Source organism: Bufo gargarizans, chromosome 6, assembly GCF_014858855.1.
Source record: "Bufo gargarizans isolate SCDJY-AF-19 chromosome 6, ASM1485885v1, whole genome shotgun sequence".
In the NCBI taxonomy this organism is placed as follows: Eukaryota; Metazoa; Chordata; class Amphibia; order Anura; family Bufonidae; genus Bufo; species Bufo gargarizans.
The window spans coordinates 319459734-319531822 of NC_058085.1; the positions used below are offsets into that span (position 1 = coordinate 319459734).

The 72089-nt window shown below is 44.6% G+C and overlaps 1 protein-coding gene across 1 annotated transcript; it reads left to right on the plus strand.

Moving 5' to 3' along the window:
* Window positions 1–13872: 13872 nt before the first annotated feature.
* LOC122942178 (protein spire homolog 1-like) lies at window positions 13873–57245 on the plus strand. The gene is made up of 16 exons (XM_044299677.1): window positions 13873–14098; window positions 16524–16555; window positions 17007–17192; window positions 24518–24643; window positions 24759–24824; window positions 31833–31997; window positions 32444–32521; window positions 32708–32834; window positions 33090–33214; window positions 33341–33422; window positions 37407–37549; window positions 38031–38153; window positions 39410–39477; window positions 40054–40081; window positions 53410–53552; window positions 57035–57245. Exons 1-16 carry the CDS (start codon window positions 13873–13875, stop codon window positions 57243–57245), a joined length of 1929 nt encoding a protein of 642 aa, XP_044155612.1.
* The last annotated feature ends 14844 nt before the right edge of the window (window positions 57246–72089 follow it).

Below are 72089 nucleotides of genomic sequence, written 5' to 3' on the forward strand. Positions count from 1 at the left end.
ACTGTGGATGGCACATGAGGCACACTGGATGGCACATGGGGCACTGTGGATGGCACATGGGGCACTGGGTGGCACATGGGGCACTGTGAATGACACAGGGGGCACTGGGTGTCACTCGGGATTTGTGGATGGCACATGGGGCATGGTGGATTTCACTGTTATGGAGCACTCTAGATCTCACTGTAATAGGTCACTCTAGATGTCATTGTAATGGGGGTGCTGTAGATGTCACTGTTATGGATGCACTGTGGATGTCACTGTTCTGGGGGCACTGTGGATGTCACTGTTCTGGGGGCGCTGTGGATACGGTTATGTGCATAAGGGTTTAGATACACAGCTCAGCAGGCAGGATCATACATGATGGGATTAGATACACACTTCGCAGACAACAGGCTGTGTATCAGGCACATACCTGATAGGAGACAGAGTGAGAAGTAGATTCCTGTCTGGGTGTATGCTGCAGGCCAGGCAGAGCAGGGGGGCGTGTCCAGCCTGTGACTCATCACTGTGCAGTGCAGCCAGAATTGTGTATCAATAAAGTTATGTATTCAACAAAACAAGAAGGGCAGAAAGTAAACAGATCTGCCAGGATAACGAGGCTGAAGTTGGTTTCTTATTCGTCCAGTTTCTTATTCACTGAAGTTGGTTTCTTATTCGGCAGTTTCTTATACATTACTATGACAAATAAACCTTTTTTCCTCTTATTCCTCTGCAGTAAATCTGTTTTTTTCTACATAAATGTTAAATATTATTTGTGAACAATCAGATTAATAAAAAAAAATCTACATTATTGGTGTTTTTACTGAAAAAAACAATAGTGAAAAATGGATGAAAAAATATGCATTTTGAATAAGTAACTGAGGAATATAAGGGGTTAAACGCCGTTGGGCCACTAATCTAAGGGTGGAAATATAAAGAGTAAGGACCCCTCTATAATACCCAACTGTATCCAGCCTGGCCCAAACTGTGGATTGGCAGGAAAACAGGTGCCAACCTTGCCAACTATATACATTTTCAGCATTTTGAATAAGTAACTGGTAATTTTAAGGGGTTAAACGCTGTTGGGCCACTGATCTAAGGGTGGAAATACAAATAGTAAGGTCCCCTCCATAATACCCAACTGTATCCAGCCTGGCCCAAACTGTGGATTGGCAAGAAAACAGGTGCCAACCTTGCCAACTATATACATTTTCAACATTTTGAATAAGTAACTGGTGATTTTAAGGGGTTAAACGCCGTTGGGCCACTGATCTAAGGGTGGAAATATAAAGAGTAAGGACCCCTCCATAATACCCAACTGTACCCAGCCTGGCCCAAACTGTGGATTGGCAAGAAAACAGGTGCCAACCTTGCCAACTATATACATTTTCAGCATTTTGAATAAGTAACTGAGGAATTTAAGGGGTTAAACGCTGTTGGGCCACTAATCTAAGGGTGGAAATATAAAGAGTAAGGACCCCTCTAAAATACCCAACTGTATCCAGCCTGGCCCAAACTGTGGATTGGCATTAAAATAGGTGCCAACCTTGCCAACTATATACATTTTCAGCATTTTGAATAAGTAACTGAGGAATTTAAGGGGTTAAATGCTGTTGGGCCACTGATCTAAGGGTAGAAATACAAAGAGTAAGGACCCCTCCATAATACCCATTTGTATCCAGCCTGGCCCAAACTGTGGATTGGCAAGAAAACAGGTGCCAACCTTGCCAACTATATACATTTTCAGCATTTTGAATAAGTAACTGAGGAATATAAGGGGTTAAACGCCGTTGGGCCACTAATCTAAGGGTGTAAATATATAGAGTAAGGGCCCCTCCATAATACCCAAATGTACCCAGCCTGGCCCAAACTGTGGATTGGCAGGAAAACAGGTGCCAACCTTGCCAACTATATACATTTTCAGCATTTTGAATAAGTAACTGAGGAATTTAAGGAGTTAAACACTGTTGGGCCACTGATCTAAGGGTGGAAATATAAAGAGTAAGGACCCCTCTATAATACCCAACTGTATCCAGCCTGGCCCAAACTGTGGATTGGCATTAAAACAGGTGCCAACCTTGCCAACTATATACATTTTCAGCATTTTGAATAAGTAACTGGTGATTTTAAGGGGTTAAACGCTGTTGGGCCACTGATCTAAGGGTGGAAATATAAAGAGTAAGGACCCTTCTATAATACCCAACTGTATCCAGCCTGGCCCAAACTGTGGATTGGCATTAAAACAGGTGCCAACCTTGCCAACTATATACATTTTCAGCATTTTGATTAAGTAACTGGTGATTTTAAGGGGTTAAATGCCGTTGGGCCACTAATCTAAGGGTGGAAATATACAGAGTAAGGACCCCTCCGTAACACCCAACTGTACCCAGCCTGGCCCAAACTGTGGATTGGCAGGAAAACAGGTGCCAACCTTGCCAACTATATACATTTTCAGCACTTTGAATAAGTAACTGAGGAATTTAAGGGGTTAAACGCCGTTGGGCCACTAATCTAAGGGTGGAAATATAAAGAATAAGGACCCCTCTATAATACCCAACTGTATCCAGCCTGGCCCAAACTGTGGATTGGCATTAAAATAGGTGCCAACCTTGCCAACTATATACATTTTCATCATTTTGAATAAGTAACTGAGGAATTTAAGGGGTTAAACGCCGTTGGGCCACTAATCAAAGGGTTAAAATATAAAGAGTAAGGGCCCCTTCATAACACCCAACTGTATCCAGCCTGGCCCAAACTGTGGATTGGCAGGAAAACAGGTGCCAACCTTGCCAACTATATACATTTTCAGCATTTTGAATAAGTAACTGGTGATTTTAAGGGGTTAAACGCTGTTGGGCCACTAATCTAAGGGTGGAAATATACAGAGTAAGGACCCCTCCATAACACCCAACTGTACCCAGCCTGGCCCAAACTGTGGATTGGCAGGAAAACAGGTGCCAACCTTGCCAACTATATACATTTTCAGCATTTTGAATAAGTAACTGAGGAATTTAAGGGGTTAAACGCCGTTGGGCCACTAATCTAAGGGTGGAAATATAAAGAGTAAGGACCCCTCTATAATACCCAACTGTATCCAGCCTGGCCCAAACTGTGGATTGGCAAGAAAACAGGTGCCAACCTTGCCAACTATATACATTTTCAACATTTTGAATAAGTAACTGAGTAATTTAAGGGGTTAAACGCCGTTGGGCCACTGATCTAAGGGTGGAAATATAAAGAGTAAGGACCCCTCCATAATACCCAACTGTGCCCAGCCTGGCCCAAACTGTGGATTGGCATTAAAACAGGTGCCAACCTTGCCAACTATATACATTTTCAGCATTTTGAATAAGTAACTGGTGATTTTAAGGGGTTAAACGCTGTTGGGCCACTAATCTAAGGGTGGAAATATAAAGAATAAGGACCCCTCCATAATACCCAACTGTATCCAGCCTGGCCCAAACTGTGGATTAAAACAAGACCTATATTGTATTGTTGTAAATATATGGACCTACAGATAACGGGGGAGATTTATCAAAATCTGTCCAAAGGAAAAGTTGATGAGTTGAACATAAACCAATCAGATCGCTTCTTTCATTTTGTAGAATCCTTGTTAACCACTTCAACCCCGCTAGCTGAAACCCCCTTAATGACCAGAGCACTTTTTACACTTCTGGAGTACACTACTTTCATCGTTTATCGCTCGGTCATGCAACTTACCACCCAAATGAATTTTACCTCCTTTTCTTCTCACTAATGGAGCTTTCATTTGGTGGTATTTCATTGCTGCTGACATTTTAACTTTTTTTGTTATTAATCGAAATTTAACGTTTTTTTTGCAAAAAAATGACATTTTTCACTTTCAGCTGTAAAATTTTGCAACAAAAACGACATCCATATATAAATTTTTCACCAAATTTATTGTTCTACATGTCTTTGATAAAAAAAAAATGTTTGGGCAAAAAAAAAAAATGGTTTGGGTAAAAGTTATAGCGTTTACAAACTATGGTACAAAAATGTGAATTTCCGCTTTTTGAAGCAGCTCTGACTTTCTGAGCACCTGTCATGTTTCCTGAGGTTCTACAATGCCCAGACAGTACAAACACCCCACAAATGACCCCATTTCGAAAAGTAGATACCCTAAGGTATTCGCTGATGGGCATAGTGAGTTCATAGAACTTTTTATTTTTTGTCACAAGTTAGCGGCAAATGATGTTTTTTTTTTTTTTTGCCTTACAAAGTCTCATATTCCACTAACTTGCGACAAAAAAATAAAAATTCTAGGAACTCGTCGTGCCCCTCACTGAATACCTTGGGGTGTCTTCTTTCCAAAATGGGGTCACTTGTGGCGTAGTTATACTGCCCTGGCAATTTAGGGGCCCTAATGTGTGAGAAGTACTTTGCAATCAAAATCTGTAAGAAATGACCGGTGAAATCCGAAAGGTGCACTTTGGAATATGTGCCCCTTTGCCCACCTTGGCTGCAAAAAAGTGTCACATATCTGGTATCGCCGTACTCAGGAGAAGTTGGGGAATGTGTTTTGGGGTGTCATTTTACATATAACCATGCTGGGTGAGAGAAATATCTTGGCAAAAGACAACTTTTCAATTTTTTTTATACAAAGTTGGCATTTGACCAAGATATTTTTCTCACCCAGCATGGGTATATGTAAAATGACACCCCAAAACACATTCCCCAGATTCTCCTGAGTACGGCGATACCAGATGTGTGACACTTTTGCGCATCTAGGCTGCAAAAGTGCCCAAATTCCTTTTAGGAGGGCATTTTTAGACATTTGGATCCCAGACTTCTTCTCACGCTTTAGGGCCCCTAAAAAGCCAGGGCAGTATAAATACCCCACATGTGACCCCACTTTGGAAAGAAGACACCCCAAGGTATTCAATGAAGGGCATAGCGAGTTCATAGAAATGTATTTTTTGGCATAAGTTAGCGGAAATTGATTTTTTTTTAGTTTTTTCTCACAAAGTCTCACTTTCTGCTAACTTAGGACAAAAATTTTAATCTTTCATGGACTCAATATGCCCCTCAGCAAATACCTTGGGGTGTCTTCTTTCCAAAATGGGGTCAGTTGTGGGGTGTTTGTACTGCCCTGGCATTTGAGGGTCTCCGCAATCATTACATGTATGGCCAGCATTAGAAGTTTCTGCTATTCTCCTTATATTGAGCATACAGGTAATGCGATTTTTTTTTCCGTTCAGCCTCTGGGCTGAAAGAAAAAAATGAACGGCACAGATTTCTTCATTCGCATCGATCAATGTGGATGAAAAAATCTCTGCCAAAAAAAAAAAAAAGCAGGGGAAAGGCGTCTGCCAGGACATAGGAGCTCCGCCCAACATCCATACCCACTTAGCTCGTATGCCCTGGCAAACCAGATTTCTCCATTCACATCAATCGATGTGGATGAATAAATCATTGCCGGGATTTTTTTTTATTTTTATTTTTTACATACAAAGTGTTTGCCAAAGCATAGAAACGCCGCCTCCTCCTTAGCTCGTATGCCTTGGCAAATGTATCTGTTACTGCAGAGTAGAAATCTCGTCTTGCAGCGCCGCATACACCGACTTGCGTGTAATCTGACAGCAGCGCAATGCTTCTGTCAGAATGCACATCAGTGCTGCAGCTAGTCGATCGGTTGGTCCACCTGGAAGGTAAAAAAAGAAAAAACCAGGCCGCAACGCAATAATTTTATTAACTTTGGAACAGAACATCTAAACTTTAACTTTTTCAACTAAACATTAACCTTTTTGCTTACTGGTGTTTTTTTGTGTTTTTTTACCTTTATAGAACAAACCTCTCCTTCCCCATGGGTCAATGTGCAAAGCGCAAATCGCCCAAAGATGTGGCGAAGTGCGTTATGCACTTTGTCCCAGGTGAAAGGAGAGGTTTGCAGCAGCTGTGTGAGTGAATGGGCCCTAATAGCCCTGTGTGCCTGTCCTGTGAGATGATCCCTATGCTAGGTGTACCTGTGTGTGGTACTTCCGGAAACACTCCCCTAAGCATAGGGCAGGGTGGTCAGGACAGTCAGGACAGAAATAGCGGGTGTCACGCCTTATTCCACTCCTGCTACAGACACAACATTTTTTTCGGGGTGGCGGTTGGGTTGAGGTACCAGGAACGACATTGGGGAAATGTCGCTCGTGTAGATGGCTAACTACACTGGTGGATGGGGCCACGGAACCTCCTGGGTACAGGAGGTTCTCGATGATCTCTTCCTGAAATTTGAGGAAGGATCCAGTTCTCCCAGCCTTACTGTAGAGAACAAAACTATTATACAGAGCCAATTGAATTAAATATACAGACACCTTCTTATACCAGCGTCTGGTTCTGCGGGAAACTAAATACAGAGACAACATCTGGTCATTGAAGTCGACCCCTCCCATGTGGAGGTTATAGTCATGGACTGAGAGGGGCTTTTCAATGACACGGGTTGCTCGCTCAATTTGTATTGTTGTGTCTGCGTGAATGGAGGAGAGCATGTAAACGTCACGCTTGTCTCTCCATTTCACCGCGAGCAGTTCTTCGTTACACAGTGCGGCCCTCTGCCCCCTTGCAAGACGGGTGCTAACGAGCCGTTGGGGGAAGCCCGCGCGACTAGTTCGCGCGGTACCACAGGCGCCAATCCGTTCTAGAAACAAATGCCTGAAGAGGGGCACACTTGTGTAGAAATTGTCCACATAAAGATGGTACCCCTTGCCGAATAAGTCCCAGACTATCTTCCCACTGCTCCCCAGGTAGTCAGGGCAACCGTCCGGCTCCAGGGTCTGATCTTTTCCCTCATAGACACGAAATTTGTGGGTATAGCCTGTGGCCCTTTCACAGAGCTTATACAATTTGACCCCATACCGGGCGCGCTTGCTTGGGATGTATTGTTTGAAGCGAAGGCGCCCGGTAAAATGTATCAGGGACTCGTCTACGCAGATGTCTTGCTCTGGGGTATACAAATCTGCAAATTTCTGGTTGAAATGGTCTATCAGGGGCCGAATTTTGTGGAGCCGGTCAAAAGCAGGGTGGCCTCTGGGACGGGAGGTGCTGTTATCACTAAAGTGCAGGAAACGCAGGATGGCCTCAAATCGTGTCCTGGACATGGCAGCAGAGAACATGGGCATGTGATGAATTGGGTTCGTGGACCAATATGACCGCAATTCATGCTTTTTAGTTAGACCCATGTTGAGGAGGAGGCCCAAAAAAATAATTATTTCGGAAACTTGGACTGGTTTCCACCGGAAAGGCTGGGCATAATAGCTTCCCGGGTTAGCGGTTATAAATTGAGTGGCATACCGATTTGTTTCTGCCACGACTATGTCTAAGAGCTCCGCAGTCAAGAACAGCTCAAAAAATCCCAGGGCCGAACCGATCTGAGCTGTCTCAACCCGAACTCCAGACTGGGCAGTGAAAGGGAAAACTACAGGTGCGGCTGAAGTTGGGGACTGCCAATCAGGGTTTGCCAGCACCTCAGGGATTCTAGGGGCTCTACGGGCACGTCTTTGCGGTGGCTCCAACGGGGTCACTACTGCACGTGCCACCGTACCAGCTTCAACTGCCCTTCTGGTGCTCGCTACTTCACCATGTTCTACGGCAGTGCTGGTACTAGGTCCAGGAAGGGCTGCGCTGCTGGTGTATGCCTCACCACTTAATCCGACAGCGCCAGCCCCACTCTGCTGCTCTTGAAGCGGATCCTGCGCAACCTGTGGTCTAGCGACACGGGGCCAGGTACGCCTGGTGGTATCAGGGACCTCAACCTCCTCGTCCGAACTTTGGGTCAGAGAGCCACTGCTTTCTACAGGTTCGTATTCTGACCCGCTAGATTCATCAGATGAGGGTTCCCACTCCTCATCCGACTGGGTCAGAAGCCTGTAGGCCTCTTCAGAAAAATACCCCCTGTTTGACATGTGGGCAACTAAATTTAGGGGTATTCCCTGAGACTACCCAAGAAAAAAAGCAAGCCTGTCTTACAAAGGGGAGGCTAGCGAAGTACCGGAGGCCGCTGCAGTTGATAAAAAATATCAAAACTGATTTTTTTTTTTTTGCCGCAGCGCGTGTAAAGTGAATGTGCAGTGATCAAAAAAAAATATTTTTTGTCACTGCGGTGGGGCGGGCGTGGGTGAACGCACGTGTGGGCGACCGATCAGGCCTGATCGGGCAAACACTGCGTTTTGGGTGGAGGGCAAACTAAAGTGACACTAATACAATTATAGATCTGACCGTGATCAGATCTATAATTTTTTTTTCACTCTTGGAAAGTATTGTTTCCACACAGTGCATTTCTCTGGAAAAAAAAATAACATGTTGGGGGAGATTTATTAACACCTGTCCATAGAAAAGTTGCTGAGTTGTCCATAGCAACCAATCAGATCGCTTCGTTCATTATTAACAAGGATTCTACAAAATTAAAGAAGCGATCTGATTGGTTTATGTTCAACTCATCAACTTTTCCTTTGGACAGATTTTGATAAATCTCCCCCGTTATCTGTAGGTCCATATATTTACAACAATACAATATAGGTCTTGTTTTAATCCACAGTTTGGGCCAGGCTGGGTACAGTTGGGTATTATAGAGGGGTCCTTACTCTTTATATTCCCTCCCTTAGATTAGTGGCCCAACAGCGTTTAACCCCTTAAAATCACCAGTTACTTATTCAAAATGCTGAAAATGTATATAGTTGGCAAGGTTGGCACCTGCTTTCCTGCCAATCCACAGTTTGGGCCAGGCTGGATGCAGTTGGGTATTATGGAGGGGTCCTTACTCTTTATATTCCCTCCCTTAGATTAGTGGCCCAACAGCGTTTAACCCCTTAAAATCACCAGTTACTTATTCAAAATGCTGAAAATGTATATAGTTGGCAAGGTTGGCACCTGCTTTCCTGCCAATCCACAGTTTGGGCCAGGCTGGATACAGTTGGGTATTATGGAGGGGTCCTTACTCTTTATATTTCCACCCTTAGATTAGTGGCCCAAGAGCATTTAACCCCTTATATTCCTCAGTTACTTATTCAAAATGTTGAAAATGTATATAGTTGGCAAGGTTGGCACCTGTTTTCCTGCCAATCCACAGTTTGGGCCAGGCTGGATACAGTTGGGTATTATGGAGGGGTCCTTACTCTTTATATTTCCACCCTTAGATTAGTGGCCCAACAGCGTTTAACCCCTTATATTCCTCAGTTACTTATTCAAAATGCTGAAAATGTATATAGTTGGCAAGGTTGGCACCTGTTTTCTTGCCAATCCACAGTTTGGGCCAGGCTGGATACATTTGGGTATTATGGAGGGGCCCTTACTCTATATATTTACACCCTTAGATTAGTGGCCCAACAGCATTTAACCCCTTATATTCCTCAGTTACGTATTCAAAATGCTGAAAATGTATATAGTTGGCAAGGTTGGCACCTGTTTTCCTGCCAATCCACAGTTTGGGCCAGGCTGGATACAGTTGGGTATTATGGAGGGGTCCTTACTCTTTGTATATCCACCCTTAGATTAGTGGCCCAACAGCATTTAACCCCTTAAATTCCTCAGTTACTTATTCAAAATGTAGAAAATGTATATAGTTGGCAAGGTTGGCACCTGTTTTCCTGCCAATCCACAGTTTGGGCCAGGCTGGGTACATTTGGGTATTATGGAGGGGCCCTTACTCTATATATTTACACCCTTAGATTAGTGGCCCAACAGCGTTTAACCCCTTATATTCCTCAGCTACTTATTCAAAATGCTGAAAATGTATATAGTTGGCAAGGATGGCACCTGTTTTCTTGCCAATCCACAGTTTGGGCCAGGCTGGATACGAATGGGTATTATGGAGGGGTCCTTACTCTTTGTATTTCTACCCTTATATCAGTGGCCCAACAGCATTTAACCCCTTAAATTCCTCAGTTACTTATTCAAAATGCTGAAAATGTATATAGTTGGCAAGGTTGGCACCAGTTTTCCTGCCAATCCACAGTTTGGGCCAGGCTGGGTACATTTGGGTATTATGGAGGGGCCCTTACTCTATATATTTACACCCTTAGATTAGTGGCCCAACAGCGTTTAACCCCTTATATTCCTCAGTTACTTATTCAAAATGCTGAAAATGTATATAGTTGGCAAGGTTGGCACCTGTTTTCTTGCCAATCCACAGTTTGGGCCAGGCTGGATACAGTTGGGTATTATGGAGGGGCCCTTACTCTTTATATTTCCACCCTTAGATTAGTGGCCCAAGAGCATTTAACCCCTTATATTCCTCAGTTACTTATTCAAAATGCTGAAAATGTATATAGTTGGCAAGGTTGGCACCTGTTTTCCTGCCAATCCACAGTTTGGGCCAGGCTGGATACAGTTGGGTATTATGGAGGGGTCCTTACTCTTTGTATTTCTACCCTTAGATCAGTGGCCCAACAGCATTTAACCCCTTAAATTCCTCAGTTACTTATTCAAAATGTAGAAAATGTATATAGTTGGCAAGGTTGGCACCTGTTTTCCTGCCAATCCACAGTTTGGGCCAGGCTGGGTACATTTGGGTATTATGGAGGGGCCCTTACTCTATATATTTACACCCTTAGATTAGTGGCCCAACAGCGTTTAACCCCTTATATTCCTCAGTTACTTATTCAAAATGCTGAAAATGTATATAGTTGGCAAGGTTGGCACCTGTTTTCTTGCCAATCCACAGTTTGGGCCAGGCTGGATACAAATGGGTATTATGGAGGGGTCCTTACTCTTTGTATTTCTACCCTTAGATCAGTGGCCCAACAGCGTTTAACCCCTTAAATTCCTCAGTTACTTATTCAAAATGCTGAAAATGTATATAGTTGGCAAGGTTGGCACCTATTTTAATGCCAATCCACAGTTTGGGCCAGGCTGTATACAGTTGGGTATTATAGAGGGGTCCTTACTCTTTATATTACCACCCTTAGATTAGTGGCCCAACAGCGTTTAACCCCTTATATTCCTCAGTTACTTATTCAAAATGCTGAAAATGTATATAGTTGGCAAGGTTGGCACCTGTTTTCCTGCCAATCCACAGTTTGGGCCAGGCTGGGTACATTTGGGTTTTATGGAGGGGCCCTTACTATATATATTTACACCCTTATATTAGTGGCCCAACAGCGTTTAACCCCTCATATTCCTCAGTTACTTATTCAAAATGCTGAAAATGTATATAGTTGGCAAGGTTGGCACCTGTTTTCTTGCCAATCCACAGTTTGGGTCAGGCTGGATACAGTTGGGTATTATAGAGGGGTCCTTACTCTTTATATTTCCACCCTTAGATTAGTGGCCCAACAGCGTTTAATCCCTTATATTCCTCAGTTACTTATTCAAAATGCTGAAAATGTATATAGTTGGCAAGGTTGGCACCTGTTTTCTTGCCAATCCACAGTTTGGGCCAGGCTGGGTACAGTTGGGTATTATGGAGGGGTCCATACTCTTTATATTTCCACCCTTAGATCAGTGGCCCAACAGCGTTTAACCCCTTATATTCCTCAGTTACTTATTCAAAATGCTGAAAATGTATATAGTTGGCAAGGTTGGCACCTGTTTTCCTGCCAATCCACAGTTTGGGCCAGGCTGGGTACATTTGGGTTTTATGGAGGGGCCCTTACTATATATATTTACACCCTTAGATTAGTGGCCCAACAGCGTTTAACCCCTTATATTCCTCAGTTACTTATTCAAAATGCTGAAAATGTATATAGTTGGCAAGGTTGGCACCTGTTTTCTTGCCAATCCACAGTTTGGGCCAGGCTGGATACAGTTGGGTATTATAGAGGGGTCCTTACTCTTTATATTTCCACCCTTAGATTAGTGGCCCAACAGCGTTTAATCCCTTATATTCCTCAGTTACTTATTCAAAATGCTGAAAATGTATATAGTTGGCAAGGTTGGCACCTGTTTTCTTGCCAATCCACAGTTTGGGCCAGGCTGGGTACAGTTGGGTATTATGTAGGGGTCCTTACTCTTTAAATTTCCACCCTTAGATCAGTGGCCCAACAGCGTTTAACCCCTTAAATTCCTCAGTTACTTATTAAAAATGCATATTTTTTCATCCATTTTTCACAATCGTTTTTTTTTGTAAAAACACAAATAATATAGATTTTTTTTTATTAATCTGATTGTTCACAAATAATATTTAACATTTATGTAGAAAAAAAAACAGATTTACTGCAGAGGAATAAGAGAAAAAAAGGTTTATTTGTCATAGTAATGTATAAGAAACTGGACGAATAAGAAACCAACTTCAGCCTCGTCAGGATAATCTATAGTTTTCCAGGGGGAAAAGAAAGCTCAGACATGAAAAACAGGTATTGGGGCATATGTATGGAAGGGGAGGGTTGTTAGGAGCATAGAAAAAAAGTTTGATTTTGGGACCGGACAGTGACATATATAGCTTAACCCCTTCCCGACTGCCCAATGGCTATATACGTCCTATCTGCACATACCCCGTGCAGACAGCCTTTATATAAACGGTCAGGCATCTCTGGGATTAAAGCTCCTGCAATCTAGCAGGAACAGGTCGGGTCCCGGCTGACAGACGCAGCAGGGACCCTGAGGAGAAGACAGGAGCGGTTTATTACTGCTCTTGCCTTCTGCAGTGCTGGCAAGAGAGCGCTTCACGAGCGCAGGGGGAGCAGCCGAGCCGCTGCCTCTGTTAGTCCGGCGATCACGTGACCGTCGGGCATCTTGGTGCAGGAGCAGAGATGCAGGGTCTAAGACAGGGATCAGCAACCTCCGGCACTCCAGATGTTCTGAAAATACAACTCCCAGAATCCTCCTTTCACTTCTGCGGGAGTTACTAAAACAGCTAAATAGGTTTGCATGCTGGGAGTTGTAGTTTCACCGCAGCTGGAGTGCCGAAGATTGGTATTTTAATGACCTCTTGGGGGACTTATTATGTGCCAAAAATAAATTAAAATATCAGTAAAAGTAAAAAAATCAGTAAAAGTAAAAAAAAAAGAAGGAAAATGTAAATTAAAAAATGCTAACGTAAAACTGTCACCACAGTCGCCCCGTTCGCTCAAACCTATACATGTTATAAATCAAAACAATCGTCACAAAATAGGGAATTGCACTAATTCATTTTTGTGTCAGTTTTAAAATGTAAGAAATAAAGAGCTATAATAAAAAAAAACTTTTTAATAACTAGCGGTTTTCCCCAAATAAATGCTAAAAAAAGAAAAAAAATCTCTACAAAAACATGCTAAGTGTCAAGTCATTTAAAACATTGCAAAAAAAAAAAAGGGTACCTCTACACAGCAGTGTAGCACTGAAATGAAAGGGATCACATCGGGATTCACATGTTTGCCACAACTGCGGCACGTGAATGGCAAAAAATCCAAAACTGCTGGATTTTTTGCAACTTGCGCATTGCAGTCGCAGCAACCCCATTCTTTCCTATGGCAGCCACCACTACACTGCAATCTGTGCTCATGCAACAACTGTCACAATCAAAATTGCTATCTAGACATATTTTCAGTCTGTTCTATACTCCAGTCACAACCAAAGCAGCATTTGTAATGCTACTGGCATTGCACCATATTTTAGTTCATGTGGACCCAATACTTCTCTCAGCAGTTGTTATAGTTGTATCCAGTCTAGACTAAAGTAGGTACATCATCAGCACAAATAAATCTTCTGTCCTGATAGTTTGTTACAATGTATCAGTGCAGGTAAAATGCAAATCATAGCAATGCAGTTGATTGCATTAAAGCTGCGATTTTGCACTGGCAGGCAATGGGTTAATGCTGTTAATTGTGGAGATTGGAGTGGCCTGTGCTCTATAAGGAAGGAAGGATGAGGATGGTGGAAGCCTGCTGGTTATGAGATGGGTTTGTACTGGTTGTGAATAATACATTGGTTTATCATAGGAAGGGAAAATACTTTTTTTGGGGGGGGGAAATCATGAATGAGTGGGGTCCCACGGAGCTTCACCGTAAGGTGAGGCTAAATGATATATTAAAGGGGTCTGGACAGCCGGTTAGCGAGGAGCTGGCCTGGGCCCTGTGCTACCAGTGCAGCTGTGAACTCAAGCAGATGATACTGAGAGGTGGATGGTTCCCAGCATTAAGGGGGACAGAACATATCTACGTTCACCAGGATGGTGCGGTGTCTTTTGTGGCCTCAAATGGTAAGTGGCAGTGAAAGTGAGTGTTGCATACCCATAAATATGGACTGACCCTGCAACTCCCAGCAAGCCACATGCAGTTCCATATACAGTTTGTGTACAGGTTCTTATGTATTCTTTGTCCACTATGGGGGGCACAATAGAAGAAAATATCAAACAGGTCAGGGATTGTGTCCTTGTTGTACATGGCAACCACAGCTTTTTGGGCCCCCTCAGGGTACAGAGCACAAGTCGCACGCTGCAGATTTTGTTGCAGAATTTTCAGTTCCATTCACCTGCACGGGGCTTGCAGAAATCCATGTGCTTCAAATGAATGGAACTGATATTCAGAAAATTCTGTAACTAAATCTGCAGTGCGAAGGCATCCTAATCCTATAGCTACATGCAGAAAAGGAAGGGTTGATGCAGTGCAGTTTCTAGGTAAAATTTCTCTCAGGGAGAGTGTCAAAAAAACTGACCTACAGTGAGTGAGCGCCGCCGCCCGCAGAGCCTGCCTGTGGGGGGACGTTATTTTTAATAAGGATCACTATGGACATTATTTATAATGGAGGCTGCTGTGGGTGTCATTATAACTATATGTCTGATAGGCCTAGTCCTGAGTTATATTACCCTGCCCTGTATAATAATGTACCCTGATACCCCTTATAACTCAGGCTACTTTCACACTAGCGTTCGATCGGATCCGTTCTGAACGGATCCTATCATATTAATGCAGATGGAGGCTCCGTTCAGTACGGATCCGTCTGCATTAATAACTTAGAAAAAATTCTAAGTGTGAAAGTAGCCTGAGCGGATCCGTTCAGACTTTCAATGTAAAGTCAATGGGGGACGGATCCGCTTGAAGATTGAGCCATATGGTGTCATCTTCAAACGGATCCGTTCCCATTGACTTACATTGTAAGTCTGGATGGATCCGCACGCCTCCGCACGGCCAGGCGGACAGCTGAACGCTGCAAGCAGCGTTCAGCTGTCCGCCTGTCCGTGCGGAGGCGAGCGGAGCGGAGGCTGAACGCCGCCAGACTGATGCAGTCTGAGCGGATCCGCATCCATTCAGACTGCATCAGGGCTGGACGGAGGCGTTCGGGTCCGCTCGTGAGCTCCTTCAAACGGAGCTCACGAGCGGACCGACGAACGCTAGTGTGAAACTAGCCTAAGGGGTATCAGGGATGGGTACATTATTATACAGGGCAGGGTAATATAACTCAGGACTAGGCCTATCAGACATTATAGTTATAATGACACCCACAGCAGCCTCCATTCTAAATAATGTCCATAGTGATCCTTATTAAACTTAATGTCCCCCACAGTGACAGTGGCCCCCATTTTCAGGTCTCCCACAGTGGCCCCCGCCCCACATTGTAATTAATACACACACACACACACACACACACACACACACACACACACACACACACAATCCACACAATCCACACCATCCACACCTTCTGACAGCGCCCCGGGCGGCCGCCCAGCCCACCCGCCCTAGAAACGGCACTAGGTTGATGGGTGACTAGCTTTAGGGAGCATTCACACGACCGTGTTTTTCTTCTGTGTCCGTTCCGCAATTTTTGCGGACAATGTACGGACCCATTCATTTCTATGGGTCCACAAAAATTGCGGAATGCCTTTCATTGTCATCCGTGTGCTGTCCGTTCCGTGTGTCCGTTGCTTTTATTTTAGAACATGTCCTATACTTGGCCACAAATTGCGGTCCGTGGCCCCATAGAAAGTCATTGGGTCTGTAAAAAAACAGATAGCACACGGAAATGAATCCGTATGTCATCCGTTTTTTGCGGACCCCTGGACTAAAAACATTCTAGGAAACCCCATTTCAGTTTTTTGCATACTGTGAAAAACGGATGACACACGGAAGTACCACGTCCGTGTTATACGGACTTGCGGAACGGAAACGGAAAGATAACTGAAGACATATGGAACACACGGATCCTTGATTTGCAGACTGCAAAACCAACACAGTCGTGCGAATGCTCCCTAAGACTCCATTCACGCGTCCGTGATGTGTTGCGGACCCGCAAACACGGGTCCGCAACACACCAGCTTGACACCCCCATAGAAATGCCTATTCTTGTCCGCAAGCTGCGGACAAGAATAGGACATGTTCTATCTCTTGCGGAGATGCGGGCCTGAAGATCAGGCCCGCGCTCCACAATTGCGGATGCAGACAGCACACTGTGTGCTCTCCGCATCCATTCCGTCCCCATAGAGAATGAATGGGTCCGCACCCGTTCCGCAAAACTGCGGAATGGATGCGGACACATTCTGCGGACGTGTGAATGGAGCCTTAGACTGAGACCATATTTTCAAGTAACAGTGCCACCTAGTGGGCAAAATATTCAGTGTTTGTTATGCAATTACCAGAAATATGTAAACCTTGTGTCCACTAAATTCTATATATTCTGGTTTCTAGATCTCAAGGACTCAAGCCTGTCTGAGACAAGGGTACGTCATCTTTGTCATTCTTCTTCCCCCTTTTTTTTTTTTTTTTTTTAAATAGAGAGATTGGATACAGACAGGTCAGCAGACATGATGGGCTTAGAGCTCATGCACATGACCATATTTTGCATCCACGTCTGATGCGCATAGTAGACAAACCAATTCATTTCATTGGGGTCGGTCAAAAAGAAAAAAAACGGATAGCACATAGTGTGTGCTGTACTCATCCGTTCCGAAATTTACAGAACATTATAGAAATCGTAGAACATGTCCTAATTCTTGTCTTCATGGAGGAAGTGAGAAAAATATGGAGTGCCCATGGAAGGTGTCCGTATTTTGCAGATCTGTGGTGGCAGACCTCAGTACGGACCCCTTTGCGTGCATGAGGCTTCAGCTGTAAGCGGCTCATTAGGCAGTATCACACAATAGCCTTAGATCCATCTCGTGTATCTTGCAGGTTATCGAGAGCCTTGGGAAGGCGGTGTACACTGCCCTGGACTGGGGTCTCAGCAGTGACATTGAACGCGTTCTGGGTGACTCTCTGGACGACCTGCTCTTCTATATGCTGGGCCTGCACACCACCACCGGCAGCAAATCCCCTGAAGCAAAGAGGCATGCCTTCACTCTGAATGACATCATAAAGGTACCACATAATCACACCACCAGCGAGGATGATGGGGGTGATAGTTAGGGATGCCAGAATGTATGGCACTAATCAGGAACCCATAAGCGTGACCCTCTTCCTTTGTCTGCATAAAGATGAAATGTAATCAAAATGATCTGTACGGTCATAGACGGGCTCCCTGAAATGTTGGCCCCCCTGGCATTATGCAGAGATTTCTGCTACTGGAAGTCTGACCCAACTGTCTACCAGGCATCCTCAAACTGCGGCCCTCCAGCTGTTGCAAAACTATAACTCCCACAATTCTCTGGTGTAGGCTGATACCTGTAGGCTGTTGTAGTTTTGCAACAGTTGGAGGGCCGCAGTTTGAGGATGCCTGGCTCTAAGCAGAGGACCGTTCATCAGCAAGACCATTAACCCTTTGATTATATGATTTATACAACAGTTTTTTACTCTCTGCCTCCCCAGAACCGTAACTTTAGTTTTCCGTTCGCATAGCCGTATGAGGGCTTGTTTTTTGTGGAACAAGTTGTACTTTCTAATGGCACTATTTACTGTATACGATGGAGTGAGGAGCTGGGAAAAAAATCAATTCTGCTACAATTGTATGGGCTTGTTTTTCTGGCATTCTCTGTGCCGTAAAGATGAACTGTTATCCTCATTCTTTGGATCAATACAATTGCAGCTGTATCCATATAAACTAAACACTTGTATAGATTTTTCCAAAGGTTTTTATTTCTTCATCCCCACACTCTGACCTCCATGACTATTTTTCTGAGGGCTAATGTTTGGTGAGGCGGTCTGTATGTCTCATTGATGCCATTTTGGGGTGGGCATTACTTCGTGATCACTCTTTACTAGGGATGAGCGAACTCGAACTGTATAGTTCGGGTTCGTACCGAATTTTGGGGTGTCCGTGACACGGACCCGAACCCGGACATTTTCGTAAAAGTCCAGGTTCGGTGTTCGTCGCTTTCTTGGCGCTTTTGTGACGCTTTCTTGGCGCTTTTTGAAAGGCTGCAAAGCAGCCAATCAACCAGCGTCATACTACTTGCCCCAAGAGGCCATCACAGCCATGCCTACTATTGGCATGGCTGTGATTGGCCAGAGCACCATGTGACCCAGCCTCTATTTAAGCTGGAGTCACATAGCGCCGCCCGTCACTCTGCTCTGATTAGCGTAGGGAGAGGTTGCGGCTGCGACAGTAGGGCGAGATTAGGCAGATTAACTCCTCCAAAGGACTTGATTATCTGATCGATCTGCAGCTGTGGGTCATTGAGCTGCTGATACTCAATTGCTCACTGTTTTTAGGCTGCCCAGACCGTTTGTCAGTCACTTTTTTCTGGGGTGATCGGCGGCCATTTTGTGTCTTGTGGTGCGCCAGCACAAGCTGCGACCAAGTGCATTTAACCCTCAATGGTGTGGTTGTTTTTTGGCTAAAGCCTACATCAGGTTGAAGCTGTCACACCAAGTGCATTTAACCAGCAATAGTCTGTTTATTTTTTGGCCATATACTACATCAGGGGCAAGCTGCGCCTGTCACAAAGTGCATTTAACCCTCAGTAGTGTGGTTGGTCAAGCTGTCACACCAAGTGCATTTAACCAGCAATAGTGTGGTTATTTTTTGGCCATATCCCAGTCTAATTCTGTCAGTAAATCCATACCGGTCACCCAGCGCCTAAATACTAGGCCTCAAATTTATATCCCGCTAAACCTGTCGTTACCGCTGTACTGTTCTGGCTGGGCAAGTTATTTAGTGTCCGTCAAAGCACACTTTTTGTTCTGGGTTGAAATACAATTCCCAATTTAGCAATTTCATAATTTAGTGGTTTCTGCTATATCAGAGCTATTTGAAATCTATCCCTAAAAGGGTATATATTATTCAAGGTGCACATAGGGTCATTCAGAATAACTTCACACACACGCTACTGTGCATTTCCAAGTCTAATTCTGTCAGTAAATCCATACCGGTCACCCAGCGCCTAAATACTAGGCCTCAAATTTATATTCAGCTGAATTTGAATACAATACATTGGGCCAAATAATATTTTTGTTGTTGTGGTGAACGATAACAATGAGGAAAACATCTAGTAAGGGACGCGGACGTGGACATGGTCGTGGTGGTGTTAGTGGACCCTCTGGTGCTGGGAGAGGACGTGGCCGTTCTGCCACATCCACACGTCCTAGTGTACCAACTACCTCAGGTCCCAGTAGCCGCCAGAATTTACAGCGATATATGGTGGGGCCCAATGCCGTTCTAAGGATGGTAAGGCCTGAGCAGGTACAAGGCATTAGTCAATTGGGTGGCCGACAGTGGATCCAGCACGTTCACATTATCTCCCACCCAGTCTTCTGCAGAAAGCGCACAGATGGCGCCTGAAAACCAACCCCATCAGTCTGTCACATCACCCCCATGCATACCAGGGAAACTGTCTCAGCCTCAAGTTATGCAGCAGTCTCTTATGCTGTTTGAAGACTCCGCTGGCAGGGTTTCCCAAGGGCATCCACCTAGCCCTTCCCCAGCGGTGAAAGACATAGAATGCACTGACGCACAACCACTTATGTTTCCTGATGATGAGGACATGGGAATACCACCTCAGCATGTCTCTGATGATGACGAAACACAGGTGCCAACTGCTGCGTCTTTCTGCAGTGTGCAGACTGAACAGGAGGTCAGGGATCAAGACTGGGTGGAAGACGATGCAGGGGACGATGAGGTCCTAGACCCCACAGGGAATGAAGGTCGTGCCACTGACTTTCACAGTTCGGAGGAAGAGGCAGTGGTGAGACCGAGCCAACAGCGTAGCAAAAGAGGGAGCAGTGGGCAAAAGCAGAACACCCGCCGCCAAGAGACTCCGCCTGCTACTGACTGCCGCCATCTTGGACCGAGCACCCCAAAGGCAGCTTCAAGGAGTTCCCTGGCATGGCACTTCTTCAAACAATGTGCTGACGACAAGACCCGAGTGGTTTGCACGCTGTGCCATCAGAGCCTGAAGCGAGGCATTAACGTTCTGAACCTTAGCACAACCTGCATGACCAGGCACCTGCATGCAAAGCATGAACTGCAGTGGAGTAAACACCTTAAAACCAAGGAAGTCACTCAGGCTCCCCCTGCTACCTCTTCTGCTGCTGCCGCCTCGGCCTCTTCTGCTGCTGCTGCCGCCTCGGCCTCTTCTGCTGCTGCTGCTGCTGCCGCCTCGGCCTCTTCTGCTGCTGCTGCTGCTGCCGCCTCGGCCTCTTCTGCTGCTGCTGCCGCCTCGGCCTCTTCTGCTGCTGCTGCCGCCTCGGCCTCTTCTGCTGCTGCGGCCGCCTCGGCCTCTTCTGCTGCTGCTGCTGCTGCAGCCTCGGCCTCTTCTGCTGCTGCTGCTGCTGCCGCCTCGGCCGTCTTCTGCTGCTGCTGCTGCTGCCGCCTCGCCTCTTCTGCTGCTGCTGCTGCTGCTGCTGCCGCCTCGCCTCTTCTGCTGCTGCTGCTGCTGCTGCTGCCGCCTCGGGCGTCTTCTGCTGCTGCTGCTGCTGCTGCTGCCGCCTCGGCCTCTTCTGCTGCTGCTGCTGCTGCTGCTGCCGCCCTCGGCCTCTTCTGCTGCTGCTGCTGCTTCCGCCTCGCCTCTTCTGCGGCTGCTGCTGCTGCTGCTGCCGCCTCGCCTCTTCTGCGTGCTGCTGCTGCTGCTGCCCGCCTCGGCCTCTGCTGGCTGCTGCTGCTGCTGCCGCCGTCGGCCTCTTCTGCTGCTGCTGCTGCTGCCGCCTCGGCCTCTTCTGCTGCTGCTGCTGCTGCCGCCTCGGCCTCTTCTGCTGCTGCTGCTGCTGCCGCCTCGGCCTCTTCTGCTGCTGCTGCTGCTGCCGCCTCGGCCTCTTCCTCCGCCTCTGGTGGAACGTTGGCACCTGCCGCCCAGCAAACAGGGGATGTACCACCAACACCACCACCACCTCCGTCACCAAGCATCTCAACCATGTCACACGGCAGCGTTCAGCTCTCCATCGCACAAACATTTGAGAGAAAGCGTAAATTCCCACCTAGCCACCCTCGATCCCTGGCCCTGAATGCCAGCATTTCTAAACTACTGGCCTATGAAATGCTGTCATTTAGGCTGGTGGACACAGACGGCTTCAAACAGCTCATGTCGCTTGCTGTCCCACAGTATGTTGTTCCCAGCCGGCACTACTTCTCCAAGAGAGCCGTGCCTTCCCTGCACAACCAAGTATCCGATAAAATCAAGTGTGCACTGCGCAACGCCATCTGTGGCAAGGTCCACCTAACCACAGATACGTGGGCCAGTAAGCACGGCCAGGGACGCTATATCTCCCTAACTGCACACTGGGTAAATGTAGTGGCAGCTGGGCCCCAGGCGGAGAGCTGTTTGGCGCACGTCCTTCCGCCGCCAAGGATCACAGGGCAACATTCTTTGCCTCCTGTTGCCACCTCCTCCTACTCGACTTCCTCCTCCTCTTCTTCCACCTGCTCATCTAGTCAGCCACACACCTTCACCACCAACTTCAGCACAGCCCGGGGTAAACGTCAGCAGGCCATTCTGAAACTCATATGTTTGGGGGACAGGCCCCACACCGCACAGGAGTTGTGGCGGGGTATAGAACAACAGACCGACGAAGTGGTTGCTGCCGGTGAGCCTCAAGCCCGGCCTGGTGGTGTGTGATAATGGGCGAAATCTCGTTGCAGCTCTGGGACTAGCCAGTTTGACGCACATCCCTTGCTTGGCGCATGTGCTGAATTTGGTGGTGCAGAAGTTCATTCACAACTACCCCGACATGTCAGAGCTGCTGCATAAAGTGCGGGCCGTCTGTTCGCGCTTTCGGCGTTCACATCCTGCTGCTGCTCGCCTGTCTGCGCTACAGCGTAACTTCGGCCTTCCCGCTCACCGCCTCATATGCGACGTGCCCACCAGGTGGAACTCCACCTTGCACATGCTGGACAGACTGTGCGAGCAGCAGCAGGCCATAGTGGAGTTTCAGCTGCAGCACGCACGGGTCAGTCGCACTACAGAACAGCACCACTTCACCACCAATGACTGGGCCTCCATGCGAGACCTGTGTGCCCTGTTGCGCTGTTTCGAGTACTCCACCAACATGGCCAGTGGCGATGACGCCGTTATCAGCGTTACAATACCACTTCTATGTCTCCTTGAGAAAACACTTAGGGCGATGATGGAAGAGGAGGTGGCCCAGGAGGAGGAGGAGGAGGAAGAGGGGTCATTTTTAGCACTTTCAGGCCAGTCTCTTCGTCTACAGCCAATGTGGACAAGCTGACGTTCATAAAAATGAACCAGGCATGGATCCCACAGGACCTGTCCGTCCCTTGTCCAGATTAGACATTAAATACCTCCCCTTAACCATATATTATTGTACTCCAGGGCACTTCCTCATTCAATCCTATTTTTATTTTCATTTTACCATTATATTGCGAGGCTACCCAAATTTGAATGAACCTCTCCTCTGTCTGGGTGCCAGGGCCTAAATATATGCCAATGGACTGTTCCTATGTTGGGTGACGTGAAGCCTGATTCTCTGCTATGACCTGCAGACTAATTCTCTGCTGACATGAAGCCAGATTCTCTGTTACGGGACCTCTCTCCTCTGCCTGGTTGCTGGGCCTAAATATCTGACAATGGACTGTTGCATTGGTGGCTGACGTGAAGCCTGATTCTCTGCTATGATATGAAGACTGATTCTCAGCTGACATGAAGCCAGATTCTTTGTTACGGGACCCCTCTCCTCTGCCTGGGTGCCGGGGCCTAAATATCTGAGAATGGACTGTTCCAGTGGTGGGTGACGTGAAGCCAGATTCTCTGCTATGGGACCTCTCTCCAATTGATTTTGGTTAATTTTTATTTATTTAATTTTTATTTTAATTCATTTCCCTATCCACATTTGTTTGCAGGGGATTTACCTGCATGTTGCTGCCTTTTGCAGCCCTCTAGCCCTTTCCTGGGCTGTTTTACAGCCTTTTTAGTACCGAAAAGTTTGGGTCCCCATTGACTTCAATGGGGTTCGGGACGAAGTTCGGATCGGGTTCGGATCCCGAACCCGAACATTTCCGGGAAGTTCGGCCGAACTTCTCGAACCCGAACATCCAGGTGTTCGCTCAACTCTACTCTTTACCCAATTTTTGGGGACATGAAGCAACATAAAAATTTTGAATCAACCAATTCGATGTTAAGCTGTTCGCCGTAATGAGTAAATATTTTTATATTTTAATAGTACAAGTGTTTTGAGATGAGGCCTATGATTTTTAGTTATTTTTATTTTGATTTTGGGGGGGGGGGGGGGGAAGGGGTTGATTAGAATTTTTATAATTTAAGGGGATGTCTCACTTCAGCAAATGGCATTTTTCATGTAGTTAGTTATAACAAGGCACTTACTAATGTATTGGGATTGTCCATATTGCCTCATTTGCTGGCTGGATTCATTTTTCCATGGTTACAACCACCACGTAAACCATCAGTGGTGGCTATTCTTGCACACTATAGGAAAAAGTGCCGGCCTCTCTGGTGGCTGGTACCAGGGGAACTCACAGGCTAGTGCTTTTTTCTATAGTATGCAAGCACGGTCACCACTGATGGTCGTAACCATGGAAACTACCAGTCTATAATGTGATGGAAAAATGAATCCAGCCAGCAAAAGGAAGCCAAATGGATAATAGCAATACATTAGTAAGTGGTTTGTATTAGCATTTATTATGTAGAGAAAGTTATTTGCGGAAGTGACACAACCCCTTTAAGTTTAAAAAAATATATACTTAGGAACATAGATGCGGAAGTCTTGGATCCTTTAAGGGGGCCAGTACTGCTGTAGGAATGAACAGCTCCCCCGATCATGGTTAAAGGGAGCCGTTTAAGTCCTGCTCCCAGATTTTTAGAGCTCAGACTCAATCTAGCAGTGTAAAAACAAACACGGTATGAAATGCTTCGATGCTAATATCAAGGGGGCTGCCTGGGTGAACATGTGGGTATGTTCAGGTTCTGGGGGGTTTCCAGGTGTTCAATATTGATCTATTCTCAGGATAGTTTAACCCCTGCTTATCAGCTGCTCTGAGCGCTGCAGCTTCTTTACAGCATACTAAGCCCAGTGCTGTACGTTGTATTATGGCTGTGCTTTGTATTGCAGCCCAGGCCCATTCAAGTGAATAGGCTGCTGCAATTACTGTGGAGTTGCAGCCTCTTCAAACAAATGATCGGTGTGGATGCTGTGTGTTGGACCTCCATCACTCGCCTATCCTGAGAATAAGCGGTTAATATTGCACTTTTAGAAAACCCCTGTCATTTTTACAGGATTTCCCCTCTAAAATCTTGCAGGCAGTGGCAAAATTAACCTGGTCAACCCTTCTCTTTCCATAGGAATGTGTTGAGAGACTGTCTGCTCCTTCGGAGGCATCCAATCACTACAAAGCCGTCTGCCGCAGCCAGTATGCGGAGTATCAGGACATTAACAACCTCCTGCAAACCATAGAGTTTTCCAAGCAGGTAGAATCCATTATGAAGACCTAATTGCCAACATCTACTCTTGCTATGCCCATTTCCTGACTCAGTCGGTGCATGCCAGCTGCCACAGCTTTATTTCCCGCTTTTCTTCTTGCAGAGTTTGAAGCGATTGAAATCCACTGAGGAGATAGACGATGGCATACTTGTAATGTATGATAACTGGGTATGAAATGAATTGGGTCAGAATATTTCATTTTTTTCATATATTGTATTCCAGGAGAGGCAGAGAATGGGTGCGGTGGTGGCTTTGGCTGAAACGGCTATTCACATTTCCTCACACTGATGCTTCCTAGGGCTGGACAGTGACAGGGTGGCCACTTTTTCTTACCTTGGGGTGCCCTTAGTGTTATGGGTTTGGGTGCGGGTACAAGGCAGATGTAGGTGATGTGCCCAGCAAATGGTGCTGGAGTCAGGCCAGATGTAGAAAATAAACATCTCTTTATCAAAGTACAGAATGGTAGTCGTAATCCAACAGTATTAAAACACAGTTCCAAATGGTTCACAATGCATATGTTTCCAGATGGCAATGTATGAATGAGCTATGATGGAGGTTGTAGTACTCCTTCCTTCCCTCTGCAGAATCTATGGCTGTCAATAATGTTCTTGCAAAACATATCTAATTCCCAGGCTGAGGTGTACGGGATTAAGATGCCACTGGTCAGGACCATGTAAAAGTGTGAAGGGTGTTTTTAGCAATGTCCCTCTGACTGCAGTAAAGTCTTTATCAGCCTTAAACAGCAAATACCTTCATGACTGACTCCAATGTTTGGCCTTGTAGATTCTGGACCTTCTAGTTCTTTTCTCTCTGGAGTACTATAGAGAAGAGATGGCTTTCTTGATACAAATATCTGAGATGGTGGACTCGAGCTTTGTTTTTCCAAGAAGTGAGCACATGTGGCTCTTCTCTTTCTCAGCAAACACTAGACTCGGCACTAAACTATGGGCAGACCAAGATCTAACTCCTAGCCTCCTACAAGGGCAAAGTCAGGGTTGTTAACCCTGATTTATCTATATCAAACTATACATAAGAACATTAGAGACCCAAATAACATTAAATAACACACAATTTTGCAAGTACGCTATTGTGGGGTACTGCAATATAATATATGAATAATTTGGCTTATTCCTTCATAGGGCGCCCGGTGGAGCAGTGTGATGAATGAGCTTCGTCATGGGGTCAGTCTCCGTAGCGTTGATCAGCGCTCCTCCATTGAGCTGCCCATACAGTACACGCTTGCTCCATATGAACGTTTGATGGACGACATTAGGTCGAAGCGAGGCACGCTAAGGCCAGTGGAGGTGAGCAGAAGCCATAGCATTACTTTGAGATCAAACTGCTCAACGTTGTTTTAAGAGTTATCCAATTTCAAAATGAAACTGGACAACTCAGGGCATTGGCCTGTAAAAGTTGCAGAGGTGACTTCTGCAGCCAATCGTTGGCCTCAGGAGTTCACTGAAGAGGTGAGTGGCTGCAACCATCACATGTTGTCAACGTGATGTCACCCCTTCAGCTGGGAAAATGGAACCCTATTGGGAGAACCAGCATGACAGCAAGGGCTCTGTCGGGCAAGTAATCATCTATTCTTTTACAGGTTGATCCATTGAGTTGTCCAATTTTCTCTTTGAAGGGATTTTCCAGCTAAGGGTACTTTCACACTTGCAGCAGAGGATTCCGGCAGACAGTTCCGGCAAACTGATGGCATTTGTCAGGCGGATCCGTCAGACAAATGCATTGAAATACTGGATCTGTGTCTTCGGTGTCATCTGGAAAAACGGATCTGGTATTAATTGTTTTTGCATTTTATAAAGGTTCTTGCATGAGCAGACAGGAAAGCTGAATCCGTTTTGTCAGAACACTTATACACTTCAATGTAAATTAACGCAAGACCGGCATTCCAGCAAGTGATCAGTATTTTTGGCTGGAGTATTTTCTCCATCCAAAAAAATGTAAGAAGGACTGAACTGATGCATCCTGAACGGATTGCTCTCCATTCAGAATGCATTAGGATAAAACTGATTAGTTTTTTTCCGGTATTGAGCTCCTGTGATGGAACTCCATACCGGGAAACAAAACCGCTAGTGTGAAGGTACCCTAACTTTATGGTTCCAAGAATCTGAATACTATAGCAATATGAAATGGGAAGTTGGTTTGGGCACTGCTTGGCCTAAATGCCCCTTCTCATTTAGTTTAGTGCTTGTATAGCCTTCAGATAAAGACTAGTTATGGACGTTTAGAGGCCATATTATCCAGTTGTACAAGATGTCCATGTAAATCCTTGTATGATGTTTTTTCTGATATACTTTGAGGTCCTCAACATTTTTAACATCATTGCTTTCTTTGAATGGTGAACTAGTTTTGCTTTTACAACTGATTAGCTTGTTAGTGTATCAGCAATGTAAAAGCTGCACAAATCTCTCCTGTCATGAACTCCAGGCTTTTGCCTACACTTATACATTGTAGAATAATGCTGCTGTTGAACTAGATCTGGATAAATGTAAAATGTTTCCTCTCTACTTCGCAACACTGAAATTGCACCAAGAAGGGCAACCAGAAGGTTATGCAAATCAAGGAAGTAGCAGATGTCGCTAAAATCTGCAGATAGAATTTTGAGGCACCTAGCTCCAATCTTTGATATATGGGAGGGGAAGAAAAGCCACGTTTTAGCCACATGGGAGAATGACAGCAACATCCCCACATAGGTGAACCTTTGCATGGACGGATCTGTAGCTGAACTCCCCTAGTCATCATTTTGGGTACTCTAAAGGCTCAGCGTTATAGTGATTTGGTCGTGGAATCTTTAGTACAGCTGTTTCTCTGAACTGTCCCAGGAGCCATTTTTAAACAGGACAGGAATGTTGCTCGTGCTGTTGTGAGCAGCCTGCGTTGCCTAAACATGCCACGGTGCCCTGCAGCCTTTCTGGACTTGTCTCCAATCTAGCACATCTGGGACATGTATGCAGTGTATCTAAAAACACGGTCTCTTATACCTAATAAACACTTGCTCTGCGGTACCGCCACTGCATGTAATGGATAATACTTATCTCAGTGATGGGTCCCGTGTAACACTTACACTTATCCCAACATTGGTGTCACCAGTAACCCTGCGGTAACCATGAAATCACACCACTCCCTGCAGGGATGCTGTCAGATACCTTGCTTCTCTCTGCTGTAATCTGGCCACAGTGCTTTTCCTCTTATAGGTAGTAGTAATGGACTCCAGGGTGTTATAGGTGCGTACTTGTATTCGGTGCGTGTCCCAGTCAGCAGCTCAGCTCCATTCCTGTACTTAATTCTCACGCTCACTAGGAGCACTAAGTGATGTCACTCAGTGGCGTAACTAAAAATGACTGGGCCCCACAGCAAATTTTTGAATGGCCCTCAACCCCGAAACGTCTGTGCAACCACCTCCTCCCTTTCGATCCCAATTCCTGTGACTAGTCAAGATAGCTCTCGCAGACGAGGCCTGACAGCCACTCCCTTTGTTTCTACAGTCTGTCTGTATACAATGTAATTGTATAATACAGTTGAGGCCTAGACGATAAAATCTTAGTTCTCCTCCTGTATGGGCCCCTTCTGAGTTCAGGCCCCAAAGCAACCGCTTCCCCTATAGCTACGCCCATGATGTCACTATTGAGCTATAGGCAACCATCGATCTGGTTTATCGATCCTCTGACTTCCATAATTCCACAAGTTTTCCTTCTTGGTGTTTGGGCATTTTCATTGTTGAGGAGTGTAGATAAGGATGAATGCATGTACTTCAGTTGCATCAGGCCATTTCTTTTATGCATCCAACCTTTGCGCATTTTGGTGCACTGTCCAGAGTCCATAGACTGAGAAATACTGCATGCTTCTTTAGTTGTGTGCAAACTGATGCTCCAGAGGACAGAAATGTAAAACTATGGGATCAGTCCTGGCATCAGTTTCCCTCTGGCATTTTTGTACTACTGTGGAGGAAAGCTACAACCGACAGAGGGAGACGGAGAGAGATTCCACCCTAGGAATGGACAAGCTCTCTGGTTAGAAAATCACAATGCTGTGTTCTAAGTAGATATTTGCTGACATTTCCAGGAACCAGGCTACAGGGGCATGATTTGTGAAAGGTTAGTATTGAAAGGGCATTTTGGCTCCTTGGGGGTGTTTCCAAGCATAACTGGGTGTGGCTTATAATTGTCCCCCAATTTGTGATTAAAATGGATCACCTAACATAGTAGTACACCTGTTTGTTTGTTTTTTTTTGTTTTTTTTGTCATGGTCCCCCATGGCAGCACTTGACAATTTTATTTTTCTTACAGATTTTGACGAGACAAAGTCTTAAGAATGACTTGCAAGAGGATTCTGTCACTTCAAATGATCTGGTAAACAGAGTGTCTTATTTCTCCGTAGAGGTGTATGATCTAATGTGAATCCAGCACAGATCTGTTATAACTAGGATTGTTTGATAAGGGGCCTATGTACCTAATCTACTGAACATTGACTGAAATATGTCAATAGGCAGTAAGCTCTTAAGCTCCCTCTAGTGGTGGTGGCAGACAGAGTTTTTGCCTAACTCTGTTTATGCAGAGGATTTGGAGCGCTGTTTAACCCCTTGGAGACCCATGGCATGCTAGTATGTCATGGCCACCAGTGCCTTGGCGACCTTTGATGTACTAGTATGTCAAGATTGACCGTGCACTGGAGCAGTGAACGCTCAATCAATGCAGGGGTCTGGCAGACACTGACAGCTGGGCCCCTGCTGTATCTGCCAGCATCGCTGTAAACAGCAATGTGGGTGGAGTAACCCCTTGTATGCCACAGTCAAAGCTGACCACAGCATGCAGGGGGTTTGCGTCTTCATTTCCACCCCCATCAGATCCCTGTGCTGCGGTGACGGGGACCCGTTGCCTTGCACAGGCATCGAGACTTTCCTTCTAAGGATGCCCAGGAGAGCCAACCCCTTAGGCTGGGTCTCTGAGGCAACTGTCAGTTACATTGGTAATGCACTGACAGTCAATGCATTACAATACACATGTATTGTCATGCACTGAAAAGTCAAAGTCCCACAGTGGGCCAAAAATAAAGTAAAACAAAAAGCAAAAAAGTGATAATCATAGTAAACACATATAAAGTTGTAGAAAATGAGGGGGGGGGGGGGGGAGAGAAAAGACATATTGGGTATCGGTGTCCAGCAGGTGAATGGCATAAATAAAAATTTTTAATGAAAACTGTCACCTTACATCACAAAAAAATGTAATGCCGAGCAATCAAAAAGCCATATGTACCCCAAAATAGTACCAAATAGTCACCTCATCCCGCAAAAAAATTAGCCCCTACGTAAAACATTTCCCCCAAAAATAAAGGCTTTCAGAAAACGGACACAAAAATGATTTCTTTCAAAAATGCTTTTGTGTAAAACTGATATAAATTTAACAAAGATATATCGCCATGTCAGTACAAAACTGCTCTATGAAAATATCGCACCACCTTCCCCTTGAGGTGAACGCCATATAAATAAACTGTGCCAAAAAAGCCATTTACAAAATGTGTAATACCAATCAAAAAGCGTTATTTATCCCAAAATAGTACCAATCAAATTGTATTGTGGTGTGTATTCAGTTTTACGGAAAAAAAACAAAAAAAAATGTAAAATTTAAATATCTCTTGGGTATCACCATCTGTAAAGATAATAAAAATAAAAATTCATGATCTACCCCCTAAGATAAATGCCATAAAAATAAAAGAACTGTGCCAAAACAGCCAATTTTTTGGGTCACTGCCCCATAAAGTTTAATATTGAATGATCAAATAAATCATATATGTAGTGTTGATCACGAATATTCGAATTGTGAATTTTAATCGCGAATATCGGCACTTCGAGAATTCGCGAATATTTCGAATATCGCAAAATATATTCGTAATTGCGAATATTCGATTTTTGGGAAAATACCAGTTCATGCGAATTTTTATGCAAAAATTTGTATGCGGATTTTATTTTATTTTTTTCTTCGCAATCAAGAAAATAATACCTGGAGATCATGAATTCTTATTTTTTTTATTTTTTAAATGCTTTGTGTAAAACTGAAACAAAAATAAGTAGACATATTTGATATAGTCACATCTGTATAAACTTGCTCTATAAAAATAGCACATGATCAGGTGAACATTGTAAAAAACAAAAATAAAAACTATGCCAGAATAGCAGTGTTTTTTTTGTTTTGTTTTTTTGTTTTTTTACCTTTCCCCACAAAAAGCATAATATAGAGCAATCAAAAATCATATTTACCCCAAAAAAATACCAAAATGACTGTCACCTTATCCCATAGTTTCCAATGAGGCTACTTTTTTTTCTTTTCTTCAAATGTGACATGCCTAAAAACCAGTCCAGCAAAATCTGCCATCCAAAATCCATATGGCGCTCCTTTCCTTCTGCGCCCTGCTGTGCGTATACAGCAGTTTATGATCACGTGGGGTGTTTTTGTAAACTGCAGAAACAGGGTAATAGATATTGAGTTTTGTTTTGCTGTTAACGTTTGATGTGTAACAGGAAAATTGATAAATGTAGGTGTAATGAAGAGGAAGTAGTGCTTGCGTGGAGGGCAGTCTCCTCTTCAAACAAATGATTCATGGGGGTTGCCAAGGGTTGGACCCCTGTCGATCAGATATTGATGACCTATCCTCTGCATAGTTCATCCATATGTACTGCCTGCACAACCCCTTTGAAATCCTAGCCATGAAATTATGGGCTTACTCCCACCTATCTAGCAGTAGGGTAGATCATGGGATATCTCTAACAAGACGCCTACCAAAAAGATTGGTACATCTGATTAAGGGTATGTTCATATGATGGATTTTGACCACGTCAAAATCCGCTGCATATCACAGACTAAATTGCTGTGGTTTCTAAAGTAGGTTTTCACTTTGAGTGGTGGGTTTCCTCCCACAGTTTGGCTCCATTGAATGCAGCTAAACCATTAGCAGGCCCCATCTGTTGCTTTACTAGATGTTGGTGCGATGACTGCTCCAAGAATGGACATGTATGTTCCTTGTGTGATCTGTTAAACATGTGGTCAAATATTTTTCTCATGGAACTGTGGCGGGAAGCCATATCAATGCAGTTTTCTGCACTGATACCCATGTCAAAAATCCCTCACCTGAACCACACCTTAGGCATTTACGAATTTTGGTCAATCGCAGGGTATTGCCTGGAGTAACGTGATGAATGAGCTTCGTGTTGGGATCAGTCTTCGCAGCTTTGACCAGCGTTCCTATACTGCACGCCCTGTAGAGTATACTCTTACTCCATATGAGCTACTGATGGATGACATCCGGTCCAAGAGATACGTCCTGCGTCCAGTGAAGGTGGTACTTTACATACTAATCTTGAGTCAATTATGTCTTGCTCTAGTCACATCCTAAGCTGCATTTAGAATTCTCTTAGAATTCACTTGGAATGTGTTGGTACTGGGGCACTACAAAGTGAGCTTGCTACCTGCACACTTCATATTACGTGCAGAGAATCTGCAGTGTAATACAATGCTGGTTAATTCGGTGAGATTTTCATCATGAAACTGCGGAAATTGATCTGTGTGGATTTTCGGAAACGCAGCAAAGACCGTATAAACTATACTGGCGTGTGCATGTACCCAAATGGTGTCTGGTATAAAAGAATCTCCAACAAAAAGGCAGAATTTTGAATGCAGCTCCGGAGGGAAGTAGAACACCTTATGCCTGGTAATTCGATGCATGTGGTGTTGCAATGAAATTTTCTATGGACAGTGTCCTAAATATCTACCACTTTATTCCAGGAATGTGATCAAAACAAGTCGAGTAGGAGTGAAGACAACTTCATTTTGGACCTGATTCGCACACATACGCTGAAACCGGTACGCTGCAGCCTTCCTTATCCCTGATGCGGTGGGTGAAAGGATCTAGTGGACATGTTTGTCAGGGGGTCGCGAGGCTTAGATGCCAGATAGTAATGGAAGTTCATACAATATTTCTGCAGAAAACTCTAAACATGGCACCATAGAAAGTAATACTAGATTTTATTTTTTTTTATCTCCCTCAAGGCATCAGAAAGGAAGCTGAAAGAGCGATCCCAGGAGGAGCCAAGCCTCCATGATCAGCTGATGTCCGAGATTAAATCTGCAAAGACTCTAAGATCAACATTGGATGTAAAAAGAAGCGTAATACAAGGTGATCTGCTATGATGTGGTTTTAAGAAATTAGAATAATTCTTTATTATATATATTTTTTTTTTTCGGGAGAGGGTAGGAGGTTCTCAAACAGTGCCATTATTGGCTGTGGTCATGTAAAGTATTGCAGTTCATCCCTCTGCAAGTAAATGCAATACTAGACATAGCATATTCATAAGGGGGGGGGGGGGGGGAGCAGACCCATTTTTAATTTTTTTTTTTTTTTTTTTTTTTTATTTCCCTACCTTTTCTTTAGATGAAGAATTTAAACTTTCTGGCAATGCAAGCATGGTGAAGCGTGAATATTCCTTATACAGTTGCAGAATGGGGAACAGGTGGAGTCGGCTGCCTTTTGGTGATCCACTGGACAATGGAGTTGATGTAAATGTTTTTTGTTTTCTTCCTTTGTGGAAGGTGCAAGTGGCAATTGGGTTAAGGACATGAACCTCAGTTACAAAATAGTCCGCTTTTGCTTATATAATCACCCGTTTCTGGCTTTCTTTCCAGGGCCGAGTCAGCTGGCACCCTGAATTCAGCTATGAATCTTCATCTGAACACAGGTTTTCTGACCTGACATCGAGCAGCACTGGTAACTGAGTGGAATCTATGATTGAGAATTACTTGAATGCTGGTATATTACAAATTGGAATAGTACTCAGTGTCAGGCTGCTGCAAAAGCTAATACGTTTTTGGAATGTGTAGATTCCTTCATGATGCAACCATGCACTTCCCTCTAGTAATGGCATAAGGTGATTCCTAACCTTGCAGAGATTCTCCATAGCCTGGTACCCTCGCCCATCAAACATTTCTGCCCATTTGTTTAGGAAGGGGTGCATCAAGCCATTCCAGTGTTGCTCATCTGGCCTTTGCATTGCAAAGTGTAAAATCGGTGGCCAAAATAGGGGAAAACCTCATGGCAAAACCCACTGTAGAACATCTGGATTTTGCTGCAAATATATATACTCACCTAAAGAATTATTAGGAACACCTGTTCTATTTCTCATTAATGCGATTATCTAGTCAACCAATCACATGGCAGTTGCTTCAATACATGTAGGGTTGTGTTCCTGGTCAAGACAATCTCCTGAACTCCAAACTGAATGTCAGAATGGGAAAGAAAGGTTATTTAAGCAATTTTGAGCGTGGCATGGTTGTTGGTGCCAGACGGGCCGGTCTGAGTATTTCACAATCTGCTCAGTTACTACCATTTCTAGGGTTTACAAAGAATGGTGTGAAAAACATCCAGTATGCGGCAGTCCTGTGGACGAAAATGCCTTGTTGATGCTAGAGGTCAGAGGAGAATGGGCCAACTGATTCAAGCTGATAGAGCAGTGTTTCCCAACCAGTGTGCCTCCAGCTGTTGCAAAACTACAACTCCCAGCATGCCCGCACAGCCAAAGGCTGTCCAGGCATGCTGGGAGTTGTAGTTTTGCAACAGCTGGAGGCACACTGGTTGGGAAACACTGTGATAGAGCAACGTTGACTGAAATAACCACTCGTTACAACCGAGGTATGCAGCAAAGCATTTGTGAAGCCACAACACGCACAACCTTGAGGCGGATGGGCTACAACAGCAGAAGACCCCACCGGGTACCACTCATCTCCACTACTAATAGGAAAAAGAGGCTACAATTTGCACGAGCTCACCAAAATTCGACTGTTGAAGACTGGGAAAATGTTGCCTGGTCTGAGTCTCAATTTCTGTTGAGACATTCAAATGGTAGTGTCCGAATTTGGCGTAAACAGAATGAGAACATGTATCCATCATGCCTTGTTACCACTGTGCAGGCTGGTGGTGGTGGTGTAATGGTGTGGGGGATGTTTTCTGGGCACACTGTACGCCCCTTAGTGCCAATTGGCCATCGTTTAAATGCCACAGGCTACCTGAGCATTGTTTCTGACCATGTCCATCCCTTCATGACCACCATGTACCCATCCTCTGATGGCTACTTCCAGCAGGATAATGCACCATGTCACAAAGCTCAAATCATTTCAAATTGGTTTCTTGAACATGACAATGAGTTCACTGTACTAAAATGGCCCCCACAGTCACCAGATCTCAACCCAATAGAGCATCTTGGGATGTGGTGGAACGGGAGCTTTCGTGCCCTGGATGTGCATCCCTCAAATCTCCATCAACTGCAAGATGCTATCCTATCAATATGGGCCAATATTTCTAAAGAATGCTATCAGCACCTTGTTGAATCAATGCCACGTAGAATGAAGGCAGTTCTGAAGGCAAAAGGGGGTCCAACACCGTATTAGTATGGTGTTCCTAATAATTGTTTAGGTGAGTGTATATTATTCACACAAACACCCCCATTTATTATTTTTCACTAGTTAGATCGGTGAAATTCTAACGCACAGAATGTGCTTGGTGCTGTGCAGCAACTTTAATATATGCCAACCATTTATATGACCACTACATTATCATTCTGCACAAGAAGGGCATATAACTGCTTCATAGCACCTCAATATGAATAGAAGAACCCAAAGTGTTCAAACACAAACCACAGAATAATTTCAAAGACTTCTAAATTAGCCTGGTCTCCAAAATATAATAAAGCGTTTTTGTTTGCTTTCTGGACAACACAGACAAAAATCTTGGAGGACCCAAAATGTTTACAAAAATTAACTGACCAGGGCCCCACATCACACCCTCAACATCATGCCATTGAATCGCAAAGATCCCAAAATTAAAAGGCTGTCCAATATTAAATAAATAAATGGCATACAATTCAAGGAAAGGTGTGTGTGTGTGTGTGTGTGTGTGTGTGTGTGTGTGTGTGTGTGTGTGTGTGTGTGTGTGTGTGTGTTTTTTTTTTTTTTTTTTTTCCCCCCCTCGGACACTAAGGAAGATAGAAAAAAAAAAAAATGCCTTTTGTGGACTGTCAATAAATTTACAAAGTGTTAGCAAACATGCTGTGCAGTATCCATAAATAGACTGAGATACTGAGAAATTCCACCCAGTATACAGGACAGGAGAAGTGGTACTGTGCAGTGTCCATATATACAGAATAAGAGCTGATACTGAGAATTACACCCAGTATACAGGACAGGAGAAGTGGTACTGTGCAGTGTCCATATATACAGAATAAGAGCAGATACTGAGAATTACACCCAGTATACAGGACAGGAGAAGTGGTACTGTGCAGTGTCCGTATATACAGAAAAGGGACGATACTGAGAATTACACAGTATACAGGACAAAAGTGGTACTGTGCAATGTCCATATATACAGAATAAGAACAGATACTGAGAATTACACCCAGTATACAGGACAGGAGAAGTGGTACTGTGCAGTGTCCATATATACAGAAAAAGAGCAGATACTGAGAATTACACCCAGTATACAGGACAGGAGAAGTGGTACTGTGCAGTGTCCATATATACAGAATAAGAACAGATACTGAGAATTACACCCAGTATACAGGACAGGAGAAGTGGTACTGTGCAGTGTCCATATATACAGAATAAGAGCAGATACAGAGAATTACACCCAGTATACAGGACAAGATAAGTGGTACTGTGTAGTGTGTGTGTGTATAGATATAGATATATAGATATATAGATAGAGAGATATATATATATATATATATATACACACACACACAGAATAAGAACAGATACTCAGAATTACACCCAGTATACAGGACAGGAGAAGTGGTACTGTGCAGTGCCCATATATACAGAATAAGAGCAGATACTGAGAATTACACCCAGTATACAGGACAGGAGAAGTGGTACTGTGCAGTGTCTGTATATTGCAAATCATAGCAAAACCCACAATAAAACCATGATGTACAATAATCCACAAAGGCACTATGTGTAGGGCTGCAGAAAAAAAAGCCAAGGTTAAGTAGTGCTCCAATGACAATCTGGGACCCCCACTAATCTGTTAGGGCTCATGCACACGAACATACAGTATTTTCTTCCAGTGTCCGTTTTTTGTTTTTTTTTGTTTTTTTCGGACTGTATGTTGAACCATTAATTTCAATGGGTCCACAACCCCCCCCCCCCAAGTTACTTTGTATGCTTTCCGTTTCTGTATTTCCATTCCGCCCCCAAAAAAAGTCCCATTATTCACATTACAGACAAGGATAGTACTGTTCTACTAGGGGCCAGCTGTTCCGTTCTGCCAAATACGGAATGCACACAGACCTCGTCAATGTTTTTTGTGGACCGCAAAATACATACGGTCGTGTGCATGAGCCCTTATCAGATGGTTATTGGAACCCTACTTATCTTTGGCTTTTTTGCCATCCCCGACATAAATGGCTTGCATGCATGCATGCGGCAGCTCCATTCATCTCTATGGGAATTCCGGAGATAGCCAAGCGCTGTTCTCGGCTATCTCCGGAACTCCCATAGAAATTAATGGAGTGCTGGCCTTTTCATTTCAGGGGGGCTGCTGAGGGTGTGAGGCCCCCGTTCTCGTGATCATGAGGGTCCCAGCAGTAGGACCCCCACCAATCTGGTAGGGGATAACTTCTAACAACCAGAATACCCTTTAAGCTTTATTTTGAGCCAACTGACCTGGTGATTCTTAATCCCCTGATGTTCTATTCTGTAGATCTTTCCTTTTTTCCTGTGCTGACTTCCTCCCAAGTGGACCTAAGAATGACCAGTATTTCAAACTCCGAGAAGCGGACATCATATGTCCACAAGAGGTCAAACTCCTATGAGGGATCCTTCCAAGCCAGCAGCTTTATGAAGGTGGGTGTTCTTCATTAGAAGGGTCCCCTGATTATAAGATGGTCACAAGGTGTCCTACAGCTGGCATCAACTGTAATCTGGCAGATCCTGGCAACACTAGTTTAATTCTCCTGCAACACCCTACAGATGAATTGAGACTTCACAAGGTTTCCATTAAAATTAAATATGCTACCTGTTTCATGCATGTGTACAGTATGTCAGCTCCTCCAGAGAGATGTTGCTTCCCAGTAACAGGAAATGGCTGGCAGAATTCGAAATTTCTTTTTAGTTAAATTTGTAAACCCCACGCTGGCTTTACCAGGAAGCTTTAACTGCCATCGCCCCCCTCTCCCCCAGTCCAATTAGCTTGTCATTTTGATGAATTTTTTTTTTTTTTTCATATACTGGTATTTGAGTGATTTTATCCTCTCCTCAGCCAAATCTTCTAAAAGTTGAATAACTGTCAACCCTATAGATAGGCTCAGGTTTATGTGTATTCCAGAGTTGGCGCACTCCAAGGATTCGTCTACCCCCGACCATCTCAGAGTTGATCCCAGTACGAAGACTAATTGTAAAAAACGAAATGCTGGTGTTTGCATCAAGTAAAGACTTCCCTGGGTACAAGGTAACTTATTTAAAAGGGTTGTCCCACCAAAAATATTTTAAATTTCTCATACCAGCACCTGAATCTGAATACTTTTGTAATGTATGTAATTAAAAATTCGCAAATCGTACTAAATAAAAATCCACAGTTATTCAATGAAACATATCTGTATAGCGCCACCCGCTGTTTGTTCTTTTCCCTATTTCTCTGTCCACCTCACTGATGCAAAGTTCCATCCTTTAACTGGGACCAGTTCTATCTGTTAGAAGCTGTGACCGTTACAGAGAGTGATTTGCAGCAGAAAGGACAAGCCCCCTGACCGGTCACCTTGAAATAAATTTATCAGAGCCATAAATGGGGTGGGGGCATGAGATATCATGTACTATGATTTAGAGATAAGCGAATTTCGACTTATAAAATTAGTTCACACTTCGTTTGGTGGTAAAATCACGGATTCGTTTTGCAGCCCATAGACTTCTATTATGACGGAATAAATAACGGAAAGCCTCTAAAGGCATTCCGTTATTCATTCCGTCATAGAATTGTGTTATTGAAATTCACCTATTACCAACAAAGTGTGAACGAATTTCAAAATATGAATCATCTCTAACTATATCTGATTTTTCATTTTTACATTAGAGTAACAAAACTTTTGTATACATTTTTGTTAACCTGTCCCTAATGCCATAATAAAACTTCTTGTAATATAGTTAATTTTTCTGTATATTTATAACTCTTCCCTACCATAAGAGCACGTTTCGCTGTGCACTTAAAATGTACTTTTCTGTACACCGCTGACTGCTCAGCAGTGTACGGAGTTGACATTTTTATGAATGGAGCTGCAGCGCAGGGAGTACAGGTAGAAGCGCAGATTGCTGCTCCGCCCGTGCCCCCCCCCCCCCCCCCCCCCCGGAGGTTTAACCATGTCCTATGCCGGGATTAGCTGAGCTATGTCCTGCATGTCCGCTCTTAGTTTAGCGAAGCAGGTACAGGCAGGAGCCCGCTCTGCTAATCCTGGTATAGTACATGATTACAGGGTAACCATGTGCTATGCCAGGATTTAGTAAACCTCCGTGGGGCATGTTTAGCAGTGTACAGAGAAGTAGATTTTAAATGCACAGTGAAACGTGCTCTTTAGGTAGCGAAAAGTGTAATAAAAATACAAAAAGCATAAATAAACTATGTTACAAGAAGTTTTTTATTAGGGACAGGTTAACAACATTTTATACAAAAGTTTAGTTACTTGAATCGTGTTTTTTTACGAACATGTCTTCCAGGCTTGCTCCAGCTGTTACCGAAAGAGGCTTTTCTTCTCCTGGCTGTTCTCCTGCAAATTCTGTGACAGGTAGTAGAATTTTAATGTACTAGAAACTAGATTAAAATGGACACTTGAGAGGTGTTTTTTGAACTTGGATCAGTCTTGCACAGGATAGGGTGGAAATGTTAGCTCGGTGGTGGTCTGACCTCTAGGACCCTCAAGTGATGTCTGGAAAGAGAGTACCCATATCCTCCCCACTAGATGGTCTGTGTTGGGAATTAGTTGACTAGAGGGTGGTCAAGAATGTGGTTGCTTCATTCTATTTAATGGGGAAAGCTTTATTATTTAGCACCTAGAGTTGTAAGCACTGCTCAGTCACCCACTATTCATCTTTGCCATCCAGGTAAAAAAAAGATTTGTAAAATTACTCAACGTTGTAAATTGAAGCTCAAAGGGAATCTTTTGGCTCCAAAACACCCCACTATGGTAGAGACATTAGAGTAGGTGTTGTATAGTGTAAGTTTTTGCTGAGTCCGGTTAGGTCATTATTTATTTTAATACTTGGATTTTGATTCTGTGCCACGACAAACCAGCAGTAAAATGCATTGAGAGGACTCTTCTGGAGCTGACAGATTTCTTTTACTACTTTTTTTTTTTTTGCAGGACAATCTGCCCTGAATGTCATATAGAGGTAAGATAACAAGTTTGAATATAATTCTATAAGCAGGCAAAGGATTAAACCCTTCTCTACCAGTGCCGCACATGTAAGACACTGGCCAGGACTCTAAGCATGGCGCCCGCTTGTGCAGCAGGCGCCATAGTTGCCAGGTTTCTGCTGTTTCAAACAGCAGAGACCCGTGGTACATGTATGTGATCAGCATCACATACATTTCAAATGTGACCACAGCATCTGAGCAGGCCATAAGCGGGAGCCGTGTGCCCCGTAACAGCATTTCCTGGCTGAGATCGGGGAACCTGTAACACTGGGCTAATAGCCCGAAGTCTCAAGCAGGCTTCGGCAGCTGTTCTGCCCCTCCAATCTAAGCATTGAAAGTGTGATCTCTAACTTAAAGTTGTGCTGAGATAGCGGTAACAATCAATCTTAGTTCAATTGGCTGACAGTGACTCGATCCAAACGACACCTTGTAGATCGTGAAGAAGTTTATTTCAAACTGTGCAGATCATACACTGATGAACAAATGGATAGGTCAAAAAATCATGCTGTGAGCAGCTAACAGGATACATGTGACTGAGATGAGGGATGAAGCCAGAATGCAAGGGAGAGAGGAGAGGAGACTGTACTGAGAGCACAGCAGGAGGGGAAGAGAGAAGGGACACACAGAATAAAAAGGCAAACCATGAATGTGTAACATGACAGCAGCTATTAGTCAAATTTACTAACGCAGGCCACTGGGTGGCAGCACTGTATTATGTTAAAAATGAAGTGTTCAATGATGGCTATATAGCAATCAATGAACACCATGGGCAATCTAATCATTTGCAGTTAGACGCCCAGGGTGACTTAAAGTAAATTATAAAAAAAAAAAAGGAAATATAAGTTCAAATCAACCCCCTTTCCTCAATCAAAATACTTAACCAATAAAAATAATACACATCATGGGCATCACCGCGTGCGAAAATTTACTATTAACCCGGACATACCCTTATTTTCACCCAGGCAGCCCCCCTAAACGCTAGCATCGGAGCATCTCGTGCTCTGATGCACTCCCTTGCCCTGCACAAAATCACGCAGGGCAAGGGCTCTTTTGTTTATCATAAAACACTGCCAGTGTGTTCAGTGACGTCAGCGGCTCTGATGGTCGGGCTTATCGGTGCAGGTGACGTCACCAGGCTTCCTGGCAGCCCCATGGAGAGCCCTGTATGTCACCGGATCTCCCAAAAATGCCTTTGCCCTGCGCCATTTAACGCAGGGCAAAGGAGCGCATCGGAGCATGAACTGCTCCGATGCTTAAGTCGGGGGGGGCGGCGGGACTGCCTGGGTGAAAATGTAGGGGTATGTCCAGGTTCAGCTCTGAACCCGGACGACCCCTTTAATATTTTATATATTACTCCCATACAGTGAATGGTGCAACAGAAAAATAAAAACAGCCAATTTTTTTTTTTTTTTTGTATTCAACTATTTTTTGCGGACCCATTGACTTGAATGGAGCCACGGAACGTCCGTATGTGTTTTACGGATCCACGCATCCATGAATTGGATCCGCAAAACACATACGGACATCTGAATGGAGCCTTACAGGGGGGTGATCACCCCATATACACTCCTTGATCACCCCCGTGTAAGGCTCCATTCAGACATTTTTTTTTTTTTGGGCAGAAAGTCTCATATTCCACTAACTTGTGTCAAAAAAATAAAATCTCACATGAACTCACCATACCCCTCACGGAATCCAAATACATAACATTTTTTAGACATCTATATTCCAGACTTCTTCTCATGCTTTAGGGCCCCTAAAATGCCAGGGCAGGATAAATACCCCACATGTGACCCCATTTCGTAAAGAAGACACCCCAAGGTATTCCGTGAGGGGCATATTGAGTCCATGAAAGATTGAAATTTTTGTCCCAAGTTAGCGGAAAGGGAGACTTTGTGAGAAAAAACAAAAAAATAATCAATTTCCGCTAACTTGTGCCCAAAAAAAAATAATTCTATGAACTCTCCATGCCCCTCATTGAATACCTTGGGGTGTCTTCTTTGCAAAATGCGGTCACATGTGGGGTATTTATACTGCCCTGGCATTTTAGGGGCCCTAAAGTGTGAGACGAAGTCTGGGATCCAAATGTCTAAAAATGCCCTCCTAAAAGGAATTTGGGCCCCTTTGCGTATCTCGGCTGCAAAAAAGTGTCACACATGTAGTATCGCCGTACTCAGGAGAAGTAGGGCAATGTGTTTTGGGGTGTCATTTTACATATACCCATGCTGGGTGAGATGAATATCTTGGTCAAATGCCAACTTTGTATTAAAAAAAATGGGAAAAGTTGTCTTTTGCCGAGATTTCTCTCACCCAGCATGGGTATATGTAAAAAGACACCCCAAAACACATTGCCCTACTTCTTCTGAGTACGGCGATACTAGATGTGTGACACTTTTTTGCAGCCTAGGTGGGCAAATGGGCCCACATTCCAAAGAGCACCTTTTCGGATTTCACAGGGCATTTTTTACAGATTTTGATTTCAAACTACTCGCGCATTAGGGCACCTAAAATGCCAGGGCAGTACAACTACCCCACAAGTGACCCCATTTTGGAAAGAAGACACCCCAAGGTATTTCGTGAGGGGCATGGCGAGTTCCTAGAATTTTTATTTTATTTTTTTGTCACAAGTTAGCGGAAAATGATTAATTTATTTATTTTTTCTTACAAAGTCAAATATTCCACTAACTTGTGACACAAAATAAAAACTTCCATAAACTCACTATGCCCATCACGAAATACCTTGGGGTGTCTTCTTTCCAAAATGGAGTCACTTGTGGGGTAGTTATACTGCCCTGGCATTTTAGGGGCCCAAATGCGTGCGAAGTAGTCTGAAATCAAAATGTGTAAAAAATAGTCTGTGAAATCCGAATGGTGCTCTTTGGAATGTGGGCCCCTTTGCGCATCTAGGCTCCAAAAAAGTGTCACACATCTGTTATCGCCGTACTCAGGAGAAGTTGGGCAATGTGTTTTGGGGTGTCATTTTACATATACCCATGCTGGGTGAGATGAATATCTTGGTCAAATGCCAACTTTGTATTAAAAAAAATGGGAAAAGTTGTCTTTTGCCGAGATTTCTCTCACCCAGCATGGGTATATGTAAAAAGACACCCCAAAACACATTGCCCTACTTCTTCTGAGTACGGCGATACTAGATGTGTGACACTTTTTTGCAGCCTAGGTGGGCAAATGGGCCCACATTCCAAAGAGCACCTTTTCGGATTTCACAGGGCATTTTTTACAGATTTTGATTTCAAACTACTCGCGCATTAGGGCACCTAAAATGCCAGGGCAGTACAACTACCCCACAAGTGACCCCATTTTGGAAAGAAGACACCCCAAGGTATTTTGTGATGGGCTTAGTGAGTTCATGGAAGTTTTTGTGTTTTTCTCACAAGTTAGTGGAATATGAGACTTTGTAAGAAAAAAAAAAAAATAATCATCATTTTCCGCTAGCTTGTGACAAAAAATAAAAAGTTCTATGAACTCACTATGCCCATCAGCGAATACCTTAGGGTGTCTACTTTCCGAAATGGGGTCATTTGTGGGGGTTTTCTACTGTCTGGGCATTGTAGAACCTCAGGAAACATGACAGGTGCTCAGAAAGTCAGAGCTGCTTCAAAAAGCGGAAATTCACATTGTTGTACCATAGTTTGTAAACGCTATAACTTTTACCCAAACCATTTTTTTTTTTTACCCAAACATTTTTTTTTTTTTATCAAAGACATGTAGAACAATAAATTTAGTGAAATATTTATATACGGATGTCTTTTTTTTTTTTGGCAAAATTTTACAACTGAAAGTGAAAAATGTCATTTTTTTGCAAAAAAATCGTTAAATTTCGATTAATAACAAAAAAAGTAAAAATGTCAGCAGCAATGAAATGCCACCAAAGGAAAGCTCTATTAGTGAGAAGAAAAGGAGGTAAAATTCATTTGGGTGGTAAGTTGCATGACCGAGCAATAAACCGCTAAGGTTGTGGAGTGCCGATTTGTAAAAAAGGGCCTGGTCACTAGGGGGGTATAAACCTGTGGTCCTTAAGAGGTTAATAACAAAAAAGTAAAAATGTCAGAAGCAATGAAATACCATTAAATGAAAGCTCTATTACTGAGAAGAAAAGGAGGTACAATTCATTTGGGTGGTAACTTGCATGACCGAGTAATAAATGGTGAAAGTAGTGTAGTGCAGAATTGTAGAAAGTAGTCTGGTCATTAAGGGTGTTTAAGCTAGGGGAGCTGAGGTGGTTAAAGGGGTTGTCTGGTCCCAAAATCAAACTTCCTTTTCTATGCTCCTAACACCCCTCAACATGCATACATATGCCCCCTATACCTGTTTTTCATGACTGAGCTTTTTTCCCCCCTGGAAAACATTAGATTATCCTGGCAGATCTGTTTACTTTCTCCCCTTGTTTTGTTGAATACATAACTTTATTGATACACAAGCCTGGCTGCAGTGCACAGTGATGAGTCACAGACTAGACACGCCCCTCACACTGCTGTCTGCAGCAGCTAAGCCCACCACTACTCCTGTGTCTCTTTATACACCCAGACATGAATCTACTTCTCACCCACTGTCTAAATCCCATCACTGACCGTCCGTAGTCTTTTCCCTCACCATCTTCAGAGTGTAATAAACAGCTTGTGTATCCAAACACATCTATCTAATCCTATCATGTATGTGTCTGATACACAGCCTGTTGTGTGCGATACTGCCTGCTGAAGTGTATCTAATCCTATCTTGTATGATCCTGCCTGCTGAGCTGTGTATCTGTGGCACACGGGGCACTGATTTCACTGGGGCACACTGGATGGCACAGTTATGGGGGCGCTGTGTTACTGCTATAGGGGCGCTCAGTATGAGTGATGGGGCTCAGGCACACAACCATATCCATTTTGCCATCTACATTTTTTTGCAGTCCCATTTGAGTTCCATGAATTTGAGGAACAGAATAGGACCTGTTCTATCTTTTCTGGAACTGACATACGGATATAGAAAATACACTGAAGTCCGTGTGTCAGTTCTGTGACAGATAGAACACATCCTATTCTGGTCCTCAAAATGCAGATTGAAAACCAATATAACTCAATGGGACTGCAAAAAAAGTGAATCGCACATGGACAGTATCCTTATTTAGTGGATCCGCAACTGGAGACCACAACGGATACAGTTGTGTGCCTGAGCCCTATCACTCATACTGAGCGCCCCCATAAATTACATCCAGTGTGCCAACCACTGTGCCCCAGTGAAATCTGTGCCCCGTGTGCCATCCTTATTGCCGCAATGTGCCATCCACAGTGAGATCCACAACATAGCAATCTGCCACTATGGCTGATCGCTATGCCTTCACTCCTGCACAGCAGAGAGCTGTCGGCAATCCCGAGCATGCGCATTAGAATTTTAGTATAGTGCCTTGCATGGTGAGGGAAGACGGCTGGCCGGGGCTTTCTTTTGCAGGAGGCGGTGGCGTTATTCATGACTATCCGTCTTCTGCTCAAGAAAGGAAGATAAGGAGACCGGAAAGCCCGACAGGAGCAGTCACGTGACCTGAAGGCGGATCTTGAAACGTGCTGCACTGTGGAAGGTAAGTACTAGACCAACATTCTTCCCTTCACAGGTTATAATTATGCCCCAAATTTAGGGTTAGCCCAGAGAACCGTTTTAATGATCTGGCAGAGCACAGATGCAGCGTTTTGCCCGGTCAGTGAGAGCTGTACATCTGCGCACACCTCCCTCTCCCTGCCAACACTAACCTGTGTGATCAGCGGCAACAGAAGAGCACAGGGGGAAGAAGGCTCTACACCTGGCATGCTCAACCTGCGGCCCTCTAGCTGTTGTAAAACTACAACTCCCACAATGCCCTGCTGTAGGCTGTTCGGGCATGCTGGGAGTTGTAGTTTTGCAACAGCTGGAGGGCCGCAGGTTGAGCATGCCTGTTCTATGCTGTACTGAAAGGAAAAAAAAAACTCCAGGTACAGCTTAAGGACATTTTGATGTCAATAGGAGGAGCCAGAACAGAAGAACTATACAGCCGGCGCTACTACAGGGAAATGTTAGGGATTTTTTTTAATTTTTTTTTAAAGATAAGGTTGTATGTAGAAGAGCTGTATGTGTATAGCACTGCTATGTGTGTACCAGAACGGTGTGTGTGTTGCAAATACTAAAAATAATGTAGCGGAGCAAGAAGCATGGCAGGACACAACAGAGCAATGACAGGATAGGACAGATAGGATATTTGGATAGGTACTTTTTAATGAGGTGACCACATGCGCCATTGCTGCTTGTTACAATGGTCAGCAGATGACTAATAAGAGTAACAGGAGCTGACCAAAACTATTCAAAGTGCACCCTAAAGTTGCTGACCTTTACCCCTCCACTTCAGTAAACCACATTCCCTTCAAAGAGGACCTAGAAAGTATTTTTGTCTAATTGTCTGTTTAAATCTGGGGGGTGTCTTTATAAAGCAAAAGTTTGTTTTTAATACTGAAAAAAAATCTAGATTTTTGAAAAATGTATTGACCCCCTTCCCCCATTAAAATGATTGGGTTTGTGTTATTTCTGCAAAATATGCGGCTCAGACACGAGCTTCATGCACACAACTGTAGTTGTGGTCGAAGACCCTGTTCACATGGGTTTTTTTTTTTTTTTTTTTTTTTAGTTTGAGATTTTGGGGTGGATTCCACAGCGAAAGTCTGTGGTGGCTGCTTGAAATCTGCCTCCCAAGAAAGATGTCCTTTCTTGCCACTGTAGCTGGATGAATGCTATGAGTGGGTCTGAGGCATTTAAATTGAATAAATGGGGCAGAAACTGTGTTGTTACTGGTGTGGAATACGTGGCAGATTTTGAGATTGTCAACAACCAGCATGTGAAGCTTTTTTTTTTTCTATTCTCAGTTTTTATTTATTTTTTAATCTCTCAAATAATGAATTGTCAATTTGGATCTGCTCAGATTGACGCAATTATTTCCACTCTGCTCCATTATAGTTTTGTAATGGCAGCATGCCAGACAAACTGCAATCGATGGACCTATTTATAATGGGGTCCAATGGGTTTGTCAGGGAGGCCAACATTTAGTTTTTTTTTTTAACCCCTTCACTACCGAGCCACTTTTCACCTTAAATCCCAGGCCAATTTTTGCAAATGACATGTCACTTTGTGGTAATAACTTTAATCACTTTTACTTATCCAGGTCATTCTGAGATTTTCTCATCACATACTGTACTTCATGACAGTGGTAAAATTGAGTTTAAAAAAAATCATTTTTATTTATAAAAAATTTATCAAATTTTAAATTTGCAAATTTCAATTTCTCTACTTTTAGAATAGATGGTAATAACTCCAAAAATAGTTAGATTTACATTCCCCATATGTCTATTTTGTTTGGATAATTTTCTGAATGATATTTAATTTTTTGGGGACTTTGAAGGCTTCGAATTTTAGAAGCAAATCTTGAAATTTTTCAGAATTTCAAAAACCCACTTTTTTAGGACCAGTTCAGGTCTGAAGTCACTTTGTGAGGTTTACAATATAGAAACCACCGAAAAATGACTAGAAACTACACCCCTCAAGGTATTCAAAAATGATTTCATAAGCTTCGTTAACCCTTTAGGTGTTCCCCAAGAATTTGGCATATTTTCCATTTTAATTTAAAAAAAATTCCACTAACAAAGCAAGAGTTAACAGCCAAACAAAACTCCATTTATTGTCCTGCTTCTGTAGTTTACAGAAACACCCCATATGTGGTCGTAAACTGCTGTACGGGCACATAGCAGAGCGCAGAAGGAAAGGAACGCCATATGGTTTTTGGAAAGCAGATTTCACTGGGATAATTTTAAGCTGCCATGTCACATTTGCACCCCTAGAGTAGAAACTCCAAAAAAAGACCCCATTTTGTAAAGTACAGGATAAGGTGGCTGTTTTGTTGGTACTATTTTAGGGTACATATGATTTTTAGTTGCTCTATAGTACACTTTGAGGAAAGGTAACAGTTTATTTTTTTTGTTATTTACAGTGTTGATCTGACAGGTTAGATCATGTGCTATTTTTATAGAGCAAGTTGTTACGGACACAATACCAAATATGACAAAAAAAATTTGGGTTGTTTCAGTTTTTCATGATAAAGCATTTTTGAAGAAAGTAATTTTTTTAGTGTCTCCATATTCTGAAAGCCATAGTTTATTTTTATTTTTTTGGGCGACTGTCTTATGTAGGGGCTCATTTTTTTTTTGCCAGATGAGGTGGCTATTTGGTACTATTTTGGGGGGCATATGCCTTTTTTGATCACTTGGTGTTGCACTTTGTGATGTAAGGTGACAAAAGTAGTTTTTTAGTACAGTTTATTTTATTGACTGTGTTCACCTGAGGGGTTAGGTCATGTGATAATTTTATTGAGCCGGCCGATACGGGTGCGGCAACACCTAATATGTCTACTTTTACTTTTCTTCCCTATTTTTTTTTTTTTTTTTTGGGACAAATTTTTATTTACTTTATTTTGAGAAAAGGATGCTTTTTCTTCAACTTTTGGGTGTCTGATCCCCTTTACAATGCATTACAATACTTCTGTATTGTAATGCATTGGCTGTAAGTGTATTGCCACTGTAATATGCTTACAGCCTCCAGGGGGCTGGATCTCACAGGCTCTCCCGGAAGGCAGCCACGATGCCTAAGAAAGGCATCGGGCTGCCTTCCCTGCCATGGGGTCCCCGTCACAGCAGCGTGGGGACCCCATGGACACCGGCACCAGTGAGGATACCGCACGTGCCGCAATCAGCGCTGACCGTGGCCGTGCAAGGGTTAATGCCCCGGCATCGGTGGTTTCACAGATGCCGCCACATACAGGAGGGGTCCGGATATAGCTGACTGCCGGACCCCTGCCTCTGGTCAGGATGGGCACAGCTCCTACACCTGCCCAATCAGAGTGCCGTACCTGTATTGCGCTGGTATTTTTGCACCATACATGTACGGCACTGGTAGCGAACGGGTTATATAATATCTGTAGAGCCTTAAATGTAGATGTAAACGAAGCCTTAGGGCATATGGACTGGAACTATATAAAATCTTAGAGGTATTCCAGTTACCATAAATATAACTTATTTTAGACTAATTCATCATCTATTACCTAATATAATGTAAGTTTCACATTTGCACCATGCCAGACCTGCAGGGTATAGCGAAGTGAGGTCACGGTTATGGGCAATCGAGGGTTACTCACTGTGTTGGAGAACCCTGGGCAGGCGCATGGCAGTGAAGGAGAGGTAGACATGGTTCCTCTGGGGCACACTCTGTATGTAGGGACCAGGCCTGATGGTGGGTGAGGTGCCCTGGATGTCACGGGTATTTTGAGTGCCTGGGGCAAGGTCCCTTTTGGATTCGTGGCGCCAGTGCCTTTGACGGTGGCACACCGGTTGGTAGTTGGAATGATTGAGGTACACAGGTAGAATAGTGAACCAAACGTTACTTTACTGAACAGTCCAACTTTGTACAGCAGGTGGTAACACAGTCCTTCAAATCACAGTTCCACAAGTAGGCTTATTCACAAAATGGCAGGTATTAATTATGCAAGATACGCAGAGGGTAACTTCACAAGCACTCAGCAGCAGGTTGTACCTTTCCTCAGAAATAGTGTACACTGTTCTTTCTAGAACACCTGTCTGGCTTTCTATCCCAAGGCCCGGATGCCTAAAGGGTGGCTTAAATCATTGGTTACTCTATCTTCCTCTGGTATTAATTAAATCCTTGCTTTCCTTTCTATTTGCATCTGCCCATCAGGGTTACTTATCTTCCCCTGGATCTTCCTTACTTGGCTGGTGATTGACTGTGGGCTTCTCCCAGGAGGTTCTGTCCTGCTACTGGGGTGACTTCAGAGCTAACTAAGGCTCTCTTGGCTTCAGGCAGGCTGGATCTCCTCACTAACCTCTTGGTCATAGCTAGCAGCCAGGGCTATCAAGCTGCATGTCAGGAGCAGGCTTTCTAACCTCTGTCTTCTCAGACTCCTGACTCTGCACACACTCACACTCTCTCTGTCTGGGCCTGGACATTTTATACTAGGGGCTCCCTATCTCCCTCTAGTGTCTGGGATGTCTAACTACACCCAACTAGGCCTGCTATTGCATCATACAGGGGTACATTGCATAGAAAAACACATTAGAACATACATTAAATGCACAATTAAATATAACATTTCTGTTCCTTGTAAGTAGGAGTAACGCGCACACCAATTGACCCTTGTGTAGTGCCCACCCCTACCTAGTGGGACACTACACATTTACCGTTCAGTAGTTATAAAAGTAGTTTTCTTCCTCTGCTACCCAACTGTTTCCTCATCGACCTGTAGTTCTGAGCCTTTGTCAGGTCGAGCATGCTCAGTGTGTGGCTGTTAATTCTCCAGCTAAATGTCTTGTGAAACAAAGGGTGTTAGTGTGCTGGTGATTGGTGAGAAAAGGGGAGAGCGTGGCTGGGCTGTATATCGGGCAGCCAATCAATAAACATAATCTCTCACAGCAGGAAAGCTAGGAATTGTGAGGATTGTACCTTTGTGAGGGAGGATCGGGCACTATGGAACTCTGTGTGTTGCAGGCTCTCACAGGAGCTAGACAAATGGATTGTAAAGTAAATTGAAGCTCTGGTTATATGTATGGGTTCTGGTGGGGTCAAGCCTTAAAAGGGTTGTCTCACTTCACCAAATGGCATTTATCATGTAGAGAAAGTTACTACAAGCTACTTACTAATGTATTGTGATTGTCCATATTGCTTTTTTTGCTGGCTGGATTTTTATTTTTTTTCCCCCATCACATTATACACTGCTTGTTTCCATGGTTACGGCCACCCTGCAATCCTTCAAGGGTTGTCTTGTTTGCACAATGGGAAAAAAACAGCAGCCTATTTAGTGGCCGGGACTGTGGGAGTGCACATAGGCTAGTGCTTTTTCCTATAGTGTACAAGCATGACCACCACTGATGGATTGCAGGGTGGTCGTAACCATGGAAATGAGAAGTGTATAATTTTGATGGAAAAATGAATCCAGACAGCAAAGGAAGCAATATGCATATTACATTAGTAAGTGCCTTGTATTAACTTCCTCTACATAATGCTATTTGCTGAAGTGAGAGAACCCCTTTAAGGCTACATGCACATAAACGTTTGTTTCCATGCCCATTCCGTTTTGTTTTTTTGCGGCTGGGATGCGGACCCATTCATTTCAATGGGTCCGCAAAAAAAATGCGGACAGCACACAGTGTGCTATCCGCATCAGTATGCCGGTTCTGTAGCCCTGCAAAAAAATAGAACCTGTCTTATTCCTGTACATTTTTAGGCATTGTTTAACCCCCTTAGGGAGCGGGCTCATTTTCACCTTAAGGACCAGGCCATTTTTTTGCAAATCTGACCAGTGTCGCTTTATGTGTGAATAACTTTAAAACGCTTTTACTTATCCAGGCCATTCTGAGATGTTTTTTTCGTCACGTATTGTACTTCATGACACTGGTAAAATAAAGTAAAAAAATTTCATTTTTATTTATAAAAAAATACAAAATTTGCCCAAAATTTGGAAACATTTGCAAATTTCCAAGTTTAAATTTTTCTACTTCTATAATACATAGTAATACCTACAAAAATAGTTATTACTTCATATTCCCCATATGTCTACTTCATGTTTGGATCATTTTGGGAATTACATTTTTTTTTTGGGGGTGGGGGGATGTTACAAGCCTTAGAAGTTTAGAAGCAAATCCAGAAATTTTCTAAAACCCACTATTCAAGGACCAGTTCAGGGCTGAAGTCACTTTGTGAGGCTTACATAATAGAAAGCACCCGAAAACGACCCCATTCTAGAAACTACACCCCTCAAGGTATTCAAAACTGATTTTACAAACTTTAACCCTTTAGGTGTTCCACAAGAATTAATGGAAAATAGAGATACAATTTCAAAATGTCACTTTATGGGCAGATTTTCCATTTAAATTTATTTTTTTAACCAGTTACAAAGCAAGGGTTAACAGCCAAACAAAACTCAATATTTATGGCTCTGATTCTGTAGTTTACATAAACACCCCATATGTGGTCGTAAACCGCTGTACGGGCACATGGCAGGGCGCAGAAGGAAAGGAATACCATACGGTGTTTGGAAACTCCAAAAAAGTGAACCCATTTTAGAAACTACGGGATAGGGTGGCAGTTTTGTTGGTACTATTTTAGGGTACATATGATTTTTGGTTGTTCTATATTACACTTTTGTGAGGCAAGGTAACAAGAAATAGCTGTTTTTGCACTGTCTTTATAATTTTTGTTATTTACAACATTCATCTGACAGGTTAGATCATGTGGTATTTTTATAGACCAGGTTGTCAGATGCGGCGATACCTAATATGTATACTTTTTTAATTTATGTAAGTTTTACACAATGATTTCATTTTTTAAATAAAAATAATCATGTTTTAGTGTCTCCATAGTCTGTGAGCCATAGTTTTTTCAGTTTTTGGGCAATTATCTTAGGTAGGGTCTCATTTTTTGCGGGATGAGATGACTGTTTGGCACTATTTTGGGGTGCATATGACTTTTTGATCGCTTGCTATTACACTTTTTTTTTTATGTAAGGTGACCAAATATTTTTATTTAGCACAGTTTTTATTTTATTTTTTACAGTGTTCATCTGAGGGGTTAGGTCTTTTTAACTTTTTTTTTTTTTTTTACTTTATTTGGGGAAAATTAAGTTTTTGTCTAATCCTTTACAATGCATTCCAATACTTCTGTATTGGAATGCATTGGCTGTATGAGTAATAGTGTGTATTACTCATACAGCTTCCGGCCTGTGAGATCCAGGGGGCTGGATCTCACAGGCTTGTCACCGGAAGGCATCTCGCTGCCTAACATGCCATCGGGTTCCCCCTACAGCCCCATTGGGACCCGATGGCACCGCCGCACCATAAAAAGCCGCAAACCGCATTTAGCCAAGGTGCCTGCTCAATGATTTGAGCAACCACCTTGTTTCGATCAACGCCGGGCGGCGGTGATCGAAAATACACATGCCATACTGGCACGTCATGTGTCCCAAACGGGTTAAATGGATCCGCAAAAAAAAAAAGTGGCATACAGATGTCGTCCATTTTTGGGCGGACAGCAAAACTCATACGGTCGTGTGCATGTAGCCTTATGCAGTTTTTAAAAAATTAAGTTACTTTACCGGAATCCCCTTTAACTTGTTAAGTAAAGTCTTTTAATTGACTTTTTAATGACTTGTATGCTGTGTCGTGGTGAGACGTTATATTGCAGTAAAGTTTAGCACTGCTCATTAAATGTGTATTCTTCTGTACAGATGTTGATGCCTTTCAATCAATGCATGCATCTTCCGGTAAGCTTCTTCAAAGCTTTGGTCTTGACTCGGGACAATGATCCTTACTGCCAAGAACAGAAAAATCGGATGTTCCTCAGGGAGGTCATGTACTGGGATTATTCCAGGTGAGTCCTGATGCAACTTTTTTTTCCCCCCTTCGCCTATGACAGCACCCCTGGAGAGACCGCCTCCTTGGGACAGGAAACGGGAACCAGAACTGCTTTAAAAGAGGGTCCACCCACTCTACCTCCAGTTCTGTTTCCTGTCCTAAGGGACAGGTGGGATTTGGAACCACTAAGAAAAATTTGAAAGGAGCTGCGGACGCCCCAACTGTTTATAGTATTAAGAGGGCTTTCCTCGGCGACATAAGCCTCCTTTAGGAGCTGCTGCAGAGACTGGGCCTTTCTCTTTCTTGGTCCGGGAGGGTTTCGGCCTTCCAGGATGTCTGCAGCCGTGATCGCACGTCTGGCTGTCGGCACATGTAGGGCGAAGTACTTCCGGGTTGCGGCAGTTGGAGGAAGCCACCACTGTAAGACCGGGGGGAGCCGGTACGCGTGCCGGAAGAAAGAAGCCCAGCCAGCTCACTGCCATTCTGGGTGGAAGAAGCTGGCAGTTCCTCTATTCTGGCTGATATTGCTGTAGGAACAGCAGACTCCACCATTGATACGCCAGTACCACTGATATTTCTGATGCAGGCTACTCATGGGTGTAATCTGTGTTTTAGGTATTTAAGGAGTCTTCTAGAAAAGTCTCCAGAGTGAAGGACAAGGGTTGTGTTGTATGCAAAAGAAAGCTATCCTCTGCTTTGGCTAAATCCCTTTGTCAAGTGTGTGTGTAAGCAAGTTAATGGAGGAGGAAGCTCCATCCCTGATGGGCAGCATCAAGCAGATGATCTGTGAGGAGGTAAAAGAGTTGGTTAGTGGTCTGCTAAGGAATCGCCCTAGTACCTCTGCAGTTCCATCTAACCCCCCTCCAGTGACAGTGATGTACTTTCAGGCTTGGAGGAAGAGGGAGAATAGCTTTCATCTAATAAATCCTCTGACGAAGCCACTTTCATGCCAAGAACATTCACTCCCTAGTCAAAGCAGTCAGAGGTACCATGGGCTTAGATGACCAAAAGCCACTGCAGTCTGTTCAGGTCTGAGGTTCCGGGCCCCAAGAGAAGGTCTTTGACATGCATAGAAATATTCAGGCAGTCATTGCTAAGGAATGGAAAAAAAACCTGATAGAATTTTTTTTTTTTTTTTTATTCCTTCCTCTGTTAAACGTAAATATCCTTTTGATTAAGAAGTGTCTGCCTCTTGGGACAGGGCCACAAAACTTGATGCCCCGGTAGCTAAGATGTCCAAAAAAAGCTGCGCCTCCTTTTTGAGGATTTGGGTTTTCTTAAAGATCGGATGGACAGAAGGCAGAAATTTTATTTAAAGAAGCATTGGGAAGCCTTGGCAGGGACCTTTAAACTCTCAATCGCCGCCACTTCTGTTGCGAGATCCCTAAAAGCATGGGTGGGGGAGCTGGAGGCTCACATAAAAGGGGGTAATCCTAAGGAGCAGTTATTATCCTCTTTCCCTACTATATATAATGCTCTCTATTTCCTGGCCGATGCTTCCACAGGCTCATTAAAGTCATCTGCCAGAGCTTCCGCCTTATCCAACTCTGCTCGTAGAGCTATCTGGTTAAAGAGCTGGAATCTCCGCTTTGCGCCATTCCGTGTCAGGATGAATACTTATTTGGGCCGATCCTTGATTTACTTGAAAAGGCCTCTGATAGAAAGGGCTTTCATTCCACCAGTCAGCAGCCCTCTAGGAGATCCTTCCGTCCCAGGTTTATTAGACATGGTTTCAGGGGGAGGGATAGAACTAGACAGTTTGCGGTAGCAGCTAAGAAGTCTAAGGTGTTTCTTTTTTTTTCCCGGGTCAGATGCCTCAAACAGCCCCAATGATGCAAGGCCACTAGGGGGGGTAGTCTGTCTCGTTTTTCAGGTCAGTGGCAAAAAATCTCCAACAGCCACTGGATAATTTCTGTTATAAGAGAGGGTAAGGCTTAAGATTAAATTTGCCGGTAGAAAAGAAGTTGAAGTCCCAGAGTGGGACAAAAATAAAAAGTAAAGTTTTTCATAATAAAAAAAAAAGTTTTAAGTAAAAAAAAGTTTAAAACTATTTCCCAAAATAAAACACAATTGTAAAAAAGAAATAAGAAAACCAGACATATTGGGTATTTCTGCATCCATAACAACGGCTCTATAAAAATAGCACATGATCCACCCCCTCACCTGACCGCCATAGAAAAATTGAAATAAACTGTGCTAAAACGATGATAATTTTTTATCTTTTTTGTCACCTTACATAACCTAGTGTAATGCCAAGCGATCAAATGCAACCTAAAATAGTACCAATTAAACAGTCATCTCATCCCGACAAAAACGAGCCCCTGCATAAATGTAAAAAAAACAGCTTTATGTAAAACTGACACAAACAACCCAAAAAGTTGTCATAATTGGTATTGTCGCGTCCGTAACAACCTGCTCTATAAAAATAGCACATTATCTAACCTGTCAGATGAACATTGTAAATAAAAACTGTGCCAAATGCCGTTCCTTTCCTTTGCCCTGCTGTTTAAGGGTTGTTTCTGTAAACGACAGAATTGGGGTAATAAATATTGAGTTTTGTTTGGCTTTTAACCATTGCTTTGTTACTGAAAATAGATTAAAATGGAAAAATGTCCAAAAAATTAAATACTGAAATTTCATCTACATTTTCCTTTTAAAGTAGTTGTCTCGTCATGGACAATGGGGGCCTATCCTAATATGCCACCATTGTCTTATAGGTGTGGGTCCCACCCATGATGAGACAACCCCTTTAATTCTTGTGAACACCTAAACTTTAAGGGTCAACAAAGTTTATAAAATCAGTTTTAAATACCTTGAAGGGTGTAGTTTCTAAAATGGGGCCATTTATCGGTGGTTTCTTTTACGTAAGCCTCACAAAGTGGCTTCAGACCTGAACTGTTCCAAATCTGAATCGATTCGGGTCCAAACTGAACTTTTTTTTAAAAAGTGAACTGGACCTAAAACTAATCTCTACTGGTTCGCTCATCTCTACCTGTAATAGCTGCCTTTAGGGCTGCGGCGCATCATGAACCAATGGGCACTTGCACTGAGGTCTCTACCAGATGTGGTCTTTATGTAAATTTTATCTCTGGCTTGTTACAAACTACATGACCAGAATGTAATAAGTGAATACAGCCATAATGGTATTAGAGCTTTGTTTTCTCTCCACGTTTTAAGGATGTGATCACCCAAGGGAATTTTTGATGACTGTAATGAGTCCATACCCTAAAAAGCGCTCGGCGACCATAAAGATTCTCCATGTCCTTTTTTTTTTATAAATGTGTTAGGTGCAAACAAGAATTTAAGCATATTGGAAATTAACTGTGGTAAATGTCTCTGCTGCCCTAAAAGCTCTGATTTAGGTATTGACCAGAAGTATTGGTCCGCAGAAAAGTTTTATATATTCGTTCTCCCATATTGCCTTTGCATACCAAAATTTGAAGTGTGATTGCTTGATAAGTCCAAAATTGACCTAATCACATCTTGTTTTCTCATTAGTGTCCCCCTGGTCTTTGAACCCAAACAATTAGTGGAAGAACTTTCCTTTTACAAGAGGATTATGCATAACTGGACTTCTGTGGACATTTGTATAAAATGTGAGGAATATATCTTGGATGTTCTAGATTCAAGCCAACAAAGTGCGTTCAGAGACAGCTCCTTGAAGTCTCGTAGCATTTCAGAATCTTCTGCCATACTGCCAAGACATTAAGAAAAACCAGTCTGAAATCTGGACTTTTACTCCAGAACTGATTATCTGTTCTCGAAGAACCTTCTTTATGAAAACCCCACTGACATTCATAAAATAATGAATATGTGCTCACTGGGACTCAGAGGTGACCTGGCCTCAAGGGCCTTCTTTTTAATTTTAAATGTCTATTTGAATGTTGTAACTTTATCTTTCGTGGTGTCTACTTCTGATGACTAGGTTCATCTGAATAAAATTGCCTTTTTACGTTTTTTGCTCCATCGACATTCCCTGCATCCCAGTAGGATGAAGGGTCAAAAATCTAAATTATCTATTTTATAGCCTAATGATTCCTGATTATTGACGAATAGGCTGATAGCACAGGGGGGGGGACTTGGTGGCTGTGGTTGTAGAATATAATTTCACCATATTTATTAAATATTTTAAATTTAATATGAAAATCCTTTTTTCTTGCATTTGATTTTTCTACATGAATTTTGCACCTTATCTGCTGCACATTTTGAATTCGGGCTTTAATGTTGTGTGAATCACTGGACACACCCAGTATGGGAAAAGGAGTCTTGGACTTTTTTTGATTTAACTTGTTTTTCCTTTTTCACTGTTTTGTGGTATGTCTGGCTATATTCTAGAAATATTTCTACTGCTTTTATTTTGGCCTTATGGTAAATACTTGAAAAAGAATGTATATTCTGTTTACACAATTTTGAAAAATAAAGAGCAAAAATATAATGGTCAACTGAGTTTTTTGGTGACTGTGCTGGAAAAGCAAATGGGAGACGGTAACGCACGTTAAGATAAAACTGATGGAAGTGGACTTGTAAAAGATTTAAATAAAAAATAAAAAAAAGCTATCTTCCACAAAGCAGTACACCTGTCCACAGCTTGAGTGTGGTATTCCATCTCTTACACTTTCACTTCAATAAAGCTCGGCTTCGAAACCAGACATAACAAATAGGACAGTTATGGTATTGTTTCTAGAATAATTCAGCATTTCTTTTATATCCTGGCCAATTAGTAGGCACTATTTATCTACAAATTTTGTATAAATCAATAGTACAATCAAATATAAGAAACTTTTTTGTAATATCCTATCAGAAAAATACTGCTTTTTACATATTGCAGAGCAGGAGCATCTATCTAACTGTAAAATAACCAGTCTTGACACTGTGACAAAGGAAAAGGTTGGCCACAGCAGCCTCTTAAAGAACATGCTATAAACATCCTAAATATATTAAAACTTGGACAGGTTGTCAGGAGAGGTGTTCATGGTTGCCCTGACATCCCCAGTCGCAACACACCGAATCAGGGATGATAACATCTAGAAACTGATCCCTTACACCACGTTGTGGGGGGTGGGATGCATCTCTCCAATGGTTCCCCAACCACAGCCTCAATCTGTTCAATGCATGACCTCCTCGTAAGCTGCCGTGACAGGTGCTCCACAAATATAAACAAAGGACCCACAAGCCACATAACAAGAGTGAGGGCAGGCCGTTCTGTGGTCTTGCTCCAGCTGACTCTAACGGACCCTTTCTAGCCGGATGTCACATACTCCTCCCAGGCCCATGTGACCATTTTCCAATCCCTTCCCACCACAGCCCTAACACCACTTCTTTCAAACTATTAACCCCTTCCTTTCCTGCTCTCCCCTGCAAACCCTGTTATGTTAGGCTTGCACTAGCTTCGCCCCTTTTGGCCCTCACTTTCTCCTCTGTGCAGTGTATAGGGATATCATAGCAGCTAGTCCTCACCCGTTAGCTCAGGGAAAACCTGGAATTATCGAGAACCTGTGAAAAACACGAGTCTCATAATGGCCAGAAATAGTCATTCCTCATGTACACACAGCAGCTTATTCTTGAAGTAATTTGAAACGGGTACAGTTTAAGGAGGTCAGATAAAATTACATGGTAAATGATCTCAGATTTTTTTTATTTTTTTGCCAGGATTACCCAATATCAGTTCAATTTTCCAAAACTCTGTGCTGCTAGTTTACTTTGTTCATTGTACTATCCAACACCTTCACGGGCCTCCTTTACCTGAGTGGACAGGCCACTGTTATATTGAGTTATCCTAGTCCAGTGGTGGTTATTGTATACCCACTTACTAGTGTTTAAAGGGGTACAGGGCAGGTTACAGTGTGTAAATCAGAGCTGTTGAGTACTGAATTGTGCACCTCTGGGACAAATTTGTATCTTCTGGAAGAAAGCAATGAAGATTCCCATCCTACAAGTAGAGCTTGAAAAGAATGTGGTACAAAAGTATATTTTTGAATTTTAGAATACAAACAATAACACACATTGGAATTGCAGTAGTCCATTTAATACTATAGGTGAAGACAAGATACCAGCAATAAAGTAGCTGTTAAAAGTATTTTTCCAGAAAAAGCATCACAAGTGTCCATAGGTTTGTGTCTGGTGTAGTGCCATGGAGCTTTGAAAGGCTGTTAACTCCCTACTTGTTGCACTTTGTATTAACTTGCACAGTGATTTTATGCCATTTTTTGCACTTACTCTTCAATATTGTTGACTTATATTTTATGGTTGCAATATATTCTGTTCCTTTTTACGATTTGCACTGTGCTGTGGAAAGTGTTAATACACAGACAGCTAATACTGAGGCTTTGAGACTTTTTAATCTATGAGAAGTTGGTAATTTTCCACAGTTAATATAATAGAATATGCAGAGCTAGGTTTTGAAGGGGAAAAAACAATGACCTTTTGACTGTCTGGTTAAGCTCTGTCTACCTGTTTACATCTGAAAACTGCTTAGTTTTTCCCACTGACTTGTACTGAGGCTCAATACAAGTCTATGGCAGGCTGAAATAGCAACATTGTTTGTTAGGCCTCATGCAGACGTCCGTGGAACAAGGTCCATGAGATACCGGACTGGCATTGCAGGAGCACATGATTCTTGTTCAGTTAGTTATAAAATGTATAAAAGGAGAGCAGTCAGAGCCCCTAGTTGTCTGCAGATAGGAACCAGTATTCTGCCAAACTGCACAAGTGACCCAAAGACACTGAGTTGGAGGGTACTCTACCACAGACTCTGGGTCACTAGCCCTTTGACCAGTGAGCCAGCTGAACCACTGAGCTACATACGCTGGGCCTCCAGACCTTTGGCCAGGTGGACAGCTAGCTCAGGCCTTTCCTTAGCATGAACCTTCTACCAGAAGAGAGACTGGAGACCCCATTGCCTGTATTTTTTTGCACTTGAGTTCCTCCTGTAAAGAAGCAAACTGGTTTACTGAAAACCCTAACTCTTTGGACTGACTTCCCATTGGCGTGCACCAGGCCTTACTATCGGAACACTTAAATGGGTTGTCCAGGTTCAGAGCTGAACCTGGACAAACCTTCATTTGTTTACAATAACACACTGCCGTGTGGAGGCTTCCGCCCAGCAGTGTGTTCGGAGAAGTCTCCGGCTCTCGTGGGCTGGCTTTGGCGCTGCCCTAGCAGTTTTACTGGCTAGAGCAGCGCTAAAACCCGCCCATCAGTGCCGGTGACTGTCACCGTGCTTCCTGAGCAGCCGGAAGAAGAGGCTTCAGCTCACCTGCAAGAGACCCGGTACATCAGAGAAAACAGTCGCTTCCGGCTAAGAATATCCTATATGAAAACGGGGCTTCAGAAATATGTGGAAAAGGTAGGACATGCATGTTATGTAATATGCATGTCACTCTAGTACTATTACACCAATGTCCCCAATCCCGGACGACCCCTTTATTACCTTAGTGGTGTCCAGGGGACCCAGAGTAGAATTGGGGCCACCCAAAACCTGGCCACTGCTCTGTTAACTCTATTGAAGACAATACAGTGAAGCTGTAATACCTCTCACAGGCTGTGAACAAGTGTGGTGCTGTTTCTAGAAAAAACTGCCATGTTTTAATAATTCTGAATAATCCCCTTTAAAAAAAGTCACTGCCCATGCAAGTTGGGCAAGAACAAGCTTTGCCATTTCAGTTTCTTTAGCTAGTAATCGTTTTTAATATCTATAGTGGGAGTAAATGGTCATTATTTGTGTCCCAGGTTTTCCAAAGCTACAGCTCTTGGGTAATCTGTTCTAAATTCTGTAAATCAGGGAGGCCCTCGCTATGAGATTACGTCTTACTAAATCTAAATTTTTCTGCTTATTAGGACAAAAGGGTATTGTTGATTTCTAATGTTTTCCCTTAGTCATGTAAGAAATGGCCAGAGGAAGAGAAGGCGCTCATTGGGTGAGTATGTAGAGGCAAATCAGTGTCCTCTAAATTAAGGTGAGTAAATTCTGCTCACCTGTTTGGGTTGCACTGGATAGGGTGCAACCACAATTAAGGCACACTGGGAAAACAGCAAGTAACTGGTTGGGGCCGCTGACTGTGTACGAGACAACACCTTAGGCGGGGGCCAAGCCGCCATTCAGGTGGACACTGGACACTCTTATCGCTTCCCTCTTCAGCCTGCTTTACAACCACACCACCGATCATACGCACCACGTGCAGGGACCAGACTGCAGTGCTTCAGGTACCAACATATATTATTCCCCCCCCCCCCCCCACCACCACCACAGGTTCGATCTATCTCTTCTATACATTATATTGCAGTTATACATACCCCTCTCTCTTTTGCAACTCGCTCAAGTCCTCTCCTGCTACTCCTAACACGAGTTGATCTCTTGGTGGACACACTACCACACACTCCTTATATAGGGGGGGTTGGTGGTATAGCGCAGATCAGGGCCCCCCCAATACAGGACCCGAACCCATCAAATAATAATTCACTATCTGGTTCTGATGTTGCTAACCCCAAACTTGGGTAACATAATAGGTTTTGACAAGCTAGCAACCACATTTCCATGTAAACACATGAATGTATTTACTCTATTAATGTACAATTTATATCTACATCGAGCAACGTAGTGTGCTATCATGAAGTCCTTACGTCATTTATGTATTTGAGTGGGAAACTATCCACCACCTTTATGTAACAAAAGGCTATTTCTGTTAATTTTTCTACCTTTCATTCAATTTATTATTTTATGAATTATTTATTTAATCAATTATCTATACAAATATTTAGCAGTCTCCAAATATGTATAGGCACAAATCATCCAACTATAACAATAACTAATTTTAGCCCTTTTTTTTTCCCACCATTTTGGGCCTTTTTATTAAATCCCAATCGCTGGTTTTAATACATCACTTATATATAACTATCTGTACCTTTTACGACTTGTGTTTTTAAAAAGACTTGAAAAAGGGGTCCTTTTAACCCCGAAATGCGTTGTCCTATAATAAATCTGATTGTACCTAAACATCTGGTTGTGATATGCGCCTTGTGTCCACACGCTCACTAGACCACTAAAGTCCAGAGAAGCCCCATTACTAGTTTCCTTAGTCCTAACAGTGACACAAGAATACAACATATAGAAGTATCACCCTCTGAACCACTACCAGCGACGAGAGGGGAAGATGGGACACAGCAAAAACAAAAGCTACAATAAGGGCCAAGAAGAAATAATTCTAAGGCCGAATGCACACGGCCGAGTGCGGTCCGTGGTATGCCGGGCTGGATTCCTGTTCAGAGCAGGAGTGCACGGCGTCATTGGTTGCTATGACGCCGTGCGCTTCATGTCGCCACTGAACTACAGTAATACACGTGTATAGTGTATTACTGTAGTGCAGCGGCGACATGAAGCGCACGGCGTCATGGCAACCAATGACGCCGTGCACTCCTGCTCTGAACAGGAATCCAGCCCGGCATACCACGGACCGCTCTCGGCTGTGGAACACGGCAGTGTGCATTCAGCCTAAACCGGGTGTAATCCTCAGTATCTGCTCTTATTCTGTATATATGGACACTGCACAGTACTACTTCTCCTATTCTGTATACTGGGTATAATTCTCAGTTTCTGCTCTTATTCTGTATATATGGACACTGCACAGTACCACTTCTCCTGTCCTGTATACTGGGGGTAATCCTCAGTGTGCAGGAGCCAGTGGAGGGGTGTGGTTGTGTCTGGAGGAGCGCCTGCTAATTGCTGACAAGCTACCAGGGATTTTTCCATCTATCCCAGCCCAGGCCCTGCCTCTCCCCAAGGGAGTTGGTAGGGTCCTGGGCAATGAAGCGACCGAAGACCCAGGATCCTGCTTCCCGGGGTAGGCCGACGGGAGGTGAGCTACCGGCCTCAGTTCCATCTTCCACCCCGGGGGTCAGAAGATCCAGCAGGAGTCGTGGTGCAGCGGCCCCTGCAGCCCCCGGAGGTGAAGCCGTGTCCATTGCCGGCAGTTCAAGGAGGGCGGACAGTAGCCCTCCAAGAGGTACGCAGAGTGCTCCTGGGGGTGGGCCGGGCTCGGTTGAGGCTGACTGGGGCAACATGAAGCCCCGGGAACTAATCGCCGTTTACAGCTCCTGGATCACGGCCTACCTCAAGAAGGTGAGGGAGAACCTAAGGCTTGAGAGGGGGAAGGTGGACAAAGCAGCCAGAAAAAACAGGCCAGAAATATCAAGGAAAATAAAAGGCTTAAAATAAATTATTAAAGAGCTGCAGGAAAGAATGGGGGCCATTCTCGAAAACAGTGGTCCCTTTAAAGAAAAGCTCATGAATGATCAAAGGTTTAATGAAATGGCTGGAAAACGAGAACAGCAAGAAGATGACTCCTCTAGTGAGAAGGAAGAGTCGGACATGGGGGGGGGGGGGGCAACCCGCGGAGACTGGTATCACCGCAGAGCAGGTATGCCTGCCCCCCACTATTTCCGATGAAGAAATAGACTTCAGTGAGAGCAGCGGAGTTGGGGGGCAGCTTATGGCCGAAATACGGCACCTGGAGTCCCCCAAAATCTGTGAGGACATTTGCTTTGGTAATGAATTACCTGAAGATGAGCCGATGGGAAAGAAGAGAAAAACAAAGACATTAAAGCCAGAGGTGAGGTATGTCTATGTGACCCACTCTGAGTGCCCAGGGCCGGCTGAAAAGCCAGCTCAGAGCACGAACCCCACCATCCTCCCTGGCCCAGTCTCTGCTGTGGGACCGGTGCGTAGGAGTGGGAAGAAAGATGTGGTAAAGATGGTGCAGGATGCCGTCCCTGTTTGCAGTAACAGGGGCGGTGAGGAGAAGCAGGAGGGGCCAGACAGGAAGGTTCCCGGGGCGAGTGGCGAGGGGGGCAAGGTTGGTGGTCGGGTGGCTCCGCCCACCTCTGCTGGGGCACTGGACAAGTGCCGGGTGGAGGGGCGGCGGGGCGATGTGGCTGCCACTGCCCCCCTTGCAGAGGTTGTTGCCGGGAGCCCTGTCCTGGGGTCTGCGTCCTCTGCCCTGGTCTGCTTCGCCGCTCCCGTGCGCCCTGCAGTCCCCCCTGCCGGTTTTGGCATAGCGGTGGGGGACGGGGGGGCAGGGGTGGTGGGGGTGAGGGGGGCTGTGGGTGGAGGGGGTGCAGCCGCGGGTACAGCGGTGTCCCGATTCGGAGTTGCAGGGGGGGGGTGCAAGGTGGCTGCCTCCGCCCCTCCCAAGTTGTATGCTCAAATCCTTGCCGGGGTTCCAGTCTCCTCTGCCCCGGCCTGCTCCGCTTCGGTCCCTTCCGCTGGTATTGTTGTGGCGGCGGGGAGTGGGGACGCAGTGGGGAGTGGTCAGGGGTGGAGGGGGTGGGGCTTCGGATATCCACAAAGGAGCTCAGAGCAGCGTGTGTGTAGGCAGAGAGGGCGGGGGCGGTCCTGATGCGAGTGTGGTGCGCGCCGCCCCTCCCTCCTGCACTGTCCATCAAGTGGCTAAGGCCGGCGTGGCTGGGACCAGTAGTTCTACAGCCCACCGGCCCGAAACATCAGGAAAGACTGTTAAAAATGACAAAACGAATAAAGTGACCTCTGTCCCCTCTGGCCCAGCAGTGTGTGTGGGGGGAGGGGAGAGTGCAGTAGTGGCCACTGAAGAAGTGGTCACTTGTGTAAATACAGTTTATGTTAGTGGTGTTGCCCCCGGGCCCTGATGGAGGGGTGAATGTTGGAGGTCGGCCGGCCACTGTACAAGTGGCCGGTGCGCCTCATGTGGCCCCTTCAGATGGGTCTGGAGTGACACCTGCTGTAGATAGGTCTGGGGGGGGGGGCCCAGCCCGGCTCGGCTGCCCCTTCTGCGTCGGTTACGCCTGGCAGAAGTTATGCTGGTGTGGTCGCCGGCGCGGGGGGGGAGGGGCGGACCTTCGCACTTCAGCGCCAGCTGCCGAGTGCAGAGGTGCGCGATGTGCGGGGGTGAAGGCCATCTAGCTGCATCTTGTGGGCAGATTAGATGCAACCTGTGTGGTGAGCTAGGGCACCCGTTCAGTCGTTGCCCTCGCTCTGTCGCCAACGTGGCTCGTGCACGCGCGGAGGCGAGCCGGGAGGCCCCCGCTGCCGAGTTGAGTGCTGGCGAAGGCGACAGGGCAGTGGGGTCGATGAAGAGAAAAGAAATCCCGTCCCAGCAGAGACGGAGGGAGAGGCGTCAAATGGAGAGGGGGCCGGGGTGGAACCCCCTCCTGGGGTGATGCCTGTGCCCTCCCAAGAGAATGCCTCTCCTAGAGCTGAGACCCTGCGGGAGACTAGACCATTCCGAGGTGACTCTGTCCTCTTGCTACGAGTGCAACAGAGGAGAGTGAGACAGAGTCTAAAGGAACAAGAAGGAAACGTCTGACCAAAAAAAGATCTAGCCCGACTAGAGTGCCTGTGGAAGGCAAATCCAGCTCCCCCCTGGACCTCTCTAATCCTGACTCTCTTCCCCTGGATCTTTCCAACCGGTACCTCACCTTGGATGAGATCTCCGCCTCCTCTTCTTCCGGAGAGGAGGTTGAAGGTGGGGGGCCGGAGGGGCAAGAGAAGGAGCCTCTAGAAGGGCCCGCACCTCCCCCCGGTGAGGATGCAAGGTCCTCGGGAGGTGGGGCGGGTCCAGACACTGGGAATGGGAATGACAAGGGTGGTGCGAAGGGGGAGGTGGTGGTGACGACTAATGAGATGGACGGAGGCTCCGTTCAGAACGGATCCGTCTGCATTATTTTTAGCATAGAACAGCTAAGTGTGAAAATAGCCTAGTACGGATCCGTCCAGACTTTCAATGTAAAGTCAATGGGGGACGGATCCGCTTGAAGATTGAGCCACATTGTGGCATCTTCAAACGGATCCGTCCCCATTGACTTACATTGAAAGTCTGGACGGATCCGCACGGATCCGCACGCCTCCGCACGGCCAGGCGGACACCCGAACGCTGCAAGCAGCGTTCAGCTGTCCGCCTGTCCGTGCGGAGGCGAGCGGAGCGGAGGCTGAACGCCGCCAGACTGATGCAGTCTGAGCGGATCCGCCTCCATTCAGACTGCATCAGGGCAGGACGGCTGCGTTCGGGTCCGCTCGTGAGCTCCTTCAAACGGAGCTCACGAACGGAAACCCGAACGCTAGTGTGAAAGTAGCCTTAGGGGGTAGCCCCAAGAGGGGTAAGAAGAAGAACAAGAAGGGGAAGGGAAGGAAGAAGGCCGTCTAATTTAATCACTCTATATGACGGCACTCTCTCCGTTGACGCTGGCGACCATTAATGTCGCCAGTATTAAATCGGATGCGGCTAGGTTTGCAGCCTTTGATTTTCTCAGCCGGGTTGAAGCTGACATTTTATTTTTGCAAGAGACCAGGCTGCCAGATTTGGCAGCTGTGTATAAAGCAAAAAAGGAGTGGAGGTGTGGTCCATCATATTGGTCTCTTGCGGCTGAGCCGTATAGCGGAGTGGCGGTTCTTTTTACCGCACCAGTAGAAAGCCGACGAGTGATTGAGTTAGAAATGGGGAGGTGTTTGATTTTAGATGTCCTCATGAAGGGTCAAGAGCTTCGCCTGATAAACATCTATGGTCCCCAAACCAGGTGGGATCGGAAGCGTCTCTTTATTAGGATCAAACCTTTCCTTTTTATGAGTCGGCAGGTGGTCTTTGGCGGGGACTTTAATACAGTCACAAGGTCCCAAGACCAGGGAGGCACCAGAAACTGGCTGGCTTATGATAGTGTATCCCTGAATTGCATAGCTAGCGAGGCTCGCCTGGTGGATGTTCACATTAGGCACACCCCAGGCCACGGTGGTTTCACTTATTATATAGGTAGTCAGATTAGGTCTAGAATAGACAGGTTTTATTTAAAGGAGGAGACTACTTTTTCACCTTTAGAGGTGGAATTCTCTGATCACTGTCTAATTATGTTCTCTTTGAATGTTGCAGAATCCCCCCAAATGGGAAGAGGCTATAAATTCGGCCCTCCTGGAGGAAGCAGAGGTGAGACAATCCTTTAAGGACTTCCTTCAGAGTCAGGTAGAGTTGCTGGATCTTTGTGACACTAAGTCTGAGTGGTGGGAGATATTCAAAGATCGGGTGGCAAAATTCTTCCGGCAGCTCTCGAGCCTCAGGTCCCTGGACAAGTACCGCTTGTATCAGGGTCTGAGGAGGAAACTTGAACAACTGGTCTCGACTGGAGGTAGCCGAGAGGATATCTCCAGGGTGAAATCTTTGCTTAAGAGGTGCCAGTACGATAGGCACGCATCTGTGGTTTTTTAGAGGGATTTTGGGAAGTACCCCTCGCCTGACCCTTACAGAAACTGTAAGATGTCAGTGAAAAGTAAGTTGGTGACGGGACTGGTCGATGGTACGGGATCTCTGGATAAGTCCAGATCAGGGATCTTGGAAATCGTCAAGTCCTTCTACTCGTGCCCCTTGAGGAAGAAGGATCTGAATCGGGACAGGATTTCGGCTTTCCTGGCTGAAACCATCCCTGAGTCAAGAGTAGACCACTCTCTTGGCGTTTTGATAGAAGAAATCAGAGAAGAGGAAGTCAGCCTGGCAATCGAAGGGCTTGCCCTAAAGAAGTCGCCAGGCCCGGATGGTTTAACATCCGAGTTTTATAAGACCTTTAAGGACTCCTTGGTTCCCCTCTTGACTAAGGTATTCAATGAGTGCCTTTCCTCGGGTGCTCTGCCGAAGTCAATGAGGAGGTCAGCTCTGATCCTTATATCAAAGGGTAAAGATCCGAGCCGTATTGAGAATTGGCGTCCCATAGCGCTTCTCAATACGGACAGAAAGATCCTGGCCAAGATACTGTTTAATCGGTTGGTGCAGTTTGCGCCCCGGCTCCTTTCGGAGACCCAACATTGCTCAGTTCCAGGCCGAAGCACGTTTAGTGCTGTGCTCGGTGTCCCTGAGGCAGTGGAGCTCCCGGGGGGGTTTGTCGATTGGTTAAAGATCTTGTATGCAGGGGCAGAGAGTTTCCCGCTGGTGAACGGTTGGTCTGGCAGTCCTTTTGAGGTCGGGTTTGGAGTCCGCCAGGGTTGTCCTTTGAGCCCGCTCTTATACGTGTTTGCGATTGATCCTTTTATTAGGAGGATTGATCGAGGACTTTTAGCGGGAGTCAGGATGAGTCTGGAGGAGCCAGAAGCCACTCTGAGGGTGGTGGCGTATGCCGATGATGTCACTGTTTTCGTGTCCTCGGGAGGGGAGGCGGAATACGTGATGTCGGAGGTAGAACGCTACTCGGAAGTCTCCGGGTCCGTGATTAACCAGGATAAGTGTGAGAGTCTCTGGCTGGGAGGGGGTGATCCATCTTTCAGTCTCCCGGACACCCTCCCAGAGCCCCAGTCGTCAGCCAAAGTCCTAGGCGTTTAATTCGCCTATGGGGATTATCCCACCCAAAATTGGGACAGCAGGCTCACGATCGCCGCTCAGAAGGTTGACCAGTGGAAGGGTTGGTCTTTGACCCTCAGGGAAAGGGTGAACCTGATCAAGACTTACCTTCTCCCTTTGCTTATCTATTTGGCCAGTGTATGTGTCTTGCCAGAACCTCTCTGGACTCGGGTTTACAGTCTGTTCTTTCAACTGTTATGGGGGAATAGGCTGAACCTAGTCAAGAGAGAGGTGACATACCGTACGAGGAGATTAGGGGGGTTGGGTATGGTCAACCCAGTGGTGTTCCTTGTGAACACCTTTGTTAAGATCAACCTGGCAAACCTCTGGAAAGAGAGGGCTCCTCCGTGGGTAGTCTCTTGCAGGGGTTGGTTTCGGCCTTTCTTCCAGGAGTGGGAGACAGGAGGGCAAGTGAAGGATTTGCGTACACCTCGCGGATATCTTCCGGCTTATGTCACCCCGATTCTGAAGGTGATCCGCCGGTGGGGTTTGGGAGTGAGGGAAATCAAGGCCCAGTCAAGGAGATCACTTGACGAGAGGGTCTTGTTGACCCACTTCCAAAAGCCCCTGGCCCTTAAGGATTGCCCAAGCCGGGATCTAGACAGGGGTTTACAGTTGTTAAATTCGGCAAGGATCCCCTTGAAGTTTTGGGACTTGGCTTGGTGCTGCTTTCACGGGAAGCTGTATGTAAGGGGCAACTTGAGGTATAGGAACTCTGATGAAAGGGGTTGTCCCCGGGAGGAGTATGGCGACATACTGGAAAGTATGGAGCACTTCCTGCTTCAGTGTCCCTTTAATACAGAGGTATACAAACAGGTGGGCGCATCCATTGGCTGGCCTAGGCTAGCCAACCTCTCCTATGCGGAATGGGCTTATGGAGCATTCAAAGGTTTAGGAAGAAGGGACCCATGCACAGCTTTTGTAGTTAGCATAGTGGTCAGGTACTTCACATGGAACGCACAGTGTTTAGTTTCAACCCAGCAGAAAGTCCTCCCTGTGGAAGAGGTGTGTAGGAACATTCTAGGTGACCTGGCGAAGGTTCGCTCTCTTGAGTGCAAGGAGGTGGGTACGGATGGGGTCTCTTACCTCTGGAGAGGCTTCACCTTTGATGTGCCTTAGCCTCAGTAGCACTTTTCCTGGTGTTGGGCTGAGGCTTTCACATTAGGTTTTTGTTTTGTATTTAAGATGAGTTTTTGAAGAAAGGTTTGCAAATGACTGAACTTGGGCCTTCGGGTGGATTTTACTATTGGTTTGTATAGATTGATATGGTTGTTATAAGATGTATATATTGTATGATAGGGTAAGTGGGGTGTAGTTAGGTTGGGTGGGGTGTATTTAGGTTGGGTGGGATAGGGTGGGGTTCATATATTTTTTTCGTGTGGGGAGGCCTGCATCCAGCCCTGAACTATGCGGACATAGGAGGACATGAGGCGGGCTGGGTGTGGGTGGTGGAGGAAGGGCTGGCCTCATGGAGGGACAACAGGCGGAGGTTGGCCTTGGGTGAAGGTGATGGGATAGACATATTGGTAGGGTTAGTATAGGTTTGTTTTTTCTCATATATGTGTGTGTATAACAAAAATAAATAAAAAAAATGGATATATATATATAAAAAAAATAATATATATATATATATATATATATATATATATATATATATATAAAAATTGGGGTTATTTTGATTATTTTTTGTGACAAGTTGTCATTTATTTTCTGTTAGAAACAATTTGTATAAATTTGTATATAGTCGGGGTTCAGCCGGATCGGATGTTTACGTTAGGCTAGGTTTCATTTTCTCTTTTTAGTAGGTATGAATGAGATAGTATGCATGGAGCTGGGCCAGTAGGGTAAGTGTATATACCGTATTTATCGGCGTATAACACGCACTTTTTCCCCCTGAAAATAGGGGGCAAATGATGTATGCGTGTTATACGCCGATTAGGGCTGAAACGTGTCCTCCGGAGGCCAGAGAGGCAGGACTGAGCCGGCCGGCACAGCAGAGGGAGGAGGAGGGAGGAGGAAGGAGGAAGGAGGAGGGAGTCCCTCCCTCCCCACTGTGCGCGGCTGCCGCTGAAGACCAACGAGGACAGAGTAGGAGGAGGAGGGGAGGGACTGTGGCCACTGCGCCACCAATGAATGTGCCGGCCATATCCCACAGTTCCGATCGGAGTCCCAGCAGTGTAATGCTGGGGCTCCGATCGCTTACCATGGCAGCCAGGAGTCACGCTACTGAAGTCCTGGCTGCCATGGTATGTTAGTGAGCAGAGAGCAGCGCATTATACTCACGTGCGCTGTGGCCGCCGGTCGCTCCTTCTTCTGTCTGTGCGGCGGATTGCTAATGCTTACAGCATTAGCAATGCGCCGCACAGACCTATGAGAAGGAGCGACCGGCGGCCACAGCGCACGTGAGTATCATGCGCTGCTCTCTGCTCACTAACATACCATGGCAGCCAGGGCTTCAGTAGCGTGACTCCTGGCTGCCATGGTAAGCGATCGGAGCCCCAGCATTACACTGCTGGGGCTCCGATAGGAACTGACACTGCCACCAATGATGGGGGGGAGGAGGGGGACCCTGTGGCCACTGCCACCAATGATTAATACTGGGGAGGGAGGGGGGGGGGTTTGCGTTACCAGAGGGGGCAGATCAGAGGCTTTATTTGAAATTTAATTTTTTTTCCTGAAATTTCCCTCTAAAATGAAGGTGCGTGTTATACGCCCGTGCGTGTTATACGCCGATAAATACAGTACTTGTTTTATATCTTGTTTGGAAATTTTATGGCAACATTTTTGTATAAAATTAAAAAGAGTTCCTCAGTATCTGCTCTTATTCTGTATATATGGACACTGCACAGTACCACTTCTTCTGTCCTGTATACTGGGTATAATTCTCAGTATCTGCTCTTATTCTGTATATATAGAAACTGCACAGTACCACTTCTCCTGTATACTGGGTATAATTCTCAGTATCTGCTCTTATTCTGTATATATAGACACTGCACAGTACCACTTCTCCTGTATACTGGGTATAATTCTCAGTATCTACTCTTATTCTGTATATATAGACACTGCACAGTACCACTTTTCCTGTCCTGTATACTGGGTGTAAATGTCAGTAAGAGCTATTATTCTGTATATATGGATACTACAGAGGGGTCTAAGTTGAAGGAAACACCCATGATTTTAATTGACCTGGTGCTACTAGGAAGCCACTTTCATTT

What these genes read in the sequence shown, in the direction of transcription:
- LOC122942178 (XM_044299677.1), top strand. Translation starts at nt 13,873, where the DNA reads ATGAATGAGTGGGGTCCCACGGAGCTTCACCGTAAGGTGAGGCTAAAT. An exon ending in CAAGCCTGTCTGAGACAAGG is followed by an intron (nt 16,556 to 17,006) that starts GTACGTCATCTT and finishes TGTATCTTGCAG; the next exon opens with GTTATCGAGAGCCTTGGGAA. An exon ending in CCTGACATCGAGCAGCACTG is followed by an intron (nt 33,423 to 37,406) that starts GTAACTGAGTGG and finishes TCTATTCTGTAG; the next exon opens with ATCTTTCCTTTTTTCCTGTG.